The 60,948-nt window shown below is 32.6% G+C and overlaps 2 protein-coding genes across 2 annotated transcripts; both read left to right on the top strand.

The window, feature by feature from the left end:
• The first annotated feature begins 637 nt into the window (after window positions 1–637).
• LOC143052718 (sulfotransferase 1C4-like) lies at window positions 638–9,346 on the top strand. Its single transcript, XM_076225816.1, has 6 exons — window positions 638–838; window positions 3,083–3,243; window positions 3,789–4,112; window positions 4,858–4,961; window positions 6,035–6,203; window positions 8,843–9,346. Exons 1-6 carry the CDS (start codon window positions 831–833, stop codon window positions 8,965–8,967), a joined length of 891 nt encoding a protein of 296 aa, XP_076081931.1. The 5' UTR covers window positions 638–830; the 3' UTR covers window positions 8,968–9,346.
• A 6,865-nt stretch (window positions 9,347–16,211) lies between these two features.
• LOC143052717 (uncharacterized) lies at window positions 16,212–28,219 on the top strand. The gene is made up of 6 exons (XM_076225815.1): window positions 16,212–16,679; window positions 18,392–18,535; window positions 21,521–21,668; window positions 23,771–23,983; window positions 25,295–25,481; window positions 27,839–28,219. The coding sequence occupies exons 1-6, from the start codon at window positions 16,237–16,239 to the stop codon at window positions 27,853–27,855; spliced, it is 1,152 nt and encodes a 383-aa protein (XP_076081930.1). The 5' UTR covers window positions 16,212–16,236; the 3' UTR covers window positions 27,856–28,219.
• The last annotated feature ends 32,729 nt before the right edge of the window (window positions 28,220–60,948 follow it).

The raw sequence follows: 60,948 nt of genomic DNA, 5'->3' as shown, positions 1-60,948 counted from the left end.
AGACTGTAAATTAGAAGTTTACCTAGTCCTCTTGCCGCTTTTCCATATGCTTTGTTTGTATATCTTCTAAAAAGAGGCCACGTAAAAATATATATATATATATATGTGTGTGTATCAAAGAAAAACCATAGGACATATAGACAAATATTTAGCAAATATGAAAGACTAGAAAGGATTATGTAATATTCTAATTCACCTGCAATGTGCAACAAACACACATGTTATCACTCACTAGTATAACATGTATAATACCAAATTTGTTTCGTTTTTAAATACTTTGGTATTTAATCAATTTGCTTCTACTATAAAGCACATTAATTTTGTTTCACCTGTAGCTTTTAAATATAGATTTTGTAACGTAAGTCCCCAACCTTGACATTATTACAATCGTCTATCATGTCTATGTTTAAACATCTGTTCACGTTTAATAAATAGAAATTCCATAATTTTAATTATCAAGCGAGGCTTTGTTTGAAAATAATCAAAGATTTAAATTCCTTTGAATGCATTATTGCAGTAACAAATACTTTAATATCATGAGGGAAACAACCCGGTTGTCATATTGTAAGGGGGGACGGTAACCCGGTCAATCAACCCGCTTCTTTTTATAGATTGACACATATATCTGTTTCACCATTTTCTACGTTATAAATATTCAAACGTATTCTCGATAAAAACAAATACACTACTGGATTTGACAAATATAAGATATTAATCCGTTCACATTGATGAAGTGATATTATTCAAATGTTTATATTTTTATAATATTCCGCAGATAGTGTTCACTTTAAAGTACATTAATTGAATTTCATTAATTATCTCGTAGTATAATGACCAGGTAAGTCACTTAGTATTTTAAATGGGGTACGGTACGTATAGTATTAATTATTTGTAACACAAAAATGTGTCGCTTACATCGAATGACAGCATTATTCAGCGTCACCTTCTTTTAAAACACAACCTTGCTAACACGGCTTTATTTACAGTAAGATATATTGTTTTACATTTTTGTTTCACTAATTAAACACAAATTTCTTTTAATTAATCCACATTTGAGAACAGCTTATTTCATTCAGACCTATCGAATCTATAGGCTCACTTATAAAGCATTGGTCAAGGAGAAATCAGGGGGGTTCCAATTAAATAGATTGAACTATCCGGATAAGTTCTACCGTATAAGTATAAGACTCATATATTGGATAGAACTGTCCAAACCTGTTTTAAGGTAGAACTATCAGAATCAGTTTTACAGTAGAACGGTGAGAATCTGTAAAATGAAAAAAAGATCGTTCAGGTCCAGTAACAAAGGGTAGAACTATTAAAATCAGTTTTTTTTTACAGCAAGACTATCAGAAACGTTAATAGGGTAGAACTGTTTGCGCTATAAGGTGAACTGCATGCACCAATGCTTTGGTATGTTTTGCTTTTTATCAATCTGAATTGTCTATTCCTTTTCAACTGTGTTTAATAGTTAACCTGTTCTTATAATTCACTTTTTCAGGAAAGTGAGATTTTCAAACAACGGCTTATTCCTGATACATTCTGTTTTGTTCTGCCTCACTCAAATTGGTTTGCCCTTAATGCAGTGTTTCTCGTTTGTCAATTTACATCATACTTGTTTTTGGTTGCTGTTTTATAAATACATCAGGCCGTTCATTTTCCTTTTCATTTGAATTGCTTTATGAGGGTCGTAATGAGGGTACCTTCCTAACGAAGAACGGTAAAACTTCTTGCCAAATGACAAACGGTAATTTTTGGTGTATAACGGAAAATATATACTTTTTTGGCGATTAAAACAGCGACTGATTTTAACGAATCACGTCAATTTTTTTCCAAAAATGACAGTAATGATAATTATTTGAGACCTCTGTCGAATCACGATCAGGAAATTTTGACGAATCACGGTAAAATTTAACCAATTTGACGCTAACGGTAGCCGAAAATGATTGTTTGACGCCTGAAATTAAAGGGCATTACTACCTTCTTTTATATATTGTTATGTCTGAGTCATTTTAGAGTTTTCAATGTGGTGACGATTTTGTACATCACTGAAGGCATGATGACGAGCAATTGACATACACGTTATTAGGTTGTCTTATTAGTGATCACAATTCTATATTTTATACTTGTATATTCATAAGCTCACACAAGTACAAATTAAACTGATTGCAGTATACACATTAAACTATTCAAAAGACATTTTTAAAGATCGGCTTTATATCCACTAAATTAAAAGCAACATTTTATCAAAGACAACACAAAATGCAACAGACGATCAAAGTCCTTTAAAATAAGTAAAATAGCAAATCTATAATGTAGAAAAGTTTAATGTGCGGTGTCTAACCAATATCAATCTGAAGATACTCTTTTATTTTATATGTTCGAAGTATGTAAGTAAAACGTGCTGTTATCTTATTATGTACTAGTTGTATGGATACTTAACACTGCAAACAGCTTATTTATACATGCATATCACTGAGAAACTAAATACAATACCGCAAAGCTCATTAAACTAAAAACAATACATTTCGGAACACTTTAATTTAATTGGAAGGTGTGTGTGTGTGTGATGCAATTTGGTTGATATGTGGGCGAGTACACTAATTAATGCAACAAGTTTGAGACATAAGTTTGCATTTAAAATAAAAACAACACATTTTCTACTGATAAATGATAAAGTAGACACTCCCTCGATAAGAATTGATGAAACTTAATAATAGTGCTGTGTGTTAGCATTGCTAGCCTTTGAAAAAATATATATATTAGTGAATCAAAAAAAATATTTAACGCATGCTCGTAGCCACGTTACATTATAGAACTTCTATTTAGAACTTTATCATGTTGATACGACCTTTGAACTTTTTTATTTGAGCATCTCTCATGAGTCTTGTTGGACGGAAAAAGCGTCTGACATACACAATTATCAGATGGTACCGTTAACAGTGATGTTATTTCAGGACAGACTGACATGATATCAAGTTATTGTTTTCACTTTTAGTTTGAACGAAAAATTTGGTATATGGCCACTTATAGCAGTATAGAGCACAATGATATGAAATCAGGTTATTGTTTTCACTTGTAGTTTGGATGATAAATTTGGTATATGGCCACTTATAGAGTACAATGGATGGAGATATTTCCCTCTTCCTAGTATGGTTGGAGATGTTGGTAAAAGGTTACAGCAGATGAAAGATTTTAATTCAAGAGATGATGACGTCATCCTGGCTTCCTGTTATAAAGCAGGTTAAAAATCTTTAAGACTTAACAAACCGATGTATGGCATAATTAGATGTGTTCTTTAAAAGAACTAGCTAGATTGCTGTTAGCCTATCAAAATAACGTATAATAATGAAACATACATGCATTGTAATTATTATAATTTATAGAATTAAAGTAGAAAAAACTCACGTTTGCAATCACACAAACAATGTGGACTGATATAAAATTATACATAATAAGAAATGTCATGCATTACAATATCATAAAACCCGTAAGTATGTAAGTCAAAATTAATAGCTGAACACCGCCATGTGCCTGAACGGAGTCTCGAATCATGTCAATGGATATGTCAACATATATCTTAATGTGTAATGTCGTTGAGGACATTTTTTTTTTGGTGATTGCAAATTTTAAACGTTTTGAGTTTCAAATTTTGATATTCTGGAATGCTGCTAAGAAACAAAATGATAAAATTGTGGAATGATGATTAAAAGGTATTTACCCTGTGATTTGAAAACTGTTAACATAGGTTATTGTAGCATTTATAATTTTTACACATTTATTTGCAGGAACACATTGGATACATGAAATAACTTCGATGCTCTTAAATCAGACAACAGAGTACAACACAAAGCACTGGACATCTCTAAATCTACAGTTAGAATGGCCAGAAGATTACAAATTCGCAGAAGCAATGTCGGAACAAAGACTTCTACAGTCTCATCTACCATTTGAATGTCTGCCAACAGCACATATTAACAAAGGCGCCAAAATTATTTACGTGAGTCGAAACCCAAAAGACAGAGATGTGTCCATGTACAATTTTCTACATGGAAAAATAGGATGGCCTGACATGACATGGAATGAATACTTCGACAAATTTGTTTTAAATGGTATTTTGTTTTAAATATCTCTTTGTTTTTTAATTTTCCTAAATTTTAAACGGACAAATCATATTTTAGTATTTGCTATTACTTGCGATTGTCGTCAGTATACAAACTATAAAAAAGTAACAGATGCAGCGAACATAACGAAGATTGGAGATTAAAAAGGGATACTTTCTATATATCGACGGTAATAAAACTGCCATTCCAGTTAAAAATTAACATGTTCAAAAACGCAAATCCATCATATTTTTAATGTTCATTTACATATATGAACATAACCAAATAAAAACTAGAATAAATAGAGGCAACAATAGATAAAAAAAAAGTCACAACTCGAAGGAACTCTAGAATAGTAAGGTAGTTTCCATGACAAGTTATTTATTTTCAGCTAAACTAGTTGGTCATGTCGTACAGTACATTTAAGGAATGACTGTAATTAATTTCTGTCTATGAAGAAATAACATAAAAAATTTGGTGCACACTGAATAACGCGCGTAGCGGGTTATTTGACAGTGTGCACCACATTTTTTTATGTTATTTCGAATAGACAGAAAAAATATTACAGTCATTTCTTATAATTTAATTCTAAATTCCATTTCAAACCGTAGAAAACCATGAAAAAACGTTGATGACGTCACGGTCACATTACTAAATTATGTCTATGGGCTGATAAAAAAATATCGTCAGCCAATCAGAAGACGCGTTACATTCAAAATTAAATTATTGCAATATGTTTAATCTTATTTTCCAGATGATATATATGGAGGTTGGTTTAATCATGCTAAGCAATATATAGATGCAATTAAACATAAAAAAGCAAACATATGCCAAGTTCTTTATGAGGATATGTGGTTGGTACGTATTTCTTTTTTATGTGGAACATCTTAATTTGATAAACACAATAAAAGTAAACTCGCGTGCTTATTTAGTATACTAGTGGTGTTTTTTCTTTAACACAATACTTGTAAAATATAATCTTGTACATAAACGGGATTATCATTTAGTACATTGCAGCATGATTGCATAGAGTCAATTATACATAGATAGTTATACAACTTTTAAAATGACGTATTTTAGAATGTTTACCAATAATTATTTCGAAAACTATAATAGATAGTTTAAACATATTTTAATGTTAAAAAATAATATATGGATTAGACACAATTGTTTCGACTTAGTAAAGTCTTCTCCTATAATAGAAAGATAGGTATATAGAAACTGTAAAAGCTATACATAAGGTCACAAATAACATGTTAGTTTAGAATATTCGTGAGTTGTTATTTTTTTATCAACATAGATCAAAATGAGCAACACAGACCCTTTAGAGCCTTTATTCGTTTCGTATTGACACTGACCTGCCGATACTCAATCGTTTTCCTTCTTTCAAAATTTATATGTAGAAATATAGAAAACGAGTAATAAAACACTTGAAGTAAACCGTAACTGAGTGCAATAGACCACACGTCAACTATGCGCACCTTTGTGGCGGCATTTATCAGATAAGGGGGTCGCCTGTATCCTTGCACCTTTAACTTTCATCAAGCGTCTTAGTAATCGTCATTGTGCAGAATAAACTAGAAATAATATTTGTTCTGTAGGTACCTAATCACAATTCCCTTATGGTAGCAGTGTTGAATATCAATTGTAAGAATTTAATTTCAAAATTATATAATAATGCAATATAGCATTCTCAATTTTCCCACCAATCGCTCAACAAAGGAACGGAAGTGACGCCGCCCCTAAACGCACGAATGATGTTCATTAAAACCAACGTTTTCGGCGGATTTGCAACGAACTCGAAAGTTGTCTATTGTCATCGAGTGGCTTAAGAGAAAAGTTCAATTACGAACTCTACTTTTTACATGTAACACCCCAACGATTCTTCAAGGCTCAAATATATAACGTAACTTGTAATATATGTATTCCAGGATCCAATAAAACATACCACTAGACTGGCAGATTTTCTAGAGGTTCCATATGACGATACCTTCATAAAAGAAGTGGTAAAGAAATGTTCATTTCATGAATTGAAGAATAAGAAGATCGACATAACAGTTACAATACATCCAGAGGGAAAGTCTACATTGTTCCGGAAAGGTAATATACATCCAGAGGGAAAGTCTACATTGTTCCGAAAAGGTAATATACATCCAGAGGGAAAGTCTACATTGTTCCGAAAAGGTAATATACATCCAGAGGGAAAGTCTACATTGTTCCGAAAAGGTAATATACATCCAGAAGGAAAGTCTACATTGTTCCGAAAAGGTAATATACATCCAGAGGGAAAGTCTGCATTGTTCCGAAAAGGTAATATACATCCAGAGGGAAAGTCTACATTGTTCCGAAAAGGTAATATAAGGGGATCCATTAGTAGTTTCCATGTGGGAAACTATCAGACCAATCTATTTGATGTCTGAGGGTTTTAGCTGTTCCCCTAATGGATCGGTAGTTTCTTTCCGAGATCCTTTATCATAGGATTTTCGGCTTTCCTCTACCAGGAATACAGCTGGGCATTTAGCGGTATCGGTTTGGATTCCAAGTATGTCCTCTCCGGTTTCCCGTTCGTTGTCTAGGCATTTGTGCGGCATCCGGGGTGATCTTATCCCTTATTTTGTATATAATGTTTTTTTTTATATTATGCATTTTTTATATTTTTGAGGATGAGTTAGTCAGGTGAGTGGATGTGTTCGTATGCTTATTACGTTGTACTTATTGTTTTGGGGAAGGTTAACTTTCTGGTTGTAAGACCCGTCACGGCCAGGCTGGGAGACTGGATAGGCAAATGCTCACATTAAATCTGTACCGATACAGTGTGTTAAATGTCTTCCTTTTTACACCATAACCCATGGTGGTGCTCCTACTAAAGGAGGGAGATACGGAACATACATACATACATACATCCAGAGGGAAAGTCTACATTGTTCCGAACAGGTAATATACATCCAGAGGGAAAGTCTACATTGTTCCGAAAAGGTAATATACATCCAGAGGGAAAGTCTACATTGTTCCGAAAAGGTAATATACATCCAGAGGGAAAGTCTACATTGTTCCGAAAAGGTAATATACATCCAGAGGGAAAGTCTACATTGTTCCGAAAAGGTAATATACATCCAGAAGGAAAGTCTACATTGTTCCGAAAAGGTAATATACATCCAGAGGGAAAGTCTGCATTGTTCCGAACAGGTAATATACATCCAGAGGGAAAGTCTACATTGTTCCGAACAGGTAATATACAATTACAATACATCCAGAGAGAAAGTCTACATTGTTCCGAAAAGGTAATATACAAAAGTAGAATTCTAAGCAAGCTATAAAAGTAGGTTTAATCCACATTTTTGTACTTAAGAAAATACCTGTAACAATAGTTATCAAAGGTACCAGGATTATAATTCAATACGCCAGACGCGAGTTTAGTCTCCAAAGACTCATCAGTGACGCTCAGATCAAAATAGTTAAAAACCCAAACAAATACAAAGTTGAAGAGCATTGAGGATCAAAAATTTCAAAAAGTTGTGCCAAATAAGGCGAAAGTAATCTATTAATATGATAAGAAATACCTTAGTCTTTCGAAAATTTTAAAGTTTTGTAACAGGAATAAGACAGTTGTTGTCCATACGTTTAATGTGTATGCGCTTTTGATTTTGCCATCTGATTAGAGACTTTCCGTTTTGAGTTTTCCTCGATGTTCAGTATTTTTGTGATTTTACTTTCTACAATGCTGCAGGAGTTTTTAAAACTGTGTGTTCTATCAAATAAACTCATCATAGATACCAGAAATAAAATTTGATATGTACGCTAGACGCGCGTTTCGTCTACAAAAGACTCATCAGTGACGCTCGAATCAAAAATGATTGAAAGGCCAAATAAAGTACGAAGTTGAAGAGCATTTAGGACCAAAAATTCCTAAAAGTTTTGCCAAATACAGCTAAGGCAATCTATTCCTGAGGAAGAAAAGCCTTAGTAAATGCATTTTGTATAAGTAAGTAATTTTATTGAAATAAAGTCCCAACATTGGACATGTCTTTATTTCTTTACAATCTGATCAAAATACCGACCATTTGTTCACATTATCATTGTATATTTCCCATATGTTATTGAACTTTATCATAATTCGTATACTCCATTCTGTTGGGATATACAACCTAGCTTGAGAGTGCATTTCTTTCTAACACAAACGATGCAAACGGCTAAGCGCGCACATGTTTTCATCATTTCTTTCAAACATACGTTTGCAAAGTTTAAATAAACGTTGACCAACTATGCAAACGATAAAAGTGCGTCTGCAGTTTGTCGTTTGTGTGTACGAACGCTATATGTGTTTCTTACTTCAACCTGATTAAACGAAGTATTTGTAAAAAGTCTAGTTACCAACAGCATTTGCGTGCATTATTGAAAGTTAAAACAGGGTCAGTAAAGACTTATTAAACGATGCATTTGTTTCTACTTTTGTAGAGTTTAGAAAACAACAACAAACGCGACACGACGTTAACAAAGTTTTGGTTAGAAAGAAATGCGGCCTTATTCTAATTTAATTGAGTCGTTTTGAATGAGATGAATTAAAAGATACGTGTATTGTATTTGAAGCTTTGCGGACGTCTACCTGAAGATTTACTGATGCGTATCGGATACCGGTAAATGGATATTTGCGACAGTAAAACTATCGATGGACGTCCGCTAGTAACTCCTGAACTATTATTCTAACCATTTTCTATCATTCTATTACATCTTTTTTTCAGGAAAACTCGGTGACTGGAAAAACTGGTTTACGGTCTCCCAGAATGAACAGTTTGATGCATTATATAGAAAAGAAATGAAGAACGTCGATGTTAACTTTGTTTTTGAACCTTCTGGTCAAATTTGATTTATAATATAATATAATATAATATAATATAACCAGCATCATATATAGGCCTTACGGTGGCCTATACATTTGTAGTTGTTAATTTCTGTGTCATTTTGGTCTCTTATGAACAGTTGTCTCATTGGCAATCGTACCACATCTTCTTTTTTTATATCATATGTATATACTGGGGGGGGGGGAGTTTATCCAAATAATCCTTTTTGTTATAATAAATCATATAGGTATAGCACTACTGTTTTTCTTGATTTGAATATTTAAGTCGTACATAGAAAATAGAATTGAAAGTTGAACCGTTGAATATGTCAAAGTGACAACAATCCGACCAGAGAGCAAGAAACATTGAAACGTCATTGTTAAAACTTAATTTTCGTTAGTTTGTGTTCTGTTTTGAAGCGTAAATTCATAATACGCCAGCATGAAAAATGTTGCAGTTGATTTTAATTTCACAAATGCGCCAACATAAACTTTGTTGTTTTATTGATTGTGTAGATAAACTCATCATAGATACCAGGACTAAATTTAGTATATACGCCAAACGCGCGTTTCGTCTACAAAAGACTCATCAGTGACGCTCGAATCCAAAAAAGTTAAAAAGGCCAAATAAAGTACGAAGTTGAAGAGCATTGAGAACCAAAATTCCTAAAAGTTTTGCCAAATACAGGTAAGGTGATCTATGCCTGAGGTAGAAAAGCCTTAGTATTTCAAAAATTCAAATTTTTTATAGTACATGCACTATATAGTGTGCAATTTTGACGATCAAGTACAAATTAAAACTATAAATACAAAGGTAGTGAAATGAAAACACCACTGTTAAGAATCGCAGGACCCACCTGCACCAGGAACGCCCAAGACCGAAAACCCTTTCACTGGATAATAAAATACTGAGTCATACCAGATAGTATAGTACATCGCAAAAAGATGAGACGTTCTTTGATATAACCTTGGGTCAATCAAGACTTTGTACCTTTATTTATGGCATTGTTACCTATTGTGTCTGTTTGTTTTGTTCACGCATCATTATCAATATTATTAAATTTGATGCGACTGTCGTACAAGTGAGAGGTTTAGCACTATAAAACCAGGTTCAATCCACCATTTTCTACATTTGAAAATGCCTGTACCAAGTCAGGAATATGACAGTTCTTGTTCATTCGTTTTTGATGCGTTTTGTTATTTGATTTTGCCATGTGATTATGGACTTTCCGAAATGATTTCCCCCTACGTTCAGTATTTTTGTGATTTTACTTTTTTTCTGTTACCAGAAAGCGAGGACGTTAAATAAAAAATTTGGAAACAGCACTAGCGCTTCAATACCGTTACAGTTGAACAATATACATTCAATAGGCGGGACCTGTTGAAGCATTGTTGCTAGGTGATGAAATGTTGAATTTCAAAATTGAAATCATCTCGTTTCAACTTATTACTGAACTTTTCTTATTCTTATATCAGCAATGTTTCTTCAAATATATGTTAATACCAAACAGATCAAAGCAGCTAGATCGGTTAATTTTCACATACTAGTACATAAGATAAGATAAGATAAGATAAGAATTTTATTAATCTAATCAAGAACCCATAAAGGGCATCATTTTACAACACAACACAATATGATTGGAAAAAGCAAAACAGAAAACTAATACATACTTTAACGTTATGAACAGGATCAGAGCCTAACACAACACGTGTTTTATATAACTATTATATTAAATCTTATAACAATAAAATACTAAATTACTTCATATATTTTGTTTACATCTGGATCTTATTTCTAACCCTTTAATAATGTAATTTCCTAGGCACATGAGAGTTGGTAAATGCTCATTTGTGAACAGCCAGAAATATTTCTTATCATTAGGTAGTTCTTTAAAATTAGTACAAAAAGTTGTAGCTTTATCATATAATAATTTCCTCTGTTCATCATATAATGGACAATTTACTGTAAAATGGGTCTCATCTTCAATAGAATTTGATCCATGTGATAAGCAATGATGACATAGACGTTGAGTTCTCTCTATGTATTTTTTATTATATCTATCTTTCTCAATTTTAAGATCATGAGCACTTATTCTCATTTTACATATAGCTCTTCTTATACATTAAATCTTTAATTGATAAATAGGCCTCCTTTACAAAGTCAGTCTTGAGGTTGAAATAATTCTCTAATTTGCTATTACCTTGTGATAAGGTTTCAGATCTTTTGACCAACCAAAATGTTTTGAAACTATTACAAAGTTTACATTTTACAAATTTAATTAATTTATTGAGCTTTGTATCTAAATTTTGTATATCAAGTGATTGAAGTACATATTTCATAGATGAATACCAACAATTAATGTTTTCTGCATCTAAAATTTTATTACAAACATAAGCATCATAAAGTAACCCTGTGTCCAACTTGTTAAGCCTGTGTACATATTTTACCATAGATATAATGACAGAAAAATATATATTGATCATGTTCTTTCCTTTACTAATTCTTTAAACCTTTCTGTTCCCATGTTATATCAAGAGACCTTAACATCGTTCGTGACCGAGAGATAACATTATTTTTAGCGGTAACACGAACGGACGGTCTCACTAATTAGCGACAACAAGAATTTTAGCGACAAGAAGCGTCAACAAGCGACAAGAAGCGACAACAGGGTTTCAATTTCCTTTTGGGCAAGGCAAAAAAAGGTTACGACTCGAACTTGATAAATGCATATTAGAAGTATTATAATTATACTATACTATAGTGGACACGTCTGGTCATGATATTCCCTTGGGCAAGGGTAAATATTGAAACGCACTTATTTTGTCACATCGCCGTGTCAAACTGAATCCCTTGGGAAAAGGGGTTTCCTCTTGGGCAAAGGAAATAATAAGGGAAGTTTTACCCTGCAATATTAGTCTTACACTCTAAAAATGTCTATCTATATAATAAAACATTTTAATTAGACATAATTATCTGCTCGTATATTTAAAATAAAAACATTAAATACAAATTTCTTTATATCTAATAAAACAAAAATGTTTTCTTGTCGCTAAATAGTCTTCTTGTCGCTTCTTGTCGCTAAAATAATTCTTGTTGTCGCTTGTTGACGCTTGTTGTCGCTTCTTGACGCTTGTTGTCGCTAATTAGTGAACGGACACCAAACGGATGAAAAAATAAGTTTTTCGTTGACAAAACTGTTATCTGTTGGGAGTCCGTTGATGTACTGACCAAATAAAACGGTTGCGAAACGAATAAATAACGGGCACACACAGGATATGCAAAGTACAAAAAAACAGAAACGTACCGGACAGAACGGAGGCCGAACGTACATCCGACGGACGAGTACCGCATAAAACGGACATCTAACGGATGCCTACCGGATGACACGGATAAACAAGATGTGCGGAAAGATTAAAGGCGACAATGATAATATATGTAAATCGCAGAAATATTCAAAAAGTTTCCATGTAAACTGGTTTTGGTTTGTTCTTCAAAATTCCGCCAAAGGGTATGTTCTGGCCTGAATAAGAGCTGATTGATAGTGAAGACGTCTTCTTACTCTGAGATCAATAACGAAGAATGAGCATTCATGACACTCAAAAATCTGACATACCTATTATTGGCATTTCTGACTCGAATCTTTTTTATCGGCAGGTACCCGTTTCACATCCGTTCATCGTCTGTTTTATCCGGTATACGTCCGGTAGAAGTCCGTTTCACATACGGTTAACAACCATTTCATCCATTAAACGTACCGGGTGTACAATGGACACATCATCCGTTGAACGTCCGTTCAAAATTTTTAACATGCTCAAAATTTTCCATCGGACAGAATAGACGTCACGGATAAGGTGGACACTGAACGGACATGAAACGGAAATGTATCCGTTCAGCGTCCGTTCGCGCTATACGTTAATGTGTGACCGGGGCTTCAAGAACCTAAATATCGTCCTCAGTCAATTCTGAAATGGAATAAGTGTCGTAACATCATCAACGACTCACTCCATCCTTACTGCTCTAAATGGATACAACGAAAAAAAGCTGAATAGAAATCATTAGATTCTTTCTTTTTTATTCGGTAAGGAACATGGATGATATACATGTAAGTATTATGTGTCCGGACTGATAAGGCTGCAGTGGCGGATCCAGAGGGGGGGGGGGTTCCGGGGGTGCGCACCCCCCCTTTATTTTTGCCGATCAATGCATTTGTATCGGGACATATGTTTTGCACCCCCCCCCCCCCCTTTGCCCTGGGTTAGCACCCCCCTTTCGAAAATTCCTGCATCCGCCCCTGGGCTGATAGCAATATCATTATTGTTTGACGTAAATTTTACATTGAGGTACTTAAAAAGGAGGTCACCAATCCACCAACATTCCAATTGACTCCATTTTTGGAAAATGACATATATTACAGTAACAAACATACACTTTTAGCTACCTTTTTACAAGCAGAACTAACTACAATGAAAGTTCTAACTATATGTAATGGCTTCCGAAGCTGCACAAAATCCTTACAAATATAGATTTATTTCGTCATCAAGAAATTGTTCAACTACTTAACTATCTATTATACTTATAGCTAGTATACTTGGTTCAATCGCATACTTGGTTCAATCACATACTTGGTAATATTTTTGTTCAAATATGGCCTTTGAAAATAGTGAAATTATTTACTTTAGGAGTGTAAAAGAAAAGAATTCGTTGGAAGTACTTGTTAAATTGCATAGTTATATAAGTGATTTCGAATCTGTTCAAATTTTTGATTTCCCTACCCTATGGACCACTTTGCCTAAAATAATTCACACACCTGATTAATAAATGGACATTTAAAAAGTCGAAATGCGAATACATATGTTCAATCTCTTTTAGATGAATTTTTAGTAACAACAAACAAAAGAACTATGTCAATTGGACCTGTTTTCACACTATAACTCCCTTTGAATTTTTATTAGATAACATTTTTGTTCTCTATGGAGATTCTGTAAAATGTAAAATTATCGGAATTTTCGTGGGGACTAACTGTGCACCACTTATTGCGGATCTGTTTCTGTATTGTTACGAGTTACAATGTATGACTAAAATCAGCAAAGACCCATCGAAACAACATCTGATTTAAAATCTAATAACACTTTTAGATATTCAGATAATATATTGGTTTTCAATAATGACGACTTCAGTATGTACATGTACACTAAAGAGATTTGCCTACCGACTGAGGACCACCTTCGGGTGCGGGTTTTTCTCGCTGCGTTGAAGACCCATTGGTGACCTTCGGTTGTTGTCTGCTAGTTGGTCGTTTTTTTTTTTTTTTTGTCTCTTTGGCATATTCCCCATTTCCATTCTGATTTGGTCCCTTTAAGGTAGCACAATACAAAGATTTTATAACTCCAACTCCCAAGTTTTAAAATGCTGTAACTTTCTTAATAATGCTTGAAAATTTATAAAAGTGGTAGTTATGGATAGCTAACAGATTACTCTTTCAAATAAATGAAATGTTAGTATGATGCAACAATTATGTAACCAATTTTAATGTTAACTGTGTCTAAAATATTTTTCCTCAAATTTCCACTTTCAATTGAAATTAGCTTCCTCATAGGTATTTCTAGAGGATTGATTTTATTATATGTTGTTCCTATGGCCATTATCTACAAAAGGGTGTCTCAGATTTCAGATAAAATGTATAGAACAAATTTTACACCTAATTAAGCATTATCTTCTTTTATGTGGTAAGGATGTTCACACTAATTAGAGATTTATGAGAGAATGAAATACCATAGAGACAATTTGATATAAAGTTTTGAAGCCCATGCTGTGTTGATTAAGATTTCGTTAAAGTTTTCTGTATAGTTAAAGAGATGAAAGAGCTAAATTCGTTCATGTGAACTGACCGAGATTTTGCCACTAATTACATAATAATTGATTATATAATGATTACATAATAAAAATATTGCATTCATTTAAAAGTTAAATCTTTTATCTATTTATATATACCTCTTTTATTATTTTGTATGCATTCATAAGAAAGTTACAGCATTTTAAAGGTTAGTGATTGGAAGTAAAAAAATCTTTGTTTTGTGTTACCTTAATATACCGGTATCCTCTTGAACTGGAAGTTAAGGAAATCACAGATACAGATACTTTTTTTTTTGACTCATTTCTAGATATATTTTTCTCGGATATTTTTACAGCGGTCATATCAGTACCAAAATCTATGAAATACCAGCGGTGTAGCTACATGTAAGCTAGAATTTAAGTGTGGTGTATTTGACTCGCTCCGCTCAGCGAAAAAGGTATTAAGAAACTACCGGATTATCACTCCCTAGTGCATAATTGACCGACTTTCGTTATGCTTCCTCCTGTTTGTTGGAAGTTATACATCCATGGATTGTAAATACTAGTAGGTGGCTTTGACGTTCCTGACACTGAAAATTAAGAAAAGCACAGCGGGCCAATAAACAATTGTAAAGTGGAAATTTCTCTTGTTTGAGTCAGAGCTAGCATTGGATAAACATTGAAACAGGAGACTCTGCAATATGTAGCTTTGTTAACTACATACTAGTTACATTGACAAAGCAATCGAGATGTGTTGTTACATGTACTGTATGATCTAGTATTATATAACATGACTAGATCGGATCCCTCTTTAAAATAATAACACTTAACTTGTTCATTGCACACTATCTTCTTCCCTTGAACAAGGAAATATAACTTCAACCATTCAGCAAAAAAGAAAAAAATGTGAATCCTGTGCATTGATAATTAAATATAATTTTAAGAACATACATGATGGGAGAAAGTCAGTAAAAGAGGAATAACTTCATTTTTATATTTTAACTTGTGGCTCATTTTTCCTGTGCCATCTAGAACATTTTATTTAGGTACAGACTAAACACTGTATCAAACTCAGTACCATCGGATCCAGATCAAGAGATATATATGCTATTTATCTGTTAATAGTCTTCCTTAAAATTAAATGAGACCGTGGCAAAAAAAGAAACTATTTCATAATGTTAAAAATCATATTCCAAAAATGTTAATAAACAGATTTTTAAAAGATCATCACTGAATTTTTAGTAAAAAAAATCGATTTCAAAACAGAAATTGCAATTTTTTTTAAAAAAATAGGTCAGAAAAAGTTTTATTCTTGTAAATTCATATTCACGATGTACATTGCCCCTCCTAATTTTTAGATGTATGTTCTAGTTTATAATCTTAAATTAGTAATACTCCGTGTACTGGTGCTCCTACCTACTGGAGTTTAATACACAGAAAGAGGGTAAACTGACAACATTTTAATGGCTGCTGTTCCCCGTAGCCCGGGTGGCTTTTCGATCTCAGAGAAAAGCACGAATAGCGGGAGAAACACAACATCTATGGGTAGGAAGAGGAAGCATTTGGACTATGAATCAGATTCCTCCTCTGGTGATGAGGGCATACCCCACAACATTAGTAGGTGGCATATTTCTGATTTATATCCTTTAGGCATACACTTCAACAGAACATTTGAAGATGACACGACTGGTATGTTTGACGTTTTAGCCAAAAGTGAACAACCATTTGAAGCAAACCCACTGGTGCAGCAAACCCTAGATGAATTGAAAAGCAAACTGACTTTTGATTTACCTCCATTGGATGGACTTCCAAGATGGTCAATGAGTTACGCTAGTTCTCTCATCAACACGCTATACAATAACACGGCTTTGTTGAGACAGTCGGTGTCAACAACTGACAATATGCTGTAAGTATTTATAACAAAGCATTGGTGATAATAATCCACAAATATTAACAAAAGAAGAAATAATTGTTATTACAATGTATGTACTTCTGTCATCTGAAACTAATACACCTTAATGGCTTATCGCTATTTAAAGTAAAGTAATCTTTATTTAAAGTCGGGTTGCATATACATGTATACATAATAACTGCTATTACTGGATATCCCACAGGTTCCCGTAAAATTTTGACGTCATAAAACAAAATATCTGATGCCACAATGGAAAATGATTGGTATATGCGTCAAAAAGTTCAAGCCGCCGGGTCAACTGGGATTAGTCTATTACAGAAGGCAGTATGTGTGGAAAAGTTAGCAAATTTGTATTTGTGCGCTACATGTACAATGTACCTGCTTTGCGTTTGATACATGTGATATGTAGATGTCAGAGAATAGGCATTGTCTGTGCATTATTGCATGAAGTAACGCATAGCAAAATTGACCTACACGTATGTAGGCTACGCATACCTGCATCTGATTTTATAACAAATTGTCAAAGGATTGGAAATGAAACATGAAATATACACGAAAATTATTGGTTAATTAAGAAATAATTGATACAAGCTATACTTTATTGTAGTTTTAACATGGGTAGGCATTTTATTCGTGATTATTTTTGCCCAAGCGATAGTGAGGGCTAAAATAACATGAATATAATGCCTACCCATGATAAATCTACAATAAAGTATAGCTTGCATCAATTATTTCTATTCTGATTAGGACACTTAAGGTAATTTCTATGTCGGATATGTATGTATAATATGTAATTATATAATAAGTATAGATCAATTGTGTAAGGCTCTTCCATGAACTTCCCTTTTTTATTTGAAAAAAAAAAACAAACAAACGACTGGCAATCAAATGGCAATGTGATTTTTCAGAGGGATGAGTTTTGCACAGCCAACATGAACGGTTGTCGTATCTAGGTCAACTATTTCAATTTTGAATTGCAGCACATGACAGCCATAATAAATGAATTAGTAACAACATGTGCATCATTTGAGAGTTTGGAAGTGTTTTAAGTTAATAAAATAATGTAAATGCATACCAATTTGATAAAATTCATTATTCTGCTGTCATGGCTGTAGTCAATATACACATGTACTAACATTTTTTTTTTGATTAACAGCATGAGTTTATTCACAAAGCGAAAGAAACACGTCATATTAGAATTGCAAATAGAATATGGCAAATGATACTTTTTAAATTTGTTTTTAATTTATTAATTAAAAATACATGATCAACATTGCAAATTAGATGTGAACACTATATAAAAAAACTGTACAGTTCCTGTAAAAGAAAACATGATAGAAAAATAGAAATTAAATGTAAATGTACAAACAATGTACATTAAAAGAATAAAGTTATAATGAATTGGGAATACATATGTTCTGTAATGTTTTCCTCACTTGCCAGTTTCTAATGATTTTTAATTTGGTTACAGTTTGGGCTTTGGTGAAGATTGTAGACACCCTATAGTTGTAATTTTTTTTTCATTTTGACTCATGAGTTGTCTCGTCAGCAATCATATCTAATTTCCCTATTTTTATAGAAACATGGCAAAAACATTCAGCAAAGTAAGACTTACAGATAAATCAGTACGACTGAAATGTCAATTAATCTAGATCTCTTATCTATTATTTGAAAGATTTTCAAAATTTGTATTTATCCAATTTCAGGAATATATCTTTGAGTTATGCTATTGATTTCACTCAGCGTATAGCGTTTATGTTAGAAAGACTGTACAGAAAGAAACCAACATCAAAGCACTTATATACTGGGATGGTTGGAGCATTGGCAAGAATGTGTTATTTACAGGACGAGTAAGTAGCACATGTACAATACACCTTATCGCCATTTTGTCCATATAGGGAATAAATAGTCATTAACATGTTTAGACAACTTTCTGTTTGGGTCAACAGGCAAAAAAGCAAAGGTCATCAGTAACAAGCTGAGGGTCCAAGACAAAAGTTAGAAAGCAATCACTTAAAATCTTTGATAGATTGTGATCCAATTTTTCAAAACTCAAATTATAGTAAACAAAAAATAATAGAAGTATTTACATGATTTACGATGGTTTAAACAAGTCTCATTGAAAAGTATCATGCATGGTGCATTGTTTAAACAGGGTCCCAGATACCTTCCACTACATACTAGTAAATTCAAAACCAGAATAGGAGAAAATTATTCTAGTGTTGTCTGACTATCTGTTATAAGCTTTGTTCATACTATATATACTTGTAAAAATAAATAAAAAGTCATGATGTGGTATGAGTGCCAATGAGACAACTTTCCAACCAAGTCACAATTTGTGAAAGTAAAAACCATTGTATGGCCTTCAACAAGGAGCCATGGCTCACACCAAACAGCACTTTTACATGTTTAACAAAAGACCATAAAATATATTGAGTTTCAAATCAATCATTGTAGTTGCATACATGTTGTTTTTTACTGCTTGAGTGTACAATAGTGACTTACAAATCAAGTTTGTGATTTGCTCTGGTAAATAGAATTATGGCAGAACCTTGGCCCCTGGACATGACAATTTAATGAAACTTTTCTCTTGTCTTGATTCAATTCATTTAATGCCTATAGATCTAGAGCTGATTTTGGTTACATGAGTCTATATACAATTGTGTTTTATTCTGGTTCATTCATGTCATGCATTTATATTACTTTTCACAAAAATAAGTAGATGTGGTATCATCAGTCAGGGGACTTACTTAAATAAGTGATTTTCTAAATCACTGATTCAAGTAACATTATTTCCATAAAGGTTGGAAGTTAGAGTTGTCTTTCTTTAATGATCACCTATTTAAGTAGTACAAATTAATCACTGGAAGAAGTGATTTAATTTTATTGTAGCTTTAAATATAGAATACTAATGATCTTTAAATATAGAATACTAATGATCCAGGGACTAATTATGTTTCTAAACTGATCAGAACCAGCATCTGTGTTGTCTAGGATGACCAGGTCATTTCAGGTGATGACCTTGTACTGAATCTAGGATAATGACATAAAAATCACTTGTTTAAGTATCAGACCTCAATTTCCTTCCCAAAAATCACTTCTTTAAGTATCATTCTTTTAATAACCCCCACTAATTTCAACACCCCCGGAACAGTGAAGTTTTCATCGCTGAACAGTAGAATTTTATTACATAATCTGAAAGATGAAACCTTGAACTTCACAGGAAAAATACCCCCACTGCTCGGAAAATCTTTTAAGAAAATATCAGTTCATTATGTAAAGCCATTAGTATAGCTTTTTTTCAACTAAAATAGAATTTTCAGCTAAATGATAGCATCAAAGTCATAAACCTTGCTACTTAAAAGAAGCAAAAAGTTTTTTTTACTAATTAAAAGAAATTATTTAAACCTATGTGTTTAAGATTTTGAAAAAACTACAAAATCCCAATTTGTGACAAAACTTTGAATTTGCTACTCAAATAAGTGATTTAAAAATCACTTATTTCAGTAAGTCCCTTGACTGATAATGATCAATGAAGATTATAAAACACTCTACCAGAAACCAACTATGATAGAAAAGAGTCTAAGTGAAAGATACCAGAGGAACATTCAAACGACATAGATCCAAAATAAATTGACAACGCCATATATATATATATAGCTAAAAAAGAAAAAGACAAACAACAACAAAAAAGTACACACAAGACACAACAAAGAAAATATATAGACTTAGCAACACAAACCCAACCAAAAACTGGGGGTTATATCAGGTGCTCCAGAAGGGTAAGCAGATTCCGCTCCACATGTGGCACCTGTCTTAATGATCAGTTAACAACTGTAGGTCATGAAAAGCCTTTACTAATGAGCAAAACACATGTGACTGATTAAGCTAAAAAGTCCCTCAAGCTAAAAAGTCCCTCAAAAGACAAATGTAAAACAGTTAAACCAGAAAACTGACAACCTGATTAATAATTAATATTTTTTTGATATGGCTGCAGGGATTTATGTTGTTTCAACATATCTAGTTTTTCAAATTTTGTAATAGGAGTAGCCCCAAAATATAGCATTTTTACAAAGTTGTAAAATTATAAACTCCATTCTCAATTTTATCTTCTTTATTTATTGGAAAGTAGAAATAATGGCCGTTTTTGATAATACAATTGACCTGCATCAGGTACTAGCATCATTATTCCATGCAAAAATACTTCACAATTTGTCCATTTGTGCTAATTTTAAGGACGGTTTTTGTCTAAAGTGGAAGTGGCTGCACATGTGTTCAGTCTAAGTATTCAAATATATGTTGTATTTCATGATAATACATAACATATACATGATATATAAATGTTGGTAGTGAATACGAATGAGGCTAATTCCATTTTCAACAATAACCATTTAAAAAGTGACGTTAAATGGCATATTTTATAGATTTTTAAATATTTAAGCTTGAATTTGAGCCTTTTTAACAATAGTTTTAACCATGGATACCAATTGAATGGAATGAAGTAGATACTTGAGTGTTTAAAAAATGTTGAAATCTTTAATCAGATGTACTTTGATTTTTTTTGCCAAAGTTAGCTCCTACCATTCCTACCAGACAGTCTCCTTTCAAGATCTCAAAGTCATTTTTTTTAATTTTGAATCATATATATACTGATATACATGTCTGTGTATATAAAGGATGAATAACTTACATACAGTTCATGTAGATCTAGATTAAACATGTTAAATACTATTTATTATTTTGAGAATATTTTTTTTATGAAGTTCTGTATGTTAATTTTTTTTTTAAGATGACTTCATTATTAAGATCTTTGATCATGATTATTTTTTTTTAAGGTTAGGAAGTGTGTATGAAAGTGAGATTCGCATTAATAATGTTGATGTAATATCTAGTCCAGACCTACGACTAAAAGGAACATTACTTAATACTGACGAAGAGGATTTATCACAACAGATATCCCATTTAGTTGTATCTGTTATTGAGGTAAATAAATATATTATTATACTTTACGTTAAAATGCCAGATTTTGATTGGCTTATACAAGGAAGATAATTAGGGCCCCTCCTCACCCGATAGTGATTTATCAGTCTGTCAGTCTACCCATAACAAATTGTTTCCCCGCTAGCCACTATGATTTTCAAAGTTTATACTTGACATGCATATTAAGCATCACCAGAGGATAATGTATGTACAACTTCCTAGGTTAACAGTCATGGTAAAAAAACTCAGTTGACCACCCCATGTCCTATGGAAAAGATGGTCATGGTAAAAACTCAGTTGACCACCCCATGTCCTATGGAAAAGATGGTCATGGTAAAAACTCAGTTGACCACCCCATGTCCTATGGAAAAGATGGTCATGGTAAAAAAACTCAGTTGACCACCCCATGTCCTATAGAAAAGATGGTCATGGTAAAAACTCAGTTGACCACCCCATGTCCTATGGAAAAGATGGTCATGGTAAAAACTCAGTTGACCACCCCATGTCCTATGGAAAAGATGGTCATGGTAAAAACTCAGTTGACCACCCCATGTCCTATGGAAAAGATGGTCATGGTAAAAACTCAGTTGACCACCCCATGTCCTATGGAAAAGATGGTCATGGTAAAAACTCAGTTGACCACCCCATGTCCTATGGAAAAGATGGTCATGGTAAAAAAACTCAGTTGACCACCCCATGTCCTATAGAAAAGATGGTCATGGTAAAAACTCAGTTGACCACCCCATGTCCTATGGAAAAGATGGTCATGGTAAAAACTCAGTTGACCACCCCATGTCCTATGGAAAAGATGGTCATGGTAAAAACTCAGTTGACCACCCCATGTCCTATGGAAAAGATGGTCATGGTAAAAACTCAGTTGACCACCCCATGTCCTATGGAAAAGATGGTCATGGTAAAAACTCAGTTGACCACCCCATGTCCTATGGAAAAGATGGTCATGGTAAAAACTCAGTTGACCACCCCATGTCCTATGGAAAAGATGGTCATGGTAAAAACTCAGTTGACCACCCCATGTCCTATGGAAAAGATGGTCATGGTAAAAAAACTCAGTTGACCACCCCATGTCCTATGTAAAAGATCATGTCCACTCTATATCTTCTATTATTAGATAGCCTTCTTCATGTTCTTGTCACTAAACAAAATTAACAAAAAGTCTTCCAAAAGTTTATTGATTTAATAGGTACTAGTAGTTGGAGGTTTAAATTCAAATCCATAGATTTTTGAAATAATATGCTTGTTATGGTTTTTAAAAAAATATAAAAAGTATTTGTCATCTAGTTATGTTAATCCCGTGACTGTCAATTGGACAACCCATGCACTGACTATGAAGATTGGACAATAAGTTAAGGTTAAATAAGTTAAGAGTTGTTTTGTCACTGATTTTACTTTATTTGTTTTGCCTATGCATGAAAGCAGACATGGAGTACATGTAAACGAGTTAGCAACAGACATGGAGTACATGTAAATGAGTTAGCAACCAACAAAATTTTTTCGTTCATTTTTTTACATAAATAAGGCCGTTAGTTTTCTCGTTTGAATTGTTTTACATTGTCTTATCGGGGCCTTTTATAGCTGACTATTGGGTATGGGCTTTGCTCATTGTTGAAGACCGTACAGTGACCTATAGTTGTTAATGTCTGTGTCATTTTGGTCTTTTGTGGACAGTTGTCTCATTGGCAATCATACCAAATCTTCTTTTTTATAAGCAGAAACAAAACAGACTACTGTGGATTCAGTTATTTTTGTGGATAAAGGAAAACTTGTGTGTTTACGGATATTTAATTTCCTGGTTTTGCTGAGGTCAACATACCAGCCTTTAGACTATATTTTATTCGTTAAACATATGATTTAGTGGTTCACCTGCATTTTTACCTGTATCCATGAAAATTAGTATCCAACAAATAATAATGAACCCACAGTAATAGCCATTTAGAAGTAAGAAAATAGAAAATAGTGTTTAGGCTATCTTACAATATACTCTTGTATAGACTTTTTAACATCTTCAACATGCCAGTATCATTTTGTACCTAATTCGGAAGCTATTTATTTACAAACATGACAGATATGTTTTTCAAATCTTTCAGCATAAACACAACTCTGACAGTAAGGAACCAGTATATAAACATAAGACAAGATCTGAAAATGGATGCTCAGATACAAATGAGGATATTGCCATTCATCAACTGTCCTTCCTAGATTCCGCAGCCTTAGGACAGCATGCAGGAGAACTACTTTTAGAGTGGCAAGATTCCTGTTTTAACCCATACATGCCAGGGATGATTGTCTCTGGAACAAAAGTAAGATTATATATTACTTATTTTTAGAAAACTTTGATTTGGGAAGATGTCATTAAAAATAACAGTATACATGATTTGACAGTGCAACCTGCCTATTTCGACACCTGAGTATTCTGACACCCTGTTTAATCAGACATTTTTTTCAGATCTGCCAGTGCGTTGAATAACACATGTTACACTGTATATGTAGCTATAATTACATGGCTAGTGGTGGCAGCACCTTAAATTTACACCGTAGCAACAAGGCATAATTGATTTTCACCTGAAATTAAAATTTCTTTCAATGTTTCATATGCATATAAGTCACATCAACTTCTAATACACATGGTGGTTATGATGTAAACCTCTTACAGTATGAATATTTCACAGTGTAATTTTGACACCTATATCCTGATTCACTGAACATTTACATGTGATATTGTAAAACCAATACATTCTCAGGTTAAAGTTAGTATAACAATGCATTTGTAGTTAATCAACTTATAACTATTAAAGTATTCATACATGAAATATGTATTGTAAGTCTATTTTTTAAAAGATAGGCTTAAATACGATTCTTGGTCAATTTCATGGTTCACTTCATATTCTACATGGTAATTTGATCACAAGGTTTTTAGTGTGTCTTTCTATGTAGTGATGTTACACTATTGGATCAGATAAGGATGAAGGTTGGTACCTATTAAAGAGTTCAAATCAACTGCATTTGAATGCATCTCTCCTAAGTCAGGAATTTGATGTTTAGTAGTTGTCGTTTGTTGATGTGATTCATAATTATTTTTGTTTCTTTTTTTTATATAGATTAGACAGTTGGTTTTCCCAATTGAATGGTTTTGCACTAATCATTTTCGGGACATTTATAGCTTGCTGTAAGATCAAGGACACCGTGTTGAAGATCGTACTGGGTCATCTAACGGTTTACCTTTACAAATTGTGACTTGGATTGAGAGCTGTCAACATCTCCTTGCAGAATAAAATATACATTTTTTATGCTCCATATAGTGGCATTTTTTTTGGTCTATGGGTCCATTTGTTTAATTGTTCATTTGTTCGTCCATCTTTCTTTCGTCTGTCTTTCCATAGTTTTGATAAAGTTAAACTCCAATCAACATGTTGAAACTGAGTACACATGTGGATATTTCTAGTTTAATGGCAAATTAAGAGTTGTAACTCCAATTTTCATGGTCCAAATGGTCCAGGGAACATTGAAAACGATAGTGCAGGTGAAGCATCTGTGTAGTTTGGACACATTCTTGTTTCATTTTTGTTTGGTTTACTATTTACTTGTGTAACTAATTTCTTGATATTTTGTAGGTTGTTATGACACTACTCCATATAACACAAGATCATGTTAATAGACTTAAGAATGGTTGGGATCTCCTGCCAGATGAAGACAAAGCAACAATTTATTACGGGAAACCATTAGATCTGTTGGTAAAGGAAGATAGGGATATTTTACTGGAGACATTGTTTAAGCTCAGTCTTATGAATAGAAACATTGGTAAGATCAATCCTGATATTATATATATATAAAAAAAGAAGGTGTTTGATTGCCAATGAAAAAACTATCCACAAGAGACCAAAATTACACAGAAATTAAAAACTATAGGTCAACGTACGACCTTCATCAATGAGCAAAGCCCATACTGCAAAGTCAAAACAACAATAAAAGGACCCTAAATGACAATGTGAAACATATCAAAAATGAAAAGTAAAGGCCTAGTTTATTTACAAAAATGAATGAAAAACAAATATGTTGCACGTAACATTTAAATGTTATATTTTAAAATTTTAAAATGTTAAAACATGGGCATAAAAAAGGGAGGTTTAGCATGCCACAAAACCAGGTTCAACCCACAATTTTTTTCTTTAAAAAAATATCCTGTTCCAAGTCAGGAATATGGTCATTGTTATATTATACTGTGGATTCATTTTTATTCTTGGTATACCAATTTTTTTGGGTCACAGCGAACCACGAATTTAAGAATTCAACGAAGAATAATCCCGAGAAATGTGTATGGAGTTGGATGTTTATTTCTGGTTAAGTTATGCAGTTTTAGTATAGTGTTGACTAGCGATAAACATTGTAACATAGTTACATAACAAGTGATTTTTATTGAAAGAAGATATAAGTATTTTGATTAAATCTATAATAAATATATCGAATATCAGTGATAATTTACTTTTTAAAATTGATTAAAACTGTTCATGGAAAATAACTGCAAGTTGTTAATTACCGTGTCATAGTTTGGTTTACCTGTGATTAAAAATCAATAGGATTAAGTACGGGGATATTGCCCGTAGGTAATATTGTTTATGACAGGAACATTTATTTTCACACCTTATACTTATATCACTGTTTATTATATCGTGATTAGGGAAATTAACTTTCAATCATAAAGTTTTGAATGCCTTATAGAATTCAGACAAGAATTTATAAATTGTAAAACAAACAAATAATTAGTTGTCTCTGCCCATTATTGTAATCGAAGTTATCAATGAACACTTTAACCTAGAATGACCAATTAAGCGAGGATTTTGACAATTCAAAACTTTTTCAATGAATTCCTTCTTTTTTGTTTTGTTTTATTATTGATCGAACCAAGGATGTTATATGATCTCCTAAATCAAAAAGAAATCCACGAATTACGTATCTAATTTTTCTTGTTGTAATCAGCGATCCACGAATTTACGTATTCCACGAAACGTCTTTTTTTCTCTATCCACGAAAATGGATACCCACGAAAATAAATGAATCCACAGTAGTTCGTTTCTGTGTGTGTTACATTTTAACGTTGTGTATCTTTTGTGTCATTTGTTTTCTCATATATTTGAGTATGAATTCACATTATTATAAGACGTGTCACGGTACTTTTCTATCCCAAATTCATGTATTTAGTTTTGATGTTATATTTGTTATTCTCATCGGATTTTGTCTAATGCTTAGTTCGTTTCTGTGTGTGTTATATTTTAATGTTGTGTCGTCATTCTCTTATATTTAATGCCTTTCCTTTGGTTTTGGTTTGTGACCTGGATTTGTTTTTCTTTTTATCGATTTATGAGTTTTGAACATGGGTATATACTGCTGTTGCCTTCATAACACATAAACAAACGACTAAATTACAGGCTTCTGACTTAGGAGAGGTACATACATAGAGAATGTGGCGGGGTTAAACATGTTATCCAGAACCCAACCCTCCCTCTAACCTGGGACAATGGTGTAACAGTACAACATAAGAACACACTTATTTCTTACGATATTGTTTAAAAGTTTGATGAACATGAAGAAATAGACTTTAGAGGAGGTTACTACTTGGACTTTGTCCCTGGTCAATATTGTTAACATAAAAGTCAGTTTTGATAAAACACATATACATTCAAAATACTTAAAAGAAGAACTTTTGCTCAGTCAGAAATATATGGACCTGTTCAGACAATAGTACATAAAAACTCTATCCTTCAACATTACAGTCCTACAGCATTTAAATCATTTAAAATTATAATGTTAGATTACTTTTTTTATTATGCCCCACCTACGATAGTAGAGGGGCGTTATGTTTTCTGGTCTGTGCGTCCGTTTGTCCGTTCGTTTGTCCGTCCGTTCGTTTGTCCGTCTGTCCCGCTTCAGGTTAAAGTTTTTGGTCAAGGTAGTTTTTGATGAAGTTGAAGTCCAATTGACTTCAAACTTAGTATACATGTTCCCTATGATATGATCTTTTAAATTTTTATGCCAAATTAGAGGGTTTACCCCAATTTCACGGTCCACTGAACATAGAAAATGATAGTGCGAGTGGGGCATTCGTGTACTGGGGACACATTCTTGTTGACATTAAATTTATAACTTGTTCTTCATTTTAGATTGGTTTCCAGGCTGAGTGGATTTCCAAGAAGAAAAAGAAATGGAAGATTAAGATGTTGAATAGGAAATGTTAAACTCACATCAAGCTTGGACTAGAAATAAATGTATTCACCACAGGGGATATAATTGCCTTCGTTTCTATATTAACGCCAAGTGTAGACATGCCAACTTTTGAAATCCTACATGGGGGATTTTAACCTTAATGTGAAAACCAAAATATTGTCACTTCATCCTATGACTTACTAAATAGTAAAAAACCATTGCATGACAAAAATATGATGTATACCTGACACTTTTTTGTTGATGCATGCATAAAGATGTTAGTTGTTGTATTGTCACAGCATTTATCATATTTATACAAAATACATTGAAAAACGTTTGATATGAGTTGTTTTTATATGCCCGTCTTAGACGGGACGTATTATGGTATTCTGTTGTCCGTCCGTCTAAGACGGGACTAATTATGGTATTCTGTTGTCCGTCTTAGACAGGACGTATTATGGTATACCATTGTCTGTCCATCCATCGGTCTGTCCGTCCGTCCCTCCATGCTCCACACTTCTTACAATTACTTTAAAAAGACTTCCACCAACTTTTATGAAGCTTTGTTGAATTGTTTATATCTATAATAAGTTTTTTCCTTAAAAAAGGGGGATTTTCCAGTTTTCAGACAATGAGTCAAATATGCTTCCATCAACTTTAATGAAACTTTTGTGAATTGTTTATATCTATTGATGTATGCTCCCTTTCGATTTTAAAAATTTAAGATTTTACATTTATATGTTATTACTTTTAATGCTTAAAAAGGGGTGATTTTCAAGTTTCGGAAAATCACTCATAAACACTTTCACAAAATTTTATGAAACTTTTGTGAATTGTTTATATCTGTTGACCTCAGCTAATTTCAAAAATAAAAAATAAAAAGATAACAACTATAGGTCACCGTACAGCCTTCAACAATGAGCAAAACCCATACCGCACAGTCAGCTATAAAAAGACCCTGAAACGACAATTGTAAAACAATTCAAATGAGAAAACTAACAGCCTAAATAATGCACAAATAAAATCATTTAATGCTTAAAGACAAGCTTAAAGGGAAACAGCGTATCATGCTCTTATAACGCAGCTCTTTATTATGTTTATGTTGACCCAAAATTGTATACTCAAAAAACATTTGAACTATGTACATGATGCAATGAAAAGGATACACAAGGTAAAAAGAGAAATCACAAAAAAAACTCTGGAGAAATATAAAAAAAGTAAAGTCCCTAATCAAATGGCAAAATCAAAAGCTTAAACACATCAAACGAATGGATAACAACTGTCATTTTCTTGACTTGGTACAGGCATTTTTCCTATGTAGAAATTGGTGGATTGAACTGGTTTTAATATATCTAGCTAAACTATCTAGCTAAACCTCTCACTTGTATGAAAGTCGAATCAAATTCCAATTTGTTGACAACAATGCATGAAAAAAACAACAGAAACAATAGGTAACTAGAGGCTCTAAAGAGCATGTGTCACTCACCTTGGTCTATGTGAATATTAAACAAAGGAAGCAGATGGATTCATGACAAAATTGTGTTTTGGTGATGGTGATGTGTTTGTATGTCTTACTTTACTGAACATTCTTGCTGCTTACAGTTATCTCTATCTTTAATGAACTTGGCCCAGTAGTTTCAGTGGAAAATGTTAGTAAAAATTTACAAATTTTATAAAAATTGTTAAAAATTGACTATAAAGGACAATAACTGCTTAGGGGGTCAATTGACCATTTCAGTCATGTTGACTTATTTGTAAATCTTATTTTGCTGTACATTATTGTTGTTTAAAGTTTATCTCTATCTATAATAATATTCAAGATAATAACCCAAAACAGTAAAATTTCCTTAAAATTACCAATTTAGGGGCAGCAACCCAACAACGGGTTGTCTGATTCATCTGAAAATTTCAGGGCAGATAGATTTTGACCTGATAAACAATTTTACCTATGTCAGATTTGCTCTAAATGCTTCGGTTTTTGAGTTATAAACCAAAAACTGCATTTTACCCCTATGTTCTATTTTTAGCCATGGCGGCCATCTTGGTTGGATGGCTGGGTCATTGGACACATTTTTTAAACTAGATACCCCAATGATGATTGTGGCCAAGTTTGGATTAATTTGGCCTAGTAGTTTCAGAGGAGAAGATTTTTGTAAAAGATTACTAAGATTTACGAACAATGGTTAAAAATTGACTATAAAGGGCAATAACTCCTAAAGGGATCAACTGACCATTTCGGTCATGTTGACTTATTTGTAGATCTTACTTTGCTGAACATTATTGCTGTTTACAGTTTATCTCTATCTATAATAATATTCAAGATAATAACCAAAAACTGCAAAATTTCCTTAAAATTACCAATTCAGGGGCAGCAACCAAACAACGGGTTGTCGGATTCATCTGAAAATTTCAGGGCAGATACATCTTGACCAGATAAACACTTTTACTCCTTGTCAGATTCGCTCTAAATGCTTTGGTTTTTGAGTTATAAGCCAAAAACTGCATTTTACCCCTTTGTTCTATTTTTAGCCATGGCGGCCATCTTGGTTGAATGGCCAGGTCACGCCACACATTTTTTAAACTAGATACCCCAAAGATGATTGTGGCCAAGTTTGGATTAATTTTGCCCAGTAGTTTCAGAGGAAAAGATTTTTGTAAAAGTTAACGACGACGACGGACGCCAAGTGATGAGAAAAGCTCACTTGGCGCTTTGGGCCAGGTGAGCTAAAAATGTCAAACATAAGGGTACAGCAGTGAACATTGTGTTATAATCGTATTCACTATAAAAAGAACAAAATTTAATGTAACAAAGAAGCACAGGAAGGCATGCATCAAATTTAACCACCTCATTCATTGTTTTTTTTTTTTATTATACTATTTTATTTATCTATATAAAATCCACCCTTAAAGGATTAAAAGAAACCTGACCTAACAAAAATACATGACAAAAAAAGAAAGACCAAAAAACAAGGAACAGCATATAAAAAGTAAAATCACAAAAATACTGAACTTAGAGGAAAATCAAAAGTCAATAATTACATGGCAAAATCAAATAAAAAAACGTATCAAAAACGAATGGACAAGAAACACAACATTAAAAACTAAACACTGAAATATTTATTATCATTTTACAGAATATATAACCAATGCGTAATAATAATACAAAAGCAGGATTATTAACATAAATGATATATTAATACATGTAAAAATATGTCATTTTGCACTAAATGGAAAGAACTAAGTTAGGTTCAACCCTCAAGATTGTAATCAGTAAAAAGAATGTCAGTTGCACTAATATCACAGTATTTGTTGTATGCAATATGTAGTTCTTGACAGCTGTCTTCACCAATAAAATTGGGAATGGATACGGGGATAACAACCCAACCAAAGGACACTAAACTGACCAAGTCTACCAATTGGTTAAGACTTTCTCTAAGGGAGCTACCATTTGATTTTTATGGGGGGCTAGGATGAAATTTGAAAAAAATAGGCAGGACAGGAGTTTTGAGTAAAAAAAAAAGGCAGGATGAGACACTTTGCAAAAAAAAAAGGCAGGATGACAATTTAGGTAAAAAAAGTCAGGATAAACTAATAAAAAAAAAGGCAGGACCGAATAGAGTGAAAAAAAAAAGGCAGGACAGAGATTACAACTAAAAAAAAATGCAGGACAAAATTTTTCATCCTAGCCCCCCCATAAAAATCAAATGGTAGCTCCCTAACTGGAGGTAAAAATGTAACAAGTCATCGTCTAGTTTGAGCTGGTAGCATGCATAGTCTAAATTACTCTTTATGGTGAGTAAATATAATAGTGTTGAGGTGTCACGTAGTCGATCGATAACATGTGTATCTTAACCCTAGTGGAGACTCTACTATCTGTATTGGAGTATGTGTACAGCATATTTCTCTAGTAATTGATTAGTAGAGGAAATAGTACAGTTTTTGTAATCGTATTGGTCATTGCTGTACATGTAACTGCAGACCAATATGTGTCTTCTCTGTTATCTGAGTCAAACTTTGAAAGTTGAAAGATAAAATGTTGTATTAAACTATTCATTTCAATCAGTCTTGGGCTTGGAAAATTGTTTTGAAGTTTTTGAGTGGTCACAAGATAAGGCTGCGTCAGTAGAAGTAGAGGTGAAACTCGTAATTACTTGAGTGGGGAGTCTCTGAATACGTCATGGTTTCTCTACATCACAGCGGGAGTGGGAGCTAGTTATGGCTGGGAAATGTTGAAGGTTGTGGTCATATATATGTCTATAGACTGGAACAGCAATCAGTGCATATGATCTCGTAAAAAACGAGTTTGATTTTTTAAGTTAACACATAAGCATGGAATCTGATGTTAAGTAGTTGTCGTTTGTTTATGTGGTTCATAAGTTTTTCTCGTTTCTCGTGTTTTATATACATGTAGAGTAGATTGTTCAATAGTGTTACACTAGAATTTTTTGGGGCCATTCCGGTCTTGGTTTTCGGTGTGAGCCAAGGCTCTGTGTTGAGACCGTACTTTAACCTATAATGGTATTCTTTTATAGATTATGACCTGGATGGAGAGTTGTCACATTGACATTCATACCACATCTTCTTATATCTATTGTTTTACTTTCTTTCAATTTAAATTTCGATATTCTTAGAATCATTGGATTTGATTTATGTGTCTTACACAGGACTATAACCTAGCTATATCAACAAAGAGTTAATATATTTAACATAGGCGGATCCAGGGGTGGCTTGTGGGGAAAATTTGGATGATTATGTAGGGAATCACTGGAACGCCCCTTCCCTTTAGGTCAGTCAGCGCCCTCTCCCTTTAAAAACACTTCTGGATCCGCCACTGTACAGTAAGGAAAGTAGTGCTAAATACATTTCAGAGTAAACAAGAGAAGAAATAATATAACAACTGACCAATTCAAGTATTTGTATAGATAAAAAAAAAAATATTCATATATAACAATAATTTCTTGATTCATTTAAAATCCTATTCCAGACTTTAAGTTCGAGGAACAAACCTTAGCATTTTATCCATACTTCAATAATGTAGTAACCGCCATTCAAGGCAGCCATAATGATTGTTTAAAGGTCTCATTATAGTATTATAGTGTGTGATAACATTGTGTGAGGGAATTCGACGTTTGATGTACCACTGTTCACTCCAGTGCAATTTATGACAATACCGCTGCATCAATCAGAATTAATTTTTTTGCAGTGTTTTAAAAAATGATTTTGCTTTGTTGTCGCGTATTATTTGTGAAACATTCAATGTTTTAAAAAGGCGAATTTTCTTTATAAAGTCAATGATTATGTTGACTTTTGAAGGCCAAACTTTCTACAGCCTTAAATACGCTAATGAAAGATCCAAAAACTATACCAATACATAACGACATGTTTATGAAATTATAACAAATCTATTGGTTAAGAAATTTTTACTCGTTATTGCATAATAATGAACTTAATATATCTGACATTTTCTCCCTACCCAGTTTACCCCTATACATTTTTATGATGTGGACTGGTCATTGTTATTGAATCGTAGGCAATTTGATTGGATTAAGTTGTTATTAGTTTACCTTCAAACTTGTTTATGCTTTTCATACATGACTATTGATTAATTAGAACGTGCATGAATGTGTACGGTAACTAAAATGACCTTCAAACTGGACACTGGACGAGTCAATATTATGTTTTATCAATGAAAGTTAAGGTATGAAAGGTAAGAATTGCCACTTATTCGATTTTCACAAAATTTTCGGAATATACAGTTGAAAGGTTATTTTTTAAAAGCCTATTGTGAAGAGTAAAGAGAAAGTTTACAAATAATACGTTTTGTTCCATTAAACAAGTCATTTTCGTGAGAGAAATACCGAAATATATTTTACGCACGACTACGGCAGGTAAAATTATTATTTATCATAATAAAAATAAGCATTTTTCAGTCTCATTGGAATATGTTGATTACAATTAATCCCAAACTTAAGAAATAAGTAACTAAAGTCAAAATATGTCCGATCTGCCTATTTCTGCACATCAAAAGTCAATACGATCGTTTTAAAGTCAATTTCGTCTACCTCACAAAATCTTGTTAGGCACTATAGAGTACACACATTTGTAATTGTGTACCTTTACTTCCTAATGTACGTTTGATCACACCAATAAAACGCAATTCTATCAGTATCACTATCATTATTTTATAAATGATACCGAACTTATATATTTGATCGCTAAATGAATAAAACCACAAGATGTCGTTTTAAGCTACATATAATTTATTTTTTCTTTCAATATAGAATTATTGAAACGATATTTCTTATCGTTATTGTTTTCATTACTAGTGCATTTGTATCAATATTATCTAATTATTAATTACTGCAAAACACATGTCAGGTTTTTTGTTTTTGATACACCTTTGTGATTAATAATTTGTTTTTTTTTAGTACGTGTGTTTGTTTGATATGCCATTACGTGTTAACCTTTAAATATGTATGTTCTATAGTAACTAAGTTTGGCAAACTGATATAAACTAAACAGTAGGGGTTCGCATCTGAGAAGAATTTTTTATTTTATTCATTTGGCTGCCCCTAGATTGTCGCTAGCACAGGGTAACGATCAAGTCCCCTGCTCTTTAAACTTGGTTGATTACACCATCATTTGTGATGACAGTGCTGCGTCTTTTACTTGTACTAATGATTAAAATCACGCCCATTCTTACTATATCATATTTTACCAATGGCAGCACATAACCTCTCATCAGTTAGGAGGTGTAATAATAATTTATTACCATATTTACACATTTCCTGAAGCAGAAACCGTAAATGTACGTTGATATTCCAAAATTTGCATTAAAATCATACCCAGAAACTCCTATGATTCGATTAAGAACTTTAAAATTGACACTAATTACCAATCTCTGTTTTGGGGGTAAATCCTAGCTGGTTGCACAATCAGCATGTGGAACTTGTTATTGTTAAAGTTGCGACCAGAAATACTAGTACCTCGTGGATACGAAATTCTATCTAAATCCTACAAGGATGGAGAGAAATGATCGGAAAGTAACACTTGGCTATCGAAGATGCATTCTTATTGATGGTTGTATAAATTTAACCTAATAATGCATTTTCCGAAATGTTCTTGAAAATATCTAAAGATAAAGAATTTGTTTTAATAGCAAACTTTATCGGAAAGAAAAGATCTACGAATAAGTAAGAATTGTTTAATTCGTCGGACGAACCCAAATTGAGTTTCTACCCGACTAATTACGATTTTTATTCAGTTTTGGCATTTGACAAGATCTACAAATTAGTCAAAATTTGTCAAAATAGTTAGACTGGACAATAAAAAGGAGTCATTGCTCTTAAAATTCTCCTGATTTTAGGGTTTTTGGACAATCTGTAAACATGTTTTTTTCAGCGATACCTGATGAAGGAAGTAGTGATTTTTGTTATAACTTATATTCTAGCACAGGAACCTGGGTGATTGATACATGATGAATAGCTTGTAGTTTATTCCCGAAAATATAAAGATACCGACTTAAATATTAACAGCGCAACTATAACGAAAACAATTTTGATTAGTTGGTGTTGATTGATTGATTTTGTAGAAGAGTTTGTGACTCATCATTACATTTGCAATCATATCTATGGAGCAGATAGTGTTTCTTGTACAATTATTTGTTAATGAGTTGTCTTTTTTATATGTTTATAACTGCGGAGGAGTTGTTTGTCTCAGCTAGATGTGGTCGAATGTACTCTTATATTTATGAACAATGTGCTGTCTATTTTGTATTTTATTATTTTTTTTATTATTTTAATCAATTCCAAAAAAAAACCAAAATGTTCAGTATCTTGTAAGAATTTGTAAATGAGAAATTCGTCTATAAACGAGATATCAAATACCATTTAAGGGATAAGTAATATTCGGAATGGCATTTTTTTTTCGTTAAACGCGGAACTAAAGCATCATTTGATTGGGTTTTTTTTCATAAATGATTTTTGATTTTACGTCATTATTCTTGCATCACGCGCAATGTCAGTTTTATGAGGGATATATCGGAAAAAGTAAAGTTTTAAGTCATATTCCAAACAAAAAACCCGTCGTAATATCACCAACACCGTAAGTGACGTCACTATGTTTTTTACGTCAATACTTTCGCGGACCATCGTCGTTTTTCCTCATTTATTGACTCCGCAGAAATTGCATTTTCAGAACTGCCACTCGTATGGGTCCTGATTTTTGTCGCAGTAGGCTCTGCAGTGACGGCGTTAAATGGTTTATGATTTTTGTCCCAAAAAAATTACTTGAATTAAAGGTATTTACTTTCCATGATGGTCCCGGACATCGATCCCAATATCTCTCGCAAATCGTGTACTTGGCTGGGGGACTATGGTAAAAACCAAGTAACGAGTCAAATAATAAACTGTATTCCACACTTTACTTCAATCAATTCTTATTACAAGGCCATGCTACTGCACTGGCCGACTACAACTACCGCAATAGTAAAAAGCTAAAAAATGTACCACATTTTCAGAAGTAAGAGATACATTTTGTGAGGCAGTCCCGATAACCAGAAGGTCCAAAATTTATATATGAAAGTCGTGCGTTAGGCTTCTTCCTGATGTATTTAAAAGCATAAAATCAAGTATTCTCCTGGAGATACAAACAATTTTCTCCCAGGCTACACCCATGTGGAACGCATGTTGTGGATTAGATATCCAATCTAAATCATCGATTGCACCAATTGAGGTCAGAGTTTTTAGTGGACCTGTTCCCTGGTCATGGACATTAAGAGAAGAATTTTGCAATGTTCCTCTTTTGGTGAAATGCTTTGAACCTCTGAGTTCTTTTAAATGAGGGTGATGCATTGTGACTCCAGGTCTGGGTTAGGAATTTCGTCCGTTATTAGAAATATGATTACATTCATTAAGTACAGGCAGGTCAAATTTGTCATTATCATCTACTGATTCAATGACAAAACCTCTACCGTGAGAAGTTGATAATGTTTAGGTTTATCTTTTATGTCGAGAACATTGAGAAATTCGGGCGATGCTAGTGACCAGTTGCTTTGGCCATCCTTGACGGCGTGCATATGGGTGACTTTAATCTTGTGATAAAAATTCACAAGTAGTATCTAAGCACAATATTTCCCGTTATATGTATCCCATATCTCGGTGCAGGTGGAAAAAAACTGAGGTTGATTTAGTTTCAGTCGATTCTGTTGGTCCCACTTCTAAAGATTTGTATTGTCAAGCTAGACTAGGAACTTGCACGTTGTTGTTGTCTAGTTATATGAAGTGTGCGATTGAGTTTGTGTACTTCCACATCTTTTAATATTTACAACTTGTGCATGCGTTGCATTCCCGACCTTTGTGTGACGCAAAATCGCAATACTTGTAACAGACATTGTTTTGTTTCAAAGGACCTTTACGTTCCTCTATTGAACGCTCGACATTCATTTAAAGAATGCTTTGTATTGTGCCAAATACAAAGACCTTGTTTACTGTCATCTTCAGATTGCTGCACAACCGTTGTTATCTTTTACTTTAATTTTCAATATTAATCAATTAAATTAAAATGTGTCATAGTATGTACTTTGTTTACCCTATTTTAATTTTACTTTAAGTTATATAATGTTTGAAAAATATATCGTAATTATTCTACTCATTTCTGGCGTCGTGATTGGCAAATAAAAAGTGTGTTTGTGTGTCTGTTTGTCTGTTTGGTTGTTTTTTTTATTGAAAAAAATACAAAATTTCAAAACAGAATTGTGAATATTTTGACTAGTCATTTTTTATTCCTTGACTTAATGAATGTGACTTTTTTTTCTTTTTTTCTGCTTGTTCATCTACTGATCACAATGAAAAAGGGGAGTGTTGAGATCTATGAAAAATAATTATGTAATTTCATTAGTTATTGTCTAAAGTTTACGATTGTTTTAAACGCATGAACCTGTAAATGTAGAAAACTATATGATGATTTTAATAGCTTTTGGTTATGGGTGTCGTACTGTTTCTTTTAAATTGATCTATCGTTTTGTCTATGCTATAATTTTCCCAGGCAAAAGTTCGTTATTTTTGGTATGTGTACTCTTATACTTATCTTATACAATTGAATGGTAATTTCTTTTATATTACTGCAATCACATTGTTCAATGCAGTAATCATGGTAATGTGCAATTCATCAGTAAACAAGGTATGAAATATTCATTTCCGATAAAATGTAATACTCGGAACGGCATATGGTGTATTTTTCTTCTTTTTCATCGGGCACTAAATTATCTTTGATCAGGTTTATTCATAAAATATTTCGAATATAACGTCAATATTATTGCATGTATAGTATAAAAGCACGGCGTTGTTATAATTTTTTTATTGCGATAAGCTTTTTTTTCCAAAAGTAATCTTACCCAAATACTGCACCAGAAAACTGTAGTTGACAAAATGATTCGAATCCCGATATTTCTCTTGATACTTCTATTGGTTGTTGGTGGTAAGTAGAACTAATATGTCTTTGATATATTTCTGTAATTGTTAAGCAAAGACCCGTAGAAAAATAAAAATGATACACGACAACAAAATGACATTTTCCCCCCGCTTAAATCGTTACGGTTTTGAATGGAATATACTCAACGATTGTTTTATAAGCTATCTTCATGCAAAGCATACTAATGAAATTTCATACAAGAAAACAAGTACTAATCAATGCAGAGGGATTCTCGTGTTGTGAAGATGTTTCGAACTATTGATATGCTAATATACTATTTGATTCCCAATTTTTACTAGATAGTTAACTATTAAGAAATTTATTTGCAAAAGTTCAATTCTCAGAAAATTAAAATTGCAATGACAAAGATTTAAATCAAGAAACATTTTAAGAAAGCATATGAATGTCAACGTTTGCTTTGACAAGAAACAGAATTTCAAGAGCCAATGCTTGTTTACTTAACTAAGTAAATACTGTATAGGTTTGTAATCGCTAAAAGAAAACTCACTTAAGCTAACAATCCAGTGCGACAGACGCGTGTTTTGTCTACAAAAGACTCATCTTAGACGCTCGAATAAGAGGTAAATAGGCCAAACAAGATTTGAATTTGAAATGCATATTTGCAAAGTTTTACTGGTTATATAGATATATTTGTTGCTTTTTTGTTTTAAACATGTTATACTCATCGCATGTATGTGTGTTCCATTTGCGCTTTGGTACACGCTGAATAAAATGTTGATAGAAGTTAGAAACAATAATTAAATAACATTGACAAGAACCTAACAAAGGACTCTAATTTATAAAGCAATATATTATGAAACGGACCCTTAATGTTAAGCTACTACTTGTGCTCATTTTTTTTTGTTTTTTGTTTGTTTAGATCTTCAAACAAGTCCAATTGACGTCAGTGAATTGCAGGTAATATCATTGTTTGTTATTGTAGATAATTGCAACCAAATCGTTAAATTGTAAAAAGAAATGCGTTTAAGTTTCTTACAAAATTGTTATATAGATATAGGAAGATGTGGTGTTGGTGCCAATGAGACAACTCTCCATCCATATAACAATTTATAAAAGTAAACCATTATAGTCTAATGTACGGCCTTCAACAAGGAGCCTTGGCTCACATCAAACAACAAGCTCTAAAGAGCCCCAAAATTACTTGTGTAAAACCATTCAAACGGAAAAACCAACGGTCTAATTTATATAAAAAACGAGAAGAGAAAAACACGTATAAATTACATAAACAAACGACAACTACTGTACATCAGATTCCTGACTTAGGACATGTATAGGTGCAATACAAAAGATACAGATTTCATTTTGTTTCAATTGAATTCTAAACTAACTGTAATTATTCCTACATATGTCCTAAGTACTTGTATATGATTTTAGCTAACAAGCTTACATATAACGAAAGAGTAAACTAAATTCCGTGGATTTCTGCATGGTAATTTCGGAGGGTAACGAAGAGTATTTGTATTGTTCTTCTTTTAGAAAAATCTTCTTCGATTAAAACGCTATGGTAGGAAATATAAGATGCCGAGTTACAGTGGTAGACAAAGTGGTACGTATTAGTCAAATATATAATGGAAGTTGTAAGGTCTTTCATAGGGATACATTAGTAAAACTATATTCGTCATCAACGACTTGAACACAGATTTTTAGAAACACTGATTCGTAGATAATGATCAACGTATAAAAAGTAAGTCTGAAATCAGGATTAAAAAAAAGTAATGAAAAATCAATTTAAACGAATAGAAATTGTCTTTTGCTAAATGTATCCTTTTACCTATTCCACATATGTCGATAGATATGTACTTTTTGCTGTTACCATAATTCCTTAAATTTCTAATCTTATATAAGCTTTGGATTTCAAATATTTTGGCCACGAGCATCACTGAAGAGACATGTATTGTCGAAATGCGCAGCTGGTGCAAGATAATTGGTACAGTTAATTTTATTACCGATGAAAACAGTGTTTGAACTCACATGAGCAACACAACGGGTTCCACATGTTGAACAGTATGTTCTTACTATATATTGGGTTTGTAAACTGTTGTTCGTCAGGTCGTTATAATTTGTATGTTTGACAGTGATGTCAGTTCAGTTTTGTAACTTATGAGATTGAGTATCATTTTTGGTATCTGATACATCTGTTTTATTACATAGTATACAATTTTTGAAAAATATGTACCATTTGATAGATAATTGATTATATATTTTTTATCTGCTTTCATTATTTGAATGTACAATGTGGTGTTTCGTTTTAATAAATTTGTTTACTTTTATTTTGACAGTCTAGAGATATTCAAACGTATATCTTTAAAAAAAATATTAATTGTGTTGTGATTTACTGAAACCACTATAACATGTGTCTAATTGATGTAAATATTGTTGGCACATACTTGCATCATTGTCGGCCTAAATTAATGACCAAAAATACATCTCTAATAATAAGTTAAACTAACAAGTCCCTGGCATGCAAAAAAAAGAGCAACAGTTCAACCACTATGTTGGTTTATGCTCAATTAATGAACGAAAACAAATATACCAGACAACAATCAACACCAACTACTGAATTACAAACTGCTAACGTTTATCGTTCCAAGAGTTCGAACAATTAATAACAAAAAAAAATTGAAAGCCACTAACCCCTCATAATAAATTATATATGTTTCCGCTTAAAATTATACTGTACAAATAATTCTATTTTTTTATTATCCTTAATATAGCATGTATATTCAGAGCAATTACTTCAGAATATTTTGTATATGAATATGATCATTTCAATCTAATTTTAAACATTTCTTTCTATATGTTACTAAAAGTTCAAAATATTTTGTTACAACAGTTGACGTCAATCTGTGTGTCAACTGCAATAACAAATATTACAAGTCGCAGCCAGGTTAGTTTCTTCTTATAATTGTTGGTATACTAGACATGTCATGTGACATAGAGATGTAAATATATAAGCTTCAAGAACGACAGGGGAGGAAAATAGCTACAAAAAGTAAAATCACAAAAATACTGAACTCCGAGGACAATTAAAAACAGAAAGTCCCTAATCAAATGGCAAAATCAGTGATAAAACACATCAAACGAATAGACAACAATTGTCATATTCCTGACTTGGTACAAGCAGTTTCTCATGTAGAAAATGGTGGGAAAACAGTTGAACATCACTCGTCAAATATCAACTCATCATGTTAATGGCAAATAGTTGTAAATGGTCTTTGTTGATTAGGAAATATATATGGAACTTTGTATGACACCCGTTTCTGTATATGGCTGGAACATTTTTTAAATACACTATGTGATTTATCTGACACAACTTTAACCTTCATTCGACGATTTTAAAACTTGGCATCACCAGATCAGTTGCCAGTGCTTGTGAACTAGCAATTCTTTTTTTAATACTTGATAGTGAAATCATTGGTTGTCATCTAAAAATGCATTACTAGTTCTACTATTTTTTATTAAATGTCCTACATCGAATTCATCATATAGTAACTTTATTTTTGATTATACTCCTTAAGTCAAATATCGTAACACCGAGTAAAGGAATACAACTCCAATTTCAAATATAGTTGTATATTGCATGTGTCAAATTTAGGATCATTATGCAACTGGTAATAATTTAAATGTGGATGTAACGCGTCTTCTGATTGCCTGACGTTATTTTGTTATCATCCCATAGACGTAATTTAGTCATGTGACCGTGACGTCATCAACGTTTTTCATGGTTTTCTACGGTTTGAAATGGAATTTAGAATTAAATTATAAGAAATTACTGTAATATTTTTTCGGTCTATTCGAAATGACATAAAAAAATATGGTGCTCACTGTTAAATAACCCGCTACGTGCGTTATTCAGTGTGCACCAAATTTTTTATGATATTTCTTCATAGACAGAAAAAAATATTGCAGTCATTCCTTAAATAATTTGGAATATATGACAGATATTAATACATAAGTGGGTATGGTATACTCCAATGAGACAAACACAAAACGACATATAGAGAGCAGCAAAACGCCATTATAAGCTTTCAATTGTTGACATTCGACACGAAAGTATGTTTTAGTTTTTTTCTTTCTATTTGACTTTGATTAACATATACAACTCATAGACTAATTTTATATTATTTACGTCATAGTTTTTCCTGACACCACCACACCAACAACACCACCACCAGCACCAACAGGTTAATCAAATGATGTGTAAGTTAGACAAAATTGTATAAGTTGTTAAGTACTATTTTCATTTACAAATAAGAAGATACGTATAACTGGCAATGAGACAACTCTGCCACCAGTGTTTACATGTTATGTTAATGGAAGATTCGAGTGCTAGCAATGTTATGTTGATCTCATTCACAAAGTTTTTACATTCGTAAATAAATGTTTAAAAACTGATAGATATAGGAAGATGTGGTGTGAGTGCCAATGAAACAACTCTCCATCCAAATAACAAATCAAAAAAGTAAACATATAGGTCAATGATAGTATATTTGTGTTATATTTATGTTATATTTAGTTTTAACTCTTCTGTTAATTAGACAACTGTAGAATATAAACCATTCATAAAATTAAGCATCTTGTTTATGAATGTTGTGAATATACATTACTATGAATTCATCTGCATATCATTCATAATTAACAAATAAGACATATTTGAACTTCTTTTCTAAGAATATATAATAAGCATGCTACCGAAAATGCATCCAGAAGCTTAATCTTTGGTCATTACAATTTACTCGCATAAGGGTTTTGCACGTTTGCAAAGATATGTGTTAAGGGCATACGATACAGTTTTGAACCTGTATTTACAAGTTGATGAAAATTTGCATAGAAGTTATTTTTTACCTGATTAAATCAAATATGTAATAAAAAATATACCTTCATGAGCTACTTTTTGAGTTAAATGAGGTCAAAATTTTGTATATTTGCTCAAAATTCGGATTTGTGGCCGTATTTTCCCTTTCGAAAGAAAACCATAACTTTTTTGTTTGAAAAGATAAACACAAATTGTTTTTGTTAAATAATTTGTAATTTCTGTGTTTTATACGAATTCTAAAAATTTAAGCATTTTTTGTTCAGAAATAACTCGTATATTAGAAAATGGTCATGAATTGAGAAAAAAAAGTCATTTTTTACTGTATATTTATCAAAATAAAAAAACTTGCTCTATTTACAGTTTTATAAAATTTGGTCCATATAATCTCCTTGCAAAATGAAACAAAATGTCGTTTTTAAAAATGGGGGTCCATGCACTCGTTTTCAAATTTAAGACCAAACAGCCTATTGTTTATGCGCATCAACTAACGCAACTTCGTAGTGACACAAAAGCTCTATGACGTTGTTTCTAGCAATGAAAACACGTCAAACTATAACGTCCTTTTTCGCGTTTTTCACGGATTCCAACATGGTGTACGCTTAAAAATACGTCTCCCAAGAAAAAAGGAATTAAGCGTCGCGCTGATATCTTGTGGAAATTTAACACAAATGGACACAAAAGATACTACACTATATGTAACCTTCGTTCTATTAAATATAATAAAAAATAAATTTTTATCTCAACATTTTTCATTTGCGCCGATCTGCATTTAATTTGCTTTTCTATTCTTTAACTTCCGTAGATTTTATTTTTTATTTGCGCCGATTGTGTACAGGTTAATTAGATAGTTGTACGTTATCTTTATGCCCCGTTTATGGTCATTATTTTTTCTGGTCTATGCGTCCGTTCGTTCTTCCGTCTGTCCCGCTTCAGGTTAAAGTTTTTGGTCAAGGTAGTTTTTGATGAAGTTGAAGTCCTTTCAACTTAAAACTTAGTACACATGTTCCTTATGATATGATCCTTCTACGTTTAATTTCAAAAATTAAATATTTAAAAGGTTAGGCCGATAAACAATTATTCCTAGAAGTTTTGACATACTGGCAACGTATCACGGCATGTAACTGATGTCTGGATGATTCGCGTAAAGTAATGTCCGATCTTTCAATGAAGTTATAATTTGTTTATACTGCTTATTTGCCAAATCTTATAGTAAAGATAACATTATTACAAAGGGTCATTGTCGTTTGTCATTTGTTTCATTTCAAATTGTCTTAAGGAGAAATGATTTCGCCTGATCTCACTGAAGCTTTCAGCTAATTTCTTTATGTATGTAGATCAACACTTTTGGTTAGCTTGCTTTCTTTGTTTGTATATTTTGTATAATTATATAATTTGATAACGTCCAATTGAATTTAAATATCATATATACAGGTTTACATACCTATATAGGAAGAAGTTAATCTTAATAACAAAGCTTGAATACACATATATACAAACAAAGCAAGGAAGCCAACCAAAGTTTTACCCTACATACATTTTCGGTGTTAAAAACCAAATTGTAAATTTGACTTATGACAAAAACAATTGCTCCAAGTATAATACCCAACATAAAATCTCTCCCTTTCATTTAGTTACAACTATGACCGGAAAGATTAAAAACAAATTTCGATTTTTAATGCCGGAAACAACCTTGTCTTTGTTTTAATCTCCAAAATAATCAATTTCGAATTATAATTGAAACAATTAAAATGATATGTTATCCTGTTGGAGAAATCTTATTTTGTAGTTTTAAACGGAAAGTTATTTCTAAATCAATTTTTGAATTAAATTTTGTTTTTGTATTTTATACATATTTATTGTCTCGTTTATTCAAGACACGTGAGTTAGTAATAACAGGGATTGTATTTTATAATAGATGTATAACGTTTTAGAATCAAATATTATACCAGTCCTATAATTTTAATTTCCTTATATCTTAAATATAATTCAGAAATAATGAAGCCACAAACTTGATGGAATAATTTCTATACGTTCGTCTTAGTCGGGAAAAATAATGGTATAAAGAAGTCCGTCCATGCATTTGTATGTCCGTTTGTCAACCTTAGCGAATGAGTTCGTTACGGCAAACTTCTGAAATTTACGCGAAAAAAAACCCACACATCTAGTCTGGTATAGTCAAATACTCTGTAAGTTAGCCAGTGCCATCCTTTTTCTTTTTTTTTCTTTTCAATATTTTTTCTAATGAGGGACAGAGGACAAAAACAGACTTTCCTAACAGAAGCGGCGAGAAAGGTTATTTCAAACTGTTTTCCATTCCGACGGATGGTGTTTCTGAAGGTTAATATTGTGCGGCAACAACATCATTAGATCTGGTACTGATACATTCATTTAATCTTTTGTATTACCGGATAAAAAGTAGGTGAATATAGTTCTTAAATTGTTGGAAATTTAATTGTGGGTTTTGAACGTCCAATTTGATCTCAGATAGTGCGCCAGCAAGGACAAATTTGTTCTATGACGTCAGATGCAATTTCTGAAGAAAGACAACTCTTTTCTTCAAAACGAAAGAAAACAAAACATGCACATTACTCATAAAATAAGAACATGAAATAAGAATTAAGCTCGTAGGCGTGATATAAAGGATTTTTTGAGACTTTAGATAACAAGCAAATATTATTTTAATATTCGGGAAAACACGAAACTGAGGTTGTTATAGTGACTAAACTAAGTCGGTGACCCCCAAACTTTTTCATCATATTTTGTTTCTCAAATCATGAAATACCTCCACACAAAATTTTAAGGAAAAATCACTGGTAGAAATGAATAGGCTGTTTGGTCTTTAAATCAGTTTCAGTGATAAAAATCAGTCGAAAAATGCATCTTTTCCCGATATGTCACAGTTTGACGTCGCGAAAATAACATTTTACGTTAGCAACGTCATTACCTCCCCTGTAACTGTATCGTATGCCATTAAAAGAGATAAAGCATAGTTTATTCATAAAACAAAAAAATTGAGAAAATAGAAATAAATAAGGGTAAAATTGAGAATGGAAATGAGAAATGTGTCACAGAGGCAACAGCCCGACCATAGAGCAGAAAACAGTCGAAGGATACCAATGGGTCTTCAATGCAGTGAAAAACTCACGCAACCGGAGAAATCCTTCAGCTGGTCCCTATACAAATATGTATACTATATGTGATAATGGACGTCATACTAAACTCCGAACTATACTCAAGACACAAAAATAAAATAAAAACATACAAGACTAACAAAGGGCAGAGGCTCCTGACTTGGAACAGGATAACATATTTTAAACATTGTTAAAGGAAAGGTACCAGTGCAGGAATATAAAAAATAAAAAAAAAACAAAGATAAGCTTTTAAATAAGTTCCAAAAATGAGTAGAAATCAGGCAATTGACTAATTGAAACTTAGTGAAACTAAGCACACATAGAAAAAAAATGAGTATAATATGGTCAGCCCATTTTGGTGACCGTTGTTTGAAGCGTTAATGCTAGAAAAAGAATCCCCGGTAAATGAATAGGCTGACATCACAACAATAGTTTAAATGTAATGGCACCACATACATAACAAAGCTTTCTTTTTCAAACCGTACATTTTTCAAACCTTTTACTATTTCAACTGTATACATCTAGAATACTGTATTATAGTCATAAATATCCCTATTCCTTTTTTTTATATTTAGCACCACCTTGACGTTGAGTGGATTTCCAACATAAAAAATATTTTGACGGATAACAAGAGTTTGGTGGTAAACTGACAAAGAAGCTAATGCTACAGATCCTTTAATTTAGAATAAAAATGTTTTCACAACTTATCTTAGTCAGTTGCATTTCAGAGTTTAAGGTATTCTATTAGGTTTTTTTCATCAGTCATTAACAATTTCATAGGCACAAGCCATTGTGATTAATTTTGAGGCTTTACAGTTTTATTTACATAGTCAGATCTATAAAAATGGAGGTAGTTTCTGAACAAAATGGCCAGAAAACAAATAAAAATAACCTGTATGTACACATCTATTTCAATATCAGCTGGATTTATGGTTGGGAAGTTCAATTTCAAAACATCATGCATATCAGGTGGATTATAACGACGATGTCCATGGCTCCTCCGCCGACGAAGAGACGTATTGAATACATTCATCACATTCACTTAACTACAGATAGGGCTACTCAAGTTACCTACTTTTAAAAATGAAAAAAAAATCAGTAGTTTGTTTGCATTAGGGCACTATCGAATTTATAATATTTGTTGCACTCGCAAGCTTTATAGAACTGTACTCAGCGGAAATTGTAAGTTATTTATGCAATAATTTTATAGTTTATTATAAGGGATTACTTCAATAACGGAACAATGTTGTTTATCCTGCTGATATGAAATTATACCAATACTATACAATATTATAGAACACTGCATTACAGAAAATATTTACAATGGAATACAAAAAATCCAAATTTTCTCTGACAGTCAAAGCGCCGTTGGATAACTTACACTGAACTGGGCCCAAAACAGCTACATCTCCGTAATAAGAGAAATAAAAGAAAACATTGAACATCTTAGGCAAAAAGGACTAAATGTAATTATATCGTGGACACCAGGACATGCCAAAATAGCTGGCAATGATGAGGCTGACATCCTTGCAAAAACAGCGGCAGAGGAAGCAAAAGAACTACCACCTGAAAATAACGTCATAACACTGCAGGACGTCGAACAAGCAGCATATAAAAGTACAGGAAATAAATGGCAGAGAAGATGGGGAATATCTGAGAGAGGCAAGGACCTTTATGAAAAATACCAACTACGAAACACTCAATTATAAATGATTTCCCAACTAAAAGACATTTCAGTATATTCGCCCAACTAAGAACTGGCTATACAGAACTCAATTACTACAAGAACCGAGTAGGCCAAACCAACGCAATAGAGTCATGCAACTGTGGAGCACCTAAAACGCCCAAAATTTCCTTCTGGAGTGTCCCTGCTATGAAAACGAACGAGAAGATATGTTACACCAAATATCCAAAGAGGTCGGGGTCAGAAACTTGAATTTAGCTACTATGCTAACGAGACTGGACGGCGAGAACACAGAAGAGACAAAAGCCAAACTACAAACAGTGGCACATTACATTGACAGAACGAGCATATTTAATACTGCTGTACCACAATCCCAATCTTAACCAGCGCATTCCAATTTAAAGCACAGCGAAGAAAATACGTTGAGGAAAATGCAACAGAGAGGAAAACCGCACATTGGGACAATTCGTGCCAACAGGCCTTAAGATTAAGGATTGAGGATACCACCTTATACTTTTCTATAAAAAAATCTGCATAAGCTGCTTTTACAAAACTATTACGTCTTATAAATTTATGTTTTAATCAATTGAAAGGACTAGAAATGATTAAGAAGACGACTAAGGTGTAGTTGTGTTAAAATATCAACACAATAGACATGATACAGAGTGTATTTGTTTAAAGGTTCAAGTAGTGAGACAATATACTCATAAAGTGTGCTTGTATTAAATGGCCAAGTTATTAGACATGATACACATATAGTATCTTTGTTTAAATGAGTTAAGATACAAAAACGCAGAGTGTCCTTGAATTAAATGGACCCAGTAGTTAGACACGATTTACAAATATTGTCGTTGTTTTAAAGGGTCAGGTAGTTAGACAATGAGATACGTAGAGTGTTTTACAGGCAGAAATTGTAAGACAAGATACAGTTGGGGTAATGTATACTAATGGTAAAAGGTCGTTGTATTACAATTATTAGCACTTGATTCCACATAATTCGGTGAAAAAATCAAATCTGAATAAAGCAGTAAGGTATGCTCTTTACTTCCTTTAAAATACTATTTAAATGTAAAATGAGCAGACATTTATTTTGACAGACATTTCGTCAGTAGTCTACGAAGTAAAACTATTACTAGTAAGCGTGAAGGACAGGAACAGCTGGATGTCAAATCGACTGATTAAACAAACTCAACTCAATATCCGCGAAAATTTCAAATCTTTTTATGAAAAGAATCATTTAGGTCCATTTCAAGTTTGATAGTTGAATAATGATTACAAAAGAATATCGTTTACAAAATATTAAAAAGAAAAAAGGACTAAATTCCTGTGTGCAATTATTTACGTAAACGTACATGTAAACTGCCTTTAAATAATTTATTCTGTTTTATTCATTCAGCAATCATGATGTTTCTATAGATGGCCTTGCCGAACATATCAATAAACCTCTTGGAATTCATCACATTAGCTTCAAACTGTACTCACTTCCGCTTTCTAGACTGAACTCTCTAATGAAAGCATGTGAAGAATGCCACACTACAGATAGTCGATCTACGAAGTATAAAATAGCTGCCATGGTGATGAATATCGATAACCATAGATTATCCAGACCCGTTTTTGAATATCGGAGGAACTGCAAAAACGTTCATTCTTCAAATTGAAGTTCACAAACAAGGGTACTGATGCAATAAATATACGTAATATTAATAATAATATTCTTCACCATAAAAGAGTAATAAGCAACATTCCTTCTTACTTTAAGAATCACTCTTCTCCTATAGTATCGTATTCCTACACCAACCCTGTTGCATCTAAAATTTTCAATCACAAAAAGTGTTGCAGAATCTAAATATTGATGACCTCAAAGCTAAACCACCTGATTGTTCCTGATCATATTCCAATTTTGTGTATAATCCTGCTAGCTATGTAATTTCTGGAGACCTAGATAAGTCAATAACTACAAGTTGAGACAACTTTTGTCCAAAGGTCCGAAATTCAGAGAGCCACAGCCAATCAATTGGAAGCAGAACTTCAAACTACTAATGGATTCTGTTGAGGGTTATGCAAAAGACTGGGCAAAAAGAGAAAAGGTTGAGGTTGACACTCTTTCGGAGTGGGTAAAATCAGTGAGGTCATTGATTCAGATAAGAGTAATTAAGCTTAAAGGGTCAATGAGCTCCAAAGCTCCTTCCATCTTTAAAGGCCCTAGGTCATAGAGGAGTTGTCTTGCCTCCATGACAAATATGTTGTCGTTCCAGCTGACAAAGCCTCAAACAATATTGTTTTTGTTTGCAAGAAACACTACATTGACTGTCTGATAAAGGAACTCGGGATACATAACACACTTGGAAATCCTACATATACACTCAGTACGCATACGAAGCAGGAGATCATGGAAAACCACAAATCGGTGCTTATCTCCTTTGGTGTTAATCCAAAGGATGAAGACCAGGATCTTCCATCCTTATATTGGATTCCTAAGCTTCACAAGAATCCTTATAAGGAAAGGTATATTGCAGGTTCTTCCAAGTGTTCCACTAAACCCCTTTCTAAAGTTCTTACTGCCAAACGCACTGTCAAAGAAGGACTTCAGAAATATTCCGAAACGGCATATTCAAGACGTGGTGTTAATCAGATGTGGATACTGAAAAAATACAAAAGAGTTATTGGTGAATTTACAATCTCAATCATTAAAACATTGTACCAACATTAAAACCATTTTTTCAACTCTTTATACCACTATCCCACTTACTAAACTTAAACCTCGACTGAAAGAACTCGTCAGCTTATGTTTATTTAACAAAAAGGGCACTAGACGTTTTAAATATCTAGTTTTGGGCAGGAATTCAGCTTACTTTGTGAAAAATCATAGTCAAGAAAAAATACACCGAATAGGATATCACTGCCATGCTGGACTTTTTAATTGACAATACATTTGTTGAATTTGGGGGTTTGGTCTTCCAACAGACTATTGGAAGCCGAATGGGTACCAATTGCACTCCTCTACTTGCAGATTTGTTTTTGTATTCCTATGAAGTAGAATTTATCCAAGGGCAAGTACAGAAAAGAGAAAACAATTTTGCCCAGTCTTTTAATTTCACCTTTTGGTATATTGATGATGTACTGTCTTTTAATAATAATAGATTCAGTGATCACTTACATTTAATATATCCAAGTGAACTTGAAATTGAAGATACTACCGACACAGATAAATTTGCTTTATATTTGGACCTTTTTCTCGAAATGACTACTGATGGTAGGTTGAATACCAAAATTTATGACAAACGCGATGATTTTAATTTTCCTATAGTCAACTTTCCATTTCTGTGTAGCAACATCCCAGCGGCACAAGCATATATAGTATATGTGTCTCAATTGATACGTTACTCTAGAGCTAGCTCAAAAATTTAGATTTTGTTGAACGAGGAAAACTGCTTTCTCAAAAGTTGCCAAGACAGGGCTATGAATCAATCAAATTAAGCTCATCACTCAAGAAATTTTACGGTCGCCATCATGAGCTGATTGGCCATTATGACAAAAAGTGTGTCAGAAATCCCTTCTGAGATTCTTCTTCAGTCATAATTAACATTCCATCATTACCGAACTGAACAAAGAAATAACACGACGGGTGCCATATACGGTGCAGGAAATGCTTACCCTTCCGGAGCACCTGTTGTTTCTTATTTATTATTTATAACTGTTGATGTAAATGTCCTTTGTTTTTTTGAGTCTTTGTTAATTCCTTGGTTTTGATTGTTATTGTCTTACAGTTTGAAATATTTAGATGCTTTACCAAATTTACAAACTGTTTGTAATAATTATTGTTCTTGTTATTTGTTTTTCTGCTTATTCATGTTGTTAGCTTACTTTTGTAACAAAGTATATGAAAATAGTGAAATTAACTATTTTGGGGTAAAAAATATTCATACGATGTTTTAAATAAATTACGTGCTTTTGATGGTCATTTTTATTCTGCTCTGACTTTTCTACTCTTTACACTTCACTTCCACATAATCTGATCAAACAATAGTTTTCCTATTTCATTAAATGGTCGTTTGGTAAATATGATCATTGTAACTCTTCAAAGCATCTTCTCTATAGAGAAAGGTAAATATGCTTAGTAGACTTACTTCCAATGCGATGAGATGATTAAAGCTGTTGATATTATTTATGCACGTTTCGGCAACAAGGTTTATCAACATATTGTAGGTATTCATATGGGCTTCAATTATGCATCTATAAAATCAAACTTGTGTTTGTACTGCTATGAATCATAGTTTTTTACCAAACTTATAAAACACCTATCTGAATTGAATTCAATTGATAAATTCAACAATATACAATTATGGCCCGTTAAAAGGGTGAATATCCAAAACTGTCAACACCAGAAGGTTATTTCAATGAGGGCACAGCCCGAAGTGAAATGACTTTCAAGGGTTGAAAATTTTGGATATTCATTGATTCGAAGGGGCCTCAATTATTTTATTATATCGAACTAACATAACATTGATTCGAAGGGGCCACAATTATTTTATTATATCGAACTAACAGTGAGAGGGCCCTTTTGGACACTTAGTATATTCTTTACATAACAAACACAAGCTCAGTGACGTTTGAAAATACATCTGTGTTCTAGAATTTCTCGAATGTACAACAAAGGTAGAATCTTTTTTAAAATATTGATGGCCCTGAAAAGGACCATTTATAAGAGATATTATAGGCTGCTGGCACTCTATATATGTTCAAAACCTTATTTCCTCGTCTCTCGATTGCCTGCCAGTGTAACGTAAACTCTTCCATTTTTTTTTATTGACGTCTATGACGTAATTTTCATAGATGATAACTTGAGTACAAATCTAGACACTCAAAAGGTTATTCGCCGGTGAATAAAAGGGTTAATAATTCTCATTGTTATTCGTCCTCCCTTTCAATTAAATGAAATATATGTAAGGTATACTTATCATGCTTATACTCATCAATAACTTGATGATATTTTTTTATTAAATAAACTGCCGAAATTAAACAGTTTAGATTTTAAATTGTCATTAATCCTTATAATCTTCTAACATTTTAAATTAACACGATAGAAGACTTAGTCGAAGGATTTTCTTATTAAACCTGATGTTCATAATTAAACACGTCAGTATCTGTCCAAAGTGCGTCTACGATTCAGTATGTCTTATTTATTCACACGAGTTTAACAATAACGGAACAATTCTTTTTATTTACCTTATTATGTACAGATGGGTGCACTCCTAACCTGTACAGCAAGTTAACTTGATAACCAGTCATTTGGACTGGTCAAAGTTAACCTGTGACCGAATATAGGACTGCTCTGACCAGTCCTAGGACCAAAATCTAGTTAACTTGAAAAGCGGACTTGGTCCTAGGACTGTTTTTATGTCTGCCAAAAAGTTAACTTGGAAACAGGTCCGCTATTGATATAAGTTAACTTCGAACCAGTCCTGTCATAAGTTAACATAAGTTAACTTCGGAACCAGTCCTGTCATAAAGTTAACATAAGTTAACTTGGAAACCGGTACTGCCACAAAGTTAACTTCTGCTTGGACAAATCCGATCAAAACCAGACCTGTTCCCAAGTTAACTTTTGACTGGTCTGCTCAACACTAAGTTAACTTGTAACCAGGACTGCTCTTCGTTGATTTAAAAAAAAAAATAATATCTTTGTTTCGTAGTATAAACATCGAAAATAAAGTAATTTGAAAATTAATACTTCCGTTTTATGAACAGGATTAAATACAAATATTTGAAAATAAGTACGCACAGAACGTAACACAAATTTATCTGTGATCTGACAATCTATCTATTATAAAAACGATCTCGGTTACAATGATAACAGGCACTGAATATACATATATTCCGAGATAAAATTCAATCATATTATGTATATTTTTGAAAAGAAGTATATTTGATGTTAGGTGTATACGTCCTTGTTAGTTATACCTTTAACTATGCAGGGTGCCAGCATGTCCTCTTTTTACTCAAAAATACTGATACGTAACAAAATTTCAGTAGTTTTGATGCCTCCAGTTGACTTGTACAACAAAATTATTTGACCGCATCCACCAAAACTGACCATATTTGCACTTTAATTTGTAAATATATATATCTGCATAGTAAATCAGCCATATTTTTTATGTCAGGATTTAATGTATAATACAATCATGACAATGGACAGCAAAATTATATAATAACAAAAAATTTTGGTTCGCATAAATTCAGGATACCAGCATGTCCTCATGTTATTCAAAATATTGATACGTAACAAAATTTCAGTAGTTTTGATACCTCCAGCTGACTTGTACAACAAAATTATTTGACCGCATTACCAAAACTGACCATATGTGAACTTTAAATTGTAAATCTATATACCAGGCAGCATAGTAAATCAGCCTTATTTTTAATGTTGGGATTCAATGTATAATACAATCATGACAATGGACAGCAATATTGCAATATAATAACAACAAATTTTTGTTCGCCTAAATTAAGGGTGCCAGCAAGTAGTCTTTTGACTTAAAATACTGATACGTTACAAAATTTTAGTAGTTTTGATGCCTCCAGTTGACTTGTACAACAAAATTATTTGACCGCATCCACCAAAACTGACCATATATGCACTTTAATTTGTAAATCTATATACCAGCATAGTTAATCAGCCATATTTTTTATGCCAGAATCAATGTATAATACAATCATGACAATGGACAGCAAAGTTGCAATATAATAACAACAAATTTTTGTTTGCATAAATTTAGGATACCAGCATGTCCTCATTTTATTCAAAATATTGATACGTAACAAAATTTCAGTAGTTTTGATACCTCCAGCTGACTTGTACAGCAAAATTGTTTGACCGCATTCACCAAAACTGACCATATGTGCACTTTAATTTGTAAATCTATATACCCGCATAGTAAATTAGCCATATTTTTTATGTCAGGATTCAATGTATAATACAATCATGACAATGGACAGCAAAATTGCAATATAATAACAAAAAATTTTGGTTCGCATAAATTTAGGATACCAGCATGTCCTCATTTTATTCAAAATATTGATCCGTAACAAAATTTCAGTAGTTTTGATACCTCCAGCTGACTTGTACAACAAAATTATTTGACCACATTACCAAAACTGACCATATGTGAGCTTTGAATTGTAAATCTATATACCAGCATAGTAAATCAGCCTTATTTTTAATGTCAGGATTCAATGTATTATACAATCATGACAATGGACAGCAATATTGCAATATAATAACAACGAATTTTGGTTCGCATAAATTAAGGATACCAGCATGTCCTCATTTTATTCAAAATATTGATACGTAACAAAATTTCAGTAGTTTTGATACCTCCAGCTGACTTGTACAACAAAATTGTTTGACCGCATCCACCAAAACTGACCATATGTGAACTTTAATTTGTAAATCTATATACCCGCATAATAAATCAGCCATATTTTTTTATGTCAGGATTCAATGTATAATACAATCATGACAATGGACAGCAATATTGCAATATAATAACAACAAATTTTTGTTCGCATAAATTTAGGATACCAGCATGTCCTCATTTTATTCAAAATATTGATACGTAACAAAATTTCAGTAATTTTGATACCTCCAGTTGACTTGTACAACAAAATTATTTGACCGCATCCACCAAAACTGACCATATGTGCACTTTAATTTGTAATATAATAACAAAAAATTTTGGTTCGCATTAATTTAGGATACCAGCATGTCCTCATTTTATTCAAATTATTGATACGTAACAAAATTTCAGTAGTTTTGATACCTCCAGTTGACTTGTACAACAAAATTATTTGACCGCATTACCAAAACTGACCATATGTGAACTTTAAATTGTAAATCTATATACCCGCATAGTAAATCAGCCTTATTTTTAATGTCAGGATTCAATGTATAATACAATCATGACAATGGACAGCAATATTGCAATATAATAACAACAAATTTTTGTTCGCATAAATTTAGGATACCAGCATGTCTTCATTTTATTCAAAATATTGATACGTAACAAAATTTCAGTAGTTTTGATACCTCCAGTTGACTTGTACAACAAAATTATTTGACCGCATCCACCAAAACTGACCATATGTGCACTTTAATTTGTAATATAATAACAAAAAATTTTGTTTCGCATTAATTTAGGATACCAGCATGTCCTCATTTTATTCAAATTATTGATACGTAACAAAATTTCAGTAGTTTTGATACCTCCAGTTGACTTGTACAACAAAATTATTTGACCGCATTACCAAAACTGACCATATGTGAACTTTAAATTGTAAATCTATATACCCGCATAGTAAATCAGCCTTATTTTTAATGTCAGGATTCAATGTATAATACAATCATGACAATGGACAGCAATATTGCAATATAATAACAACAATTTTTTGTTCACATAAATTTAGAATTCCAGCATGTCCTCATTTTATTCAAAATATTGATACGTAACAAAATTTCAGTAGTTTTGATACCTCCTGCTGACTTGTACAACAAAATTATTTTACCGCATCCACCAAAACTGACCATATGTTCACTTTAATTTGAAAATCTATATACCATGATATAACCGTATAGTAAATCAGCCATATTTTTTATGTCAGGATTTAATGTATAATACAATCATGACAATGGACATGCAGCGATATTGCAATATAATAACAAAAAATTTTGGTTCGCATAAATTTAGGATACCAGCCTGTTCTCATTTTATTCAAAATATTGATATGTAACAAAATTTCAGTAGTTTTGATACCTCCAGCTGACTTATACAACAAAATTATTTGACCGCATCCACCAAAACTGACCATATGTGCACTTTAATTTGAAAATCTATATACCCGGACAGTAAATCAGTCATTTTTTTATGTCAGGATTTAATGTATAATACAATCATGAAAATGGACAGCAATATTGCAATATATAATAACAACAAATTTTTGTTCGCATCAATTTAGGATACCAGTGTGTCCTCCTTTTATTCAAAATATTGATACGTAACAAAATTTCAGTAGTTTTAATACCTCATGCTGACTTGGAAAACAAAACTATTTGACCAAAACTGATCATATGTGCACTTTTATTTGCAAATCTATATACCCGCATACCATTGTACCGAGCGCCTTAATGTCTTCTCCTGGCGCTCCTGTTCACATTTTAGTAGGACCGTAAATGTACACGTAATCAATAATATTGGAAAACTATTAATGCAAAAAATATTCTGAATAAATTGAGAATGTCAGAATTTCATCTCTTTATTCATAATAACAGTCACATCATATTTAGGAGTTCATGATGGTGTACGTGTAAAACAAAACTATTATTCCACATCATCAAAGTACCAACACTGACATGTCTGAATTCCTTTGTACTATTTACAATGATTTAATAAAAAAAAGTATACGCGGTTCTCTTCTTGGTATCTTTATGTCGGTTGATTGATTTTGTTTATAGTTAACGTCAAGTGGCAACTATTTCATTAAAGTGCGCATTGAGTATAATTTTAGGACGTCCCATATAAATATCGGTAATGACAAATCTCTCGATAAATCTGACGAATGTGACGAGATTGTTGATAGTTTTACCACACCGTATGCTTACGGACACTGTTCATTTTCTGTTAGAATATTCTGCGGGAAATAGAATAGTAAATCCAATGCAAACAAGTTGAATATCAATGAAATATCCATGCAAGTATAAATTTATGCATAAAGTAAAATTTAGGAAGGGACAGGTAAACAACGGGGAACGAAGTAACGTAGACAATGTTGCCGATATCCCGTGATATAAGAATATTGTTCCGATGCGTTGGATAACCTTTCTATCCGCCTTCTAATAAAAAAAACCTCTGTGTGATCGTATAGCCATTTTTTATTTATATAAGAATACATGTATATCAAATAAAAGAGAGCATTTGTATAATATCTAGTAGAGTCTAGCGAGTAAATAATAAATGATATATGTGGAAAAACAATGCGAATGTTGTTTACATATTTTAATGAAAGCTCAAGTCTGATATGAAAACTCTTATAACGATAATCTGTCATAAGCAGACCTATCCTCAGGTCTGGTCAATAGCAGACTTGTCCACAGGTCTGGTCAAAAGCAGACCTGTCCTCAGGTCTGGTCAGGAGCAGACCTGTCCACAGGTCTGGTCTGAGGCAGACCTGTCCCCAGGACTGGTCAAAAGCAGACTTGTCCACAGGTCTGGTCTGGGGCAGACCTGTCCTCAGGACTGGTCAAAAGCAGACTTGTCCACAGGTCTGGTCTGGAGCAGACTTGTCGATAGGTCTGCAGCAGTCCCAAAAAAGCAGACCGTAGGTCTGGTCCACCAACGACGAAGTTAACTTGGTTGACTGCTTAAAAATTCTCAAGTTAACTTAGAAAGCAGTCAACAAGTTAACTCTAAGTTAACTTTTGTCAAGGTTAGGACCGCACCCATCTGTAACAGTCAAAGCCGAAGGTTTGAAATCCAAAGATGTATGACATCCGAAAATATTGACAATATATATTGGAGATATGAACAAAATGTACATTAAAATAATAGATCAATATATTTGAGATTTAATTTGCCAGAGGGAGTAAAAAACTTATTTCCTTTATAATTTCCTTATTTTTAACGAACAATTTATAAACGTTATAAATGATGTCGAGATTATTTTGTTGCAATGAATTAAACTGAATATTGAATAAGGGGTGGTATTTAAGAATATAGCACTTGTTCAGGTTGTCCCGTTTCTTCTCGCATGTTTTCACAAATTGGAGATTTTCGCAGAAACTTGATTGTTATTTTTTTTATTTCACATCAAAATAGATTGTTTGAAATCTAACTGTAATATACCCCACATAGAGTTTGACCATTGTTATTTTATATCCAAAATTCGCATTGGATTAGTCAATACATCTAAACTAAATTCAAATTATAATTGTATTGTTATTTGACAAATTATGATTTCAATTGCAATGTAAATACATTTAAATTCAACTTATGACAGCATACAATTTTAATCGTGACGGAAATTCGTTTCTATTTAAAGTGTGTGTAAAAACCCACATTTTTATTTAAGCTTATATATAAAAATAGAGCATCGCAAGAAACAACAATTAGGGTTTTTGTTACATGGTCAATTTAAAGATAGAGGATTATGACTTTTTAGATGATTTGTAGATTAAATCCAACAGATGATCGAAATAAACAAGGAATTTAGAAGCCATGATAACATTTGGTAAGCTTAAAATAAACAAATAGAGCAGTCTGCTATTAAATCGGTATAGCCTTTTAAGGCGGTTTCTGATTTATGTTCAGTGGGGTTTTATGGGCTTAGTATTTCAATGGTCAATTTATTTTCAATTGATTCTTAAAAGTATGTTCTTCATGTGTAAAGTGGCCCGGGTTAGAAGATAGTAAGACGATCACATATTGTACTCGCTTCATTATCCAAGTGTCTGTCCCAATTAAGGAGACTGCAAATTTAGGGGTTGTCGGTGTTTTCTGTCTACAATATTTGTTTGGTTTTATTTTCCTTCAGCATTTTTTTTTTTATTATTTTATCCTAGTATTTTACAATTTTATAGGCAAGAAAATGTTTTTTAATGGTTCTTAGATACATTTGGTTTTAATATTTTTGTCAAGAGTCACTCATCAGTCTTTTGGGGACAAGACGAGTTTCTAACTCATACAATTTTAAGCTTGGTATTTAGAAACAATAAATCTAATCAACAAATATCTACTTTTCACTATATTTTATTTTCTAAATTAGGTTTGATAGTTACATGACAACAGTTAATATGTTTAATGAATTTCATTGTCTCAGAAATCAATCACTTGCAAATACTCCAGTCTTTGAATGTATTGGCTTTGGAAAAAAGACATGAATCAAATTCAAATAAGTTAAAGTAGATGATTTGATGTGCATGGACATGACCTTTTTTTCCCTTTTTTTATAACTACAAATAGCACAAAAATCATCTTAAAGTCATAAAGTGGAAGCAATAAAATAAAACAAAATATATATAAAAAAAATCTATTTTACCAACAATCCATGTCTTCAATATACAATCAAAATCTGTCTATTTCAGTTTACCATGAGTTACTAAATTACTAAATTAATTGACTGATGACATTCTCAATCGATCACATTTGTACCGTCAAAATTAAATATGACAGATAGAAAAGGACAGACCAAACCACATATGTCACCGTAGAGAAAGTGGATCGATATCTTTGTAAATAAAGGCAACAGTAGTATAACGCTGTTCAATATTCATTAATCGATTGAGAAAAAAAACAAACAAATCCGTGTTACAAACTAAAACTAAGGGATACATATCAAATATAAGAGGAGAACTACGACACAACAGAAACACAACACTTAAATGTTACACACACAAAAAAACGAACTATAATATAACAATGGCCATTTTCCTAACTTGGTACAGGACATTTTAAAAAACAAATGGTGGGTTGAACTTGGTTTTGCGACAGACCAAACCTCGTGCTTATATGGGAATGTTAAATATAACCTTAGAATGACAACATCACATGACAGGACTACAGTACAAATAAATGCAAGAACATTCAGGACAAAGAAATGCATAAATAAACATTACAATAGGACATTTCGACATGCTCATAGTCATCAAAGGTACCAGGCCTATAATCCAATACACCATACGTGCGTTTCGTCTACAAAAGACTCACCAGTTACCCTCAGATCAAAATAGTAAAGAAAGCAAAACAAGTACAAAGTTGAAGATCATTAGTAACACAAAATTCTGAACTAGAGGCTCTAAAGAGCCTGTGTCGCTCATCTTGGTCTATGTGAATATTAAACAATGGACACAGATGGATTCATGACAAAATTGTGTTTAGGTGATGGTGATGTGTTTGT

Source organism: Mytilus galloprovincialis, chromosome 11 (assembly GCF_965363235.1).
Source record: "Mytilus galloprovincialis chromosome 11, xbMytGall1.hap1.1, whole genome shotgun sequence".
Lineage (NCBI taxonomy): Eukaryota > Metazoa > Mollusca > Bivalvia > Mytilida > Mytilidae > Mytilus > Mytilus galloprovincialis.
The sequence above is the reverse complement of the archived record's forward strand: the minus strand, read 5'-3'. Positions and strand labels throughout refer to the sequence as shown.

What these genes read in the sequence shown, in the direction of transcription:
- LOC143052717 (XM_076225815.1), top strand. Translation starts at nt 16,237, where the DNA reads ATGGCTGCTGTTCCCCGTAGCCCGGGTGGCTTTTCGATCTCAGAGAAA. An exon ending in ATGTGTTATTTACAGGACGA is followed by an intron (nt 18,536 to 21,520) that starts GTAAGTAGCACA and finishes TTTTTTTTTAAG; the next exon opens with GTTAGGAAGTGTGTATGAAA. An exon ending in TGATTGTCTCTGGAACAAAA is followed by an intron (nt 23,984 to 25,294) that starts GTAAGATTATAT and finishes GATATTTTGTAG; the next exon opens with GTTGTTATGACACTACTCCA.
- LOC143052718 (XM_076225816.1), top strand. An exon ending in TTTATGAGGATATGTGGTTG is followed by an intron (nt 4,962 to 6,034) that starts GTACGTATTTCT and finishes TATGTATTCCAG; the next exon opens with GATCCAATAAAACATACCAC. An exon ending in GTCTACATTGTTCCGGAAAG is followed by an intron (nt 6,204 to 8,842) that starts GTAATATACATC and finishes TCTTTTTTTCAG; the next exon opens with GAAAACTCGGTGACTGGAAA.